This window comes from Carcharhinus amblyrhynchos, chromosome 30 (genome assembly GCF_965287045.1).
Source record: "Carcharhinus amblyrhynchos chromosome 30, sCarAmb.v2.hapA, whole genome shotgun sequence".
In the NCBI taxonomy this organism is placed as follows: domain Eukaryota; kingdom Metazoa; phylum Chordata; class Chondrichthyes; order Carcharhiniformes; family Carcharhinidae; genus Carcharhinus; species Carcharhinus amblyrhynchos.
Genome location: NC_137353.1, coordinates 4,062,345 through 4,124,717, shown reverse-complemented (window position 1 = coordinate 4,124,717; position 62,373 = coordinate 4,062,345). Strand labels below are relative to the sequence as shown.

The window sequence follows — 62,373 nt, the reverse complement described above, 5'->3', positions numbered from 1 at the left end:
GGAGTTGAGGGGGTTGAGCTATGACGAGAGGCTGAATAAACTAGGCTTGTACTCGTTAGAGTTTAGAAGAATGAGGGGAGATCTCATTGAGACATATAAGATGATGAATGGGATGGATAGGATAGAGGTGGAGAGACTCTTCCCGCTCAGAAAGGATAGTAGGACTAGGGTGCACAGCCTCAAGATAAAGGGGGGGCGGTTTAGAATGGAGTTGAGGAGGAACTTCTTCACTCAAAGGGTGGTGAATCTCTGGAATTCTCTGCCCGTTGAAGTGGTGGAGGCTGCCTCGCTAAATATTTTTAAGAAGCGGGTTGATGGGTTTTTGATAAGAGAGGGGATTAAGGGTTATGGGGAGAGGGCGGGAAAGTGGAACTGAGCAGCGACAGATCAGCCATGATCTTATTGAATGGCGGGGCAGGCTCGAAGGGCCAGATGGCCTACTCCTGCTCCTATTTCTTATGTTCTTATGTTCTTAAACTGCAGCTTGTCGTTTTAGTTCTTGCACAATTGTCCCAGAGTGCTTTACAAATCGCCATTTTCGATGGCCCGTTTAGCCACACCAGTCATAAGAAAAAAAATCTCTCAACCTCAGCACTCCTGACACGAATCGCTTCCTCTCTGCTTTGCTCCAGTCAAACAATGATTAAGATCTGATGTATTTTTTTCTTCTATTTTAAATGCTGGATTTCTTTTAATTAAGAAGCTGGATAAGATTCTATATTACATTATAATATTTTGTAAAGTATTAATACTTTATGCTTGGGGGGAAAGTTTCTTGTGACTTGTGATTATGTGTATTTTACTTCACACATGTATAGACACAAGCAGAGCTGTTTCAGTATGTCCGAATGACAATTGAAGAATATGATGGAGAGGAGTTGATAGTTGAGAGTGGTAGCAGAAGGGGAGAGAGGAAGAGGTGTCATTGAGAGACATGACTTGTCATTGTTAACTCCTGTGAGATCATATTAAGCAACAATTTGTATTGTGTAACTTTGGCCAATTCAGCAGGTGATTCTAAGGGCAGCCGAACCGTCAGTCGTGGCAGAGTCTGGAAATTAAAATCAAAGTTTTAATGTCCAAATCTTAAGCTATTGCTTTGAAATGGATTGGTCAGATTCCATTTGCAATACTGTGTTCAATTCTAATTACTGCAAAAGATATTCTTACTTTGGGAGATAGAGAAATTAATTGCAAAGATAATCTGAAATGGAATAACTGCAGCTCAGAGTGAAAAGTGTCTGGTTCGGAGAAGATCTGAATGGGGTATGTGTAGAATAGTGAGAACTGAATTTGACACTGATGTCAGGGAGATCATTTTAAAATTCACTGAAGGGAGTTCACCGGGGTGGTGAAAGAAACTGATTTAATGGTTTGAGTCCGTATAACTCTTCAGTGTTAAATAATATCAGAAACAACTTACATTTACATAGCTATAGAGCAACCAAAGTACCATGTTTTATTAGTACATTCCATGAGTTATTATACATTGGAAGGCCATTATCCTGCCTGGAACCTGGATAGATGAACAGTCAACATTGTGTGAGGAGGAATGGTGAGGAAAATAATCGATTCGAATGATGAAAAGAGTTTTTTGTTGATGTGGAAAAGGAATGCAGTGAACTCAAAAGTCAGATCATAGGAAATGGGAGTGGGAGCAAGTCATTCTGCTCATTGAGCCTTTGAATAATAAGGGTGGAAACCTGATCAGGGCCAGCATGGCAGGCTGGGTGCATCATGATGGGCACAAAACCTATTTTTCTGCTAGCGCCAGATTCTCTGAGCCAACATGATTCCCACCAGGGAGCTAGCAGGCCTGAAATATACTCCAATTAGTGTTTCCATATCCTACCATTCAAATTTTGATTTTATTTTCTGTGTAAATATAAAGCTATTATCAGTAAAAGTAAAAATGTTAAATTCTGCAGATTCCTTTCAGAAATTTATTTACATTATTCTTATATTATCAGGAACTAGAAGAATAATGAAACAGGTAAGAATCCATTATATTCCAAGACCTGTTTCATTGCCAATGATATAGAATTGTTTTTCTTTCATGCAATGTGCCTGTTGTTGACAAGGTCAGCATTTTTATTGTCCATCCATAATTGCCCTGTTGGAGTAAAATCAAAATTAAAAGATACAAGATGGTTACCTGGCACAAAATGGACTTTGGGAAAAGACATTAAGATGTACTGACTTGGACACAGACATTGCACAACAAAGAGAAAGCCTGTTAGTGTCTGCATTGCTGCAGGAAATAGATCTGACCTTGAGGCACCTTAGCTTGAGATAAAACAGAACCAAAACAATGAGTTTCGATAACGAGATCAGCCATTGATGGGGGGCATAAATATATCTACTCTATGTACAACGATATGATAACTGCCAACGTCCATCTACTGTATGTATAATGTGCTAACTGTCGATGTCCGTACTTGTCTATTATTTGTAAAAGTATAAAAGATGCTCAACTGCCATTTTAAAGTTGAGAAGGTGACTGCGTGCGCTGTAGAGAGCTCAGCGATTCTCCCAAAGCTTTGTCTGATAAAACTGCAAGTTGAATCTTTAGATCTGACTCCAAGTAGTGATTTTCCCACAACATCCTAGAGAATGTGGTGGTGCACCGTCGCCTTAAACTGTAGGTGTAGGTGCACCTACAGTGCTGATAGAAAGTGAGTTCTAGAACGTTGACCCAGCAACAATGAAAGAATGGAAATATAATTCCAAATCAGGATGGTGCATGGCTTGGAAGTGGTGGTGTTCCATGCAGTTGCTGCTCTTGTTCTTCTAAATAGTAGAGGCTGTGGGTTTGGAAGGTGTTGTTGAAGGGACCTTGGTGCAGTGACTGTTATAGATGAAACATATTACTGCTGCTCTGTTGGAGGGAGTGTTGAAGGGGTATGGATGGGGTACCAAACAAGTGGATTGCTTTGTCCTGGATGGTGTCAAGCCTCTTGAGTGTTGTTGGAGCCACGCTCATCCAAGCAACTTACCTCTGACTTCTGCCTTATAGCCCATGATCTGACTAAAGGCAGAGCAGACTCAAGGGGCTGAATGACCTACTCCTTGCTTGTATGTTCATAAGATAATGGGCAGAATGTTCTCCTCCCACCAGTGGCAAGCGTTGTGGTAACAAAATTTGGAGTAATTTCAAAAGTCAGCTTGGAATTTTGTTCTCCTGATTTTGGTGGTGGGCTAAAGGCTTTGCTGCTGACCTATGATTGGATCCTCAATTGCATCTTATGAATACTCATTAAAAGGCAAGCCAGAATCACATCTCCCCTCCAAATTAGTGTATAGAATGATGTGCAGGGAATTGTTGCTGAACAGAATGGTGCACAGGGCATTTGGTCCTAGGTGTCATTGTCATGAGAGTTAACGAGCACAGTAACATTGATTGGAGGCTTCTAGATTTGGAAGGTTGGTAAATGTGGAGTCATTGAGGATATTGTATGGCCTCATGGGGTGGGTCTCTGAAAGTGAGGGTGCAGGAGGGCTGAGAAAGAGATGGGTCAGATCAACAAATGGCATGGGGACATCAACATGGAAGGGAATGTGAGGATATCAGGGCTATCAAAATGCACAGTGGTAGGTCAGAGGAAACAGCAGGGAGGATGAATCACTGCCCACCCACCATGAGATTTGACAAGCTGCTCACTGATGCAGAATTAGTGAGCTGAAGAGCAGAAGATTGGGTGCAAAAACCTGCCCCGATGCTCAGCGGGAAGCACGGAAATTTTCCGATCGCTACCGCATTTCCATCTCCAAAACTGAAAATTCCACCCGACATCTCCAACAGTGATTAGGGAATGCTGCACTGAGGTAGTCTTGATATTTGTGCTGGAACTTTCTGACTTGGATCTGAGTGTCTCACTAACAAATCCCCTACAATACTCCTTTTACACCTATGACTGTGTAGCCAAACTCCCCTCCCGTTCGATTTTCAAGTTTGCTGACCACCATGGTGGGTCAGATCTCAAACACTGATGAGATAGAGTACAGGAGTGAGATAGAAAATCTGATGAATGGGTGCAATAATAATAATATCTTCCTCAATGTCAACAATGTGAAGGAGATTGTCATTGACTTCAGGAAGCATAGAGGAGAACATGCCTCTGTCTACATTAACGGGAATGAAGTAAAAAGGGTCAGAGCTTTAAGTTCTTAGGTGTCCAGGTCACCAACAACCTGTCCTGGTCCCCCCATGCCGACACTAGTTAAAGCTCACCAATGCCTCCACGTTCTCAGAAGACTAAGGAAATTTGGCATGTCAGCTAAGACACTCACCAACTTTTACAGATGCACCATAGAAAGCATTCTTTCTGGTTGTGTCACAGCTTGGTATGGGCTCCTGCTCTGCCCATGACCGCAAGGAACTACAAAAGGTCGTGAATGTAGCCCAATCCATTAGGCAAACCAGCCTCCCATCCATTGACTCTGTTCACACTTCCCGCTGTCTTGGCAAAGCAGCCAACATAATAAGGACCCCACGTACCCTGGACATTCTCTCTTCCACCTTCTTCTGTCAGGAAAAAGATACAAAAGTCTGAGGTCGTGAACCAACTGACTCAAGAACAGCTTCTTCGCCTCCTGCTGTCAGACTTTTGAATAGTCTTACCTTGCATTAAGTTGATATTTCTCTACACCCTAGCTATGACTGTAACACTAAATTCTGCATTCTCTTGTTTCCTTCTCTATGAACAGTATGCTTCACCTGTAAAGTGTGCAAGAAACAATACTTATGTTAATACATATGACAATAAATCAAATCAAAATCAAAGCCACAGCTGACAAATCCATCATTTGTTTGGAGTTTCCATCTCATTCACTGCTAAACAATTGAATCTCTTAATAAACTGTGGAAACTTCTAATTTAATTATGCTGCTATTTTAAACAAATTGTTGTAGTATTGGATTGTCAGGGGGCAGGTTTACTTAAATTAATTATTTTCTTGCCGTAATAGAGATAACAACACGATGTCACCAACCTAGCAACACGAGAGACATTCCTTGCTTATACCTAGTCACAACTATCTGTCTCAGATAACCAGTCACTCACTATCTGTTCAGTTAGCCTTTTAAATTCATGCACATTTAAATGGTTAGAAAAATTCACAAATCAAACTGTCTTTTTTCTTCAAAGCCACCAGTTAGAATTCAGAAACTGCCGCCAACAGTTAAAATGCTTAAACTTGTTTTTACTTTTCCAGTGGTCATGATTTATCAACATGCCAATTTTTATACCTAGGATGTTCCATTTACACAAAATGTACTTTTAATTCAGAACTGATTTGGAATTTAAAATATTCAAATAAACTCAGTAATTTGAAAAATTGATTGTAAACTAATAGTAATTGTTTATGTGCTTATAAAATACAATTGATTACCAAGTACAAAGGTGTTTTAGTTACAAAAATATTATAACAGTTACATAATTGTCCAGATCCTGTTGAATAATTATTCTATAGGTTTTGCTGACCATCTATGTGTAAAAAATCTTCATTCTTTCAGTGATAATAATCAATCTGCACCTTCTTTTAATTGTCAGCACTGAGCCTACAGAGCAACGTAAACTAGAACAAAGAACAAAGAACAAAAACGGCCCGGGAAACAGGCCCTTCGGCCCAATGGGCCCGTGCCGCCATCTCAACATTACCAGTCCCCCCTCCACCCATGACCCTTATCTATTGTTTATGGCATTCCACATTGAGGGAAACTAATTTAGGGACAATTTATTACCTCCAATCAGCACATCTTTGGGGTGTGGGAGGAAACCGGAGCGCCCGGAGAAAACCCACGCAAGCATGGGGAGAATGTGCAAACTCCCACAGACACCGGCCCAAATCCATGTGTCTGCACAGCAATCAGTGATAGTCACTGAACTGTCGTGTTGCCCAGCATCTGGTCCAGTTTAAGCGCACACTAACGACATGAAGCACTAGGCTACTCTCAAACATTCAACAGCAGCCCCAGTACGACCCATCGCGTGTATGCCCCTCGGACAACAAGGCGGACTGACTTAAAACCAGTGAATTAAAAGAGAAAAACATTAGTATCGTACCACATCCTTTTACATTACCAGGGACGTCCCAATGCTAATGAACCTTATTTAAAACAATCTCCTATATCCTCCCATCTCCAACCCACTCATGTGCCTGTCTAAGTTACTCTTAAACAACTCCAGCGTACCTGCCTCCACCACCTTGCTTGTCAGAGCATTCCATACCCCCACTACCCTCTGTGTGAAAAACCTCCCTCTAATATCTGTGTTATACCTCTCCCCCCTCACCCTAAGCCCGTGTCCTCTCGTACTGTGTGTCTCTAACAAAGGAAATAGCTTACCTCTGTTTATCTATACCCTTCATAATCTTATATACCTCTATTACATCCCCCCTCAGTCGCTGTCTTTCAAGGGAAAACAGCCCCAATTTGCTCAATCTTTCCTCATAACCCAGTCCTTCCATACCAGGCAACATCCTGGTAAACCTCCTCTGCACTCTCTCCAGGGTCTCCACGTCCTTCCGGTAGTAAGGCGACTAGAACTGGACGCAGTACTCCAAATGCGGCCTAACCAACGTTCTATACAACTGCAACATTAGACTCCAGCTCTTGTACTCTATACCCCTTCCTATAAAGGCTAACATACCATAGGCTTTCTTCACAACCTTCTCCACTTGTACTGCCACCTTCAAAGGCTTGTGCACTTGCACCCTAGGTCCCGCTGCGTTTCTATACTCTTTATAGGTTTACCCTTTATCATATAACTCCCCCCTAAATTATCACCTCACATTTATCAGGATTAAACTCCATTTGCCATATATCTGCCCAATATACCAGCCTATCTATATCTCGTTGTATTGCCAGACACTGCTCCTCACTGCCTGCCAATCCAGCCATCTTGGTGTCATCAGCAAATTTGCTGATCACACCACTTACTCCCTCTTCCAAGTCATTTATATACACTACAAAGAGAAGAGGTCCCAGTACTGAGCCCTGCGGCACACCACGAGTGATAGACCTCCAGCTAGAAAAGGACCCCTCCACTACTACTCTCTGCCTCCTCTTAGCAAGCCAGTTCTCAACCCATCTAGATACCTGGCCACGTATCCCATGAGCCTTAATCTTTGCAACCAACAGACCATGAGGGACTTTGTCAAACGCCTTACTGAAATCCATATAGACGACATCAACGGCTCGTCCTTCGTCGACCGTTTTTGTCACCTCCTCAAAAAATTCTACCAGATTTGTAAGGCAAGACTTCCCCTTTACAAAGCCATGCTGCGTATCCCTAATCAGATCGCAACGCTCTAAGTGCTCATACATCCTATCCCTAAGAATCCTCTCCATCAACTTGCCTACCACTGACGTCAAACTCACCGGCCTATAGTTACCCGGGTTATCCCTCCTACCCTTTTTAAACAACGGTACCACGTTCGCTATCCTCCAGTCCTCTGGGACCTCACCTGTGTCCAAAGAAGAGACAAAGATTTGCGTCAGAGGCCCAGCAATCTCATCCCTCACCTCTCTAAGCAGCCTAGGATAAATGCAATCGGGCCCTGGAGATTTATCAGTTTTAATGCTACCTAAAAGCCCTAACACTTCTTCCCTCGTAATGGATAGTTCCTTCAATTGGTCTACCGCTCCCTCGAAGACTGTACCAGACATCAAGCCCCTCTCCTTCGTGAATACTGACGCAAAGTATTCATTCAGGATCTCCCCCATTCCCTTGGACTCTAAGCACAATTCCCCTCGTCTGTCCCTGAGAGGACCGATTTTTCCCCTAGCCACCCTTTTGATCCTAACATAGGAGTAAAATGCCTTCGGATTTTCCTTAATCCTACCTGTCAAAGCCATCTCATGCCCCCTTTTTGCCCTCCCAACTCCCCTTTTGAGATCCCTCCTACTCTCTCTGTATTCCTCCACTGCTCTCTCCGTTCCCAGTTGCTTAGGCCTAACATACACCTCTCGTTTCTTCCTGACCAGGTCCTCAATATCTCTAGTAATCCACAGCTCTCTAATCCTACCTTTCCCATCCTTCCTCCTAACTGGCACATGCCTTTCCTGTACTCATTTCAGCTTTCCCTTGAAAGACTCCCATATGCCTAACGTGGACTTGCCCTCCAACAGCCTATCCCAGTTTGTATCCCTAAGCTCCTGCCTAATCCGGCTGTATCTAGCCTTCCCCCAATTTAGCACCCTCCCCTTAGGACAGCACTCATCTTTCCTTTCCTTTCTCATTTAAGATGCCCCTTTGACTAAGCTATTGGTCATCTGCCCTGTAGAAGGGGGTTCTGAATTAATGAACAGACAAACTTTTTTAATTTGAGCAACAGCTGGGAAGGAAAGAGTTAAGATGATTTTGACCTAATGAAATAATGTTAACAGTTTGCTCATATGCGAATGCTAAACACAACTAAAATTGAATAAGAGACGATTATAATGTTAAGTATGTGTGTGAACATATATACATATATATAAATATATATATAAAATAATATATATTAAGATATCGAACTTAATTCAAGTATATTTGTTCGCCTCAGTCAAATTGCAAACTTTGCAAAGACTGGAAGTTCAAGAGTTCAACGGCAAAAGCCGTTTAATCAACAGGAGAACAATGAAGTTTCAAACTCAGGACAAATGCTGAAATATTTAATGGAACATTTAATGTCAAAGTGAAAGGCCCTATTGTCTGGGTATAAGAATGTGTCTGTCTGCAGGGCCCTGGATCGATACAGTCAGTTGTCTTGGCAAAGTGCCACTGGGAAAGGTATTCGGATAATAGAGAGACATAGCAACAAGGAAGTTAACTATGCCAGGGGATGGATATCCAGTTTTTGGGTTAGCAAATGAAAGATCATTAAATCAAGCTGTGTTTTGCAATTGGCTGAAACGAAACATTAATCTTGGTTGTGGAAGGCCTTCAGATAGTCAACTAGCTCTGAGTCAGTGCTAAAGACTCCTCCCAAATCTATTACAAATTGTACTCTTCCGATATCTAAGGTAGTCCTTCTGATTAACTTAGACTTGATTTCATTGCACATTATCACATCAGTCCAAAGAACGATAGATACCTCAGCCAATTGCAAAACACAGTTTGACTTAAGGATCTTTCATTTGCTAATCCAAAAACCGGATATTCACCCCCTGGCATGGTTAACTTCCTTGTTGCTATGATTCTCTATCATCCGAATACTTTTCCCAGTGGCACTTTGCCAGACAACTGACTATTGTTCCAGGGCCCTGTGGACAGATACGTTCTTACACCCAGACAATAGGGCCTTTCACTTTGACATTAAATGTTCCATTAGATGTTTCAGCATTTGTCTTGAGTTTGAAACTTCTTTGTGCTCCTGCTGACTAAATGGTTTTTGCCACTGAACTCTTGAACTTCTGTAGTCTCTGCAAAGTTCGCAATTTGAGGCAAACAATATATTTGAATTAAGTTCAATATACTAATATGTTATTTCACATATAAATAGATAGATACTTAACCTAAAAATCATTTCTATTCAATTTTAATTGTGTCTTCTACGTTTAAATCTTTTAGTTACGTCTTGAATTAAGACTTCTTGCCTTTGCTAGTTAAGTTTTTAAGAGAATCGGCCCAATGACAGAGAAACCCCCACTACATGCCCTATTATCTCCTGTAACCCAGTGTCATATTGTGTTTTATAAAGATGCTGTATTGCGCTTTGAGACATGTTATTACATTAAAAGTGTTTAAACAGTATGTTTTTATAGAGGAAAATGGACAAGAAGTAAAATCTAACCAAGTGCATGTCAATTCACTTCTCGTTACAGACTTGTTTAATCCTCTTATTGGTTCTTAACCTACAAATCATAGTCTGCTGTGGCCCAGCTGAGTATTTGAATGACGGAGAGTGCTGCTCAATGTGTTCACCAGGTAAATGGTGGCCGCTATTTTAAATGATCATCTCCACACAAACACCATCATTATCTTTAACTTTTCAAAGTGCACATTTTATGAACCATTTGGATAGAATCCTTGCAGTGCAGAAGGAGGCCATTCACCTATTGAACCTGCACTGAAAACAATCCCACCCAGGCCCTATCTCTGTAGCCCTACATATTTACCCTGCGAATCCCCCTGACATTAAGGGTCAATTTAGCTAATCCACCTAAACTGCACATTTTGAACTGTGGGAGGAAACCAGAGCACCCAGAGGGAACCCATACAGACATGGGGAGAACATGCAGACTCCACACAGATAGTCACCCAAGGCTGGAACTGAACCCGGTGGCAGTGCCACCCTGCTGCCCATAGTTTTAATTCCTATAAAATGCATCATGAATAAATGTTCCCTTATCAATGCCAGTTGCTTTATTGTGAGAGATGCATGGCTCCTGTTTCCTCTTCTCTTAATTAAGATTTTTGTTTAATTTTTCTGCAAATCATTTCAGTTTCTCAGAAGTATTCACATCACTAATTGTTTCAACATTGAAAGCTTTCAGTAACAGTTATATTTTTGATCATGTTTTCCAATGACACCTAACTAATATGAACAGTGGCACAGTTTTTAACACTGCTGCCTCACAGCGCCACGGACCTGGGTTTGATTTCCGGCTTGGGTCATTGTCTGTGTGGAGTCTGCACATTCTCTCCATGTCTGCATGGGTTCCCTCCAGGTGCTCCGGTTTCCTCCCCCAGTCTGAAAAGATGTGCTGGTTCGGTACATTGGCAATGCTAAATTCTCCCTCTGTGTATCTGAACAGGCATTGGGAGTGTGGCAACTAGAAGATTTTCAGAATAACTTCATTGCAGTGTCAATGTAAACCTACTTGTGACACTAATAAATAAACTAAGCTTCCGTATTTGTAAAATTGTTTTTAATGTAATCAGAACGAACTTTGAAATATTCATTTTCAGGTTTACTTATTTAAATCATAAATAAAACCACCCTGCCGAAAATTCTGAGGTTTCACATTTCAATGCCCTTGTTAACGTGGTGATTGCTCCATGTTTCCCAAAGAGCCGTTCACCTCACTGACAGCTGCCACATAGTTTTTGCAGTCCTTTGAGCAGAGAGTTTCTCTAATCAGGCATCTGATCCAGCACAGCGTGCCTTCTACAGGGCATGTGTGAGTAGGATTAAAAAAACAAGGCTCTTCAACCAATCAAATTGAATCCTCACTGAAGCACAGAGGGTTAAATTGGATAATCCCTGGAAAACAGCACAGGGACTGTGATACACAATTAAACCACACCTATATTTAAAAGGTAGGCAAAATGTCAAATCTGTGCCTATGCCTTCCTTTGGTTTCTGTGGGCAGTCAACATTCCCCACTGGGTTCACTGGAGATACAGACCAACAGGTAGGTCTATAACATTGGTATCTTGACTTTTTAAAATTAATTTTGGGACATGAGCTTTGTTGGTTGGTCAGCAATCATTGCCCATTCTCGTTGCCCTTGAGAAGGTGGTGGTGAGCTGTCCACAATGGCGTTGGAGAGGGAATTCCAGAATTTTGACCCAGTGACTGCAAAGGAAAGGCAATATACTTCACGTGACATTCCCATGTATCTACTGCCCTTGTCCTTCTAGATGCAAGTGGTTGTATGTTTGGAAGGCGACTGAATCTGTTAAAGGGGAAGGACGTTGTGCCTGCTGGTGATGCTGAGATCATTCTAAATATTGTGTTGTGAAGGAATCAATAATGGGTAGCAGCTGGAGAGAGCATGGACTAAGATTTTCAGATGCTGTGCTGGAGCTCTTGGTGGAAGAGATGAAAGAAAAATGTGAAGTTCTGTACTTTCCAGGCATGTGCTCAGAAGGCACTGACGAGGGAGAAGAGGTCAATGCCAAGAATCTAGTCCCAGGGACCTGGATGCAGTGAAGGAAAATGTTTAATAATCTCACACAAGTTATCTCCGTTAACAAATACATCTTCAAATGCCATAAGGATGCACACTAGTTCTACAGCAGAGGACTCAGCTGAGGACTTTATATAGACCAAGTTACAGATAAAGACTGATGGGTGTTCACAAGCGAAGTGCACGTGGTTCACTGGGAAACCCGCAGGAAAAACTTCCTTCAGTGTTAATGGAGAAGTGGAGTGGGATAGCTTGATCTTGGGATTGGACATAGCTCGGCACAACATCAAGGGCCAAAGGGCCTGTATTGTGCTGTACTGTTCTATGTTCTAAGTCCAACACCAACTCTCTGGAGTGTTGCAATGGAAGCTGACACTGTTACGGAAGAAACTGATTTTTTGCACAAGTCATTAAAAATCTGTAGATTATTGAGACAAATATGGAAAAGCACTTACTCCTGAATGCGGCAGCCCTAACTTTTCTGATTTTTTTGTTCACGGGATTTGGGCCTCACTGGCTTGGCCAGCATTTATTGCCCATCCTGAGGGTATTTAAGAGTCAATCATATTGCTGGAGTCACATGTAAGCCAGACTAGATAAGGATGACAGATTTCCTTCCCTAAAGGACATTAGTGAACCAGATGGGCTTTTATGACAATCAGTTCATAGTCGTCATTAGATTTATAACGCCAGATTTAAAAAAAATCTAATTCAATTTTCACCATCTACCATGGTGAGATTTGAACCCAGGCTCCCAAAACATTACTTGGGTCTTTGGATTACTAATTCAGTGACAAAACCACTGCTTCCCCCTGTGTGTTTAATGGTCAAGTATCAATGCCACAATTCTCCCAAAATAAATGTCAAATTCACAGGAAAACTGGTGCAAATCACACCAGTTTTTTTCAGTGTGACTTTGCACTTGAATCTTCCAAATTCTGTGCAATGTAGAGGTCACAATCGTGAATATAATTAAAAGCTCGGGCGGGGACTGACAGTTGCGCAGTGCTGCCAGTGTACAGTGGCCCCGATCGTCAGCCTGCAGTTTGCTGGCCAGCCCGGGACCTGCGCAGTGCTGCCTCTCCCACCCAACATCCCAGAGAGCCCCAATCTTCAGAACCCCCCACACCGTAGCAGTGACGATCCACCACACCACCCCCCTGCTAGGCAGATTTCTCCCTCCTCTTCCCGTGAAGGTGCCCCGATCACTGGCCTCCCTCCAGCCTGCCCGATCACCAGGCAGAGTGGCAGCAGGACACCCCCCCACCACACCCATGGATCACTCCCTTGGGATTGCCAGTGGGCAGTGCCTTGGTGCCCCCTGGGCATGGGCATTTTGCATCTTGGACAATGCCAGAGACATAGGCTGGCAGTCAGGGTGCCCATGCCCGGGTGGCACCCCCACCCCTCCTTTACTCTAGCAGGGTCTCCTGCTAGTCCCCTGAATGTGGAGAATTACTCTTAATCGCACTGGAGTGAAATATTCCTGATGGGGTGGGAGATGCTAGCGGGCCTGGAGAATTCAGTCCCGGTCCCACTAATCACAAAATAAAATTAAAAGCAGATGCAAAGTACTTGTCTTCTCGCCGGTTTCCAGACAGTGCCGGATTTCGGCGTTGGGAAATGCACGTGTGAATTGGCCGACAGGTGATTCTCCCAGCCTGCCGCACTAATTCAGGGCACAAAGCTAAAAAATTAGTGCGGTGGGATGGGAGAATCGCGCCCCCTCCTCCCCCCAAAACTTGCATCTTTACATGAGTAAGCTCCTTGATTACACTCTGAAATACCTGTGCCTCCTGAACTTCCGTTATTGCTGTCTAAAAATAATAAAGTTTCTCATGTCATTTCCAATTTTATTTTTTCTTAGCCTTTTGCAGCAGAATTCTTTCTGTCAACAGTTTTCCAGGAACATGAGAAGTTTTCTAATTCCATAACTGACTTGCCCATGTTTTATTTTCTTGCAGGCACCATAGTGTTCAAACATTGCACGAGAGATTTTGGTACAACATGTAAACCTTGTACAGATGGAGAATATATTGAACATCCGAATGGCTTAGAAAAATGTCTCAAATGTAAAGTTTGTGATCAAGGTAAATATCACAATCACATTTATTTCACTGTCGTGGAGGCTGACGTTTTAAAAATATTCAAGGTGCAGATTGTCAAAGTTCTGGGAGTCAAGGGTTACGGGGAACAGGCTGGAAAGTGGAGTTAAGGCCATGAGTCGTGTCTTATTGAATCATGGGACAGAATGACCTACTTTTGATCCTTTTCGTTTATGCTGTAATGAGTTTTGGAGATTGGGAGTGGAGTTTTACAGCCGCACTCATCCCAAAATCATAAATCCTGCCCGAGGTCAATGGACTTTTCCATGGTCCACTCCTCGCCTGCTCCACTTTCCCATGGAGGGTGGGTCGGGAATATTTGCCCCTCAGTGTTTTCTCAGGAACAGTGATAAAGCAGTTGTTGGTCAGAACTTATGCTCCCCCATTCCCCGATGGGTTCTGAATCAGGTGGGTGGAATTTCACTCATCCTGACCAAGACACGATTGCTGGAGACAGGGCTTTGGACAGGGAGCCTGTCCAAACCTGCCCAGCCTCAGTTTATAGGTTGACAAGTGTCTAATAACTCAGGGTGCAGTGCTGAAAAATTTCTCACCCTCTATCTCGGACAGGAGATGGGGGAAGTGCCTCAATTGCAGTGTCCTTTCAGACTGGGGACATCCTTACTTGAGGAACTGGAGAGCTCCAGCCCACCTCCCCCCCCTCCGCCCCCGACTCCCCACTCCCCCTGACTCCCCACTCCCCCCTCCCCCACACTCCCAACCCCCACTCCCCAGTCTGCCCCAAATCTTAAATCGTCCCAGTAACCCTGGTAGAGTGAATTTGTATTCCTTGAGCTTAGTGTTTGAGGGTTGAACTAATTGAACTCTTTAACATTTTAAAGGGATTGAATTGAGAAGATACAAAGAAACTAAGATGGAGGTAATCTTAAGATTATTGCTGCAAGATAGACTTTTTGTTGAAGTTTTTTGTCTTGTACTCATCACAACAATCTGCAAGGACACCAAATATAAAGGAAAGAACAATTTTTACCATGAGAAGAGAGTGCTGAATGATTGGTAGGGGTGTTGCCATGGAGGATGAACCAGTAAATGATGACTGACAGTTATTAATTTTAAGATTAGAACCTGTCCATTTAAGAATTAAATTAGGAAGTGGTTTTTCCTATAAAATGTAGTGGAAATTTGGAACTGCCTCCCCAAAGATCTCTGGATTCTGGGTCATTTGAAATGAGGTCGAATTTTGGTATGAGTGATTGGTGAAAGAACACACAGAAAGCAGAGGAAAATGTTAAAAATATAAATGGTCACCTCTTCTTCATGGAATTGGACAGTTGGCTGGTGGCTCCATCAGGTTAATCACCCAAAAATCAATCCTCTAGATTATAATCTTAATAAAGTTCCTCTATTTCATTGCCTACCTTGTAAGGGGGATAAAGTGAAATGGTTCATACTGATTCCACTTGTACCTTATTCATGTTTTCTGTTTATAGAGTTGGGGCTGCAAGCTAAGCATGCATGTACCTATACACAGAATACAATATGTGGACCGAGAGAAGGATATTACTGCACTGACAGCTACTGTCAGATGGGCAGAAAGCATAAAACATGTCCTCCAGGTGAAGGAGTTAAAGTAAAAGGTATGGTTTGAATTTCTTTATTTCATTATTAAATCCTGCCTTGTGGTGGAAGATGTGTGTTTGACTTTACTGCACTATACACTTCAGAATTAGGCGTTACAGTAACAGCAGAGGATGGACAATCCGGTATGAAGGCAGGTTGCTAAATACTTGATCCTAATGCCATTTAGCCCTCAACTGGCCTATCAGATTAATTATGGGCAGTGCTTGGGAAACAAACCCAAATTGATATCATGATGAGGGAATTTGCTCCCAGAGAAGCAAGATGCATTGGGTCACCCAATTGATTCCTGCAGTTTGTCAGATTGACCCCAATGGGGATCATGGACAAATCAGTCTGTCTTTGAGCTGAAACATTTGGGCTCTGCCGATATCAGGAATAGGTGCAGATTGGGCTTAAAAATGATGTAGCTGGCTGGCTTCCCAACTCCTTTCTTTAGTGACCCATTTGGGTTCAGCAGCCTGGAAGGTCACTCACTCCTCAAGGCCAACAGGCAATTAGTCATTAAGAGCCTTGTTAAAGGTAGGAAACCGAGGCTGACTAGGAGTTTCTAGTTGGTCTCCAGTTTTGGGTCACAAAGAGGCAAGTCACCTATCTGGAGGCAGGCACACAGCAGTAGCCCAGACACAAACCTACAAGCTGCCCTTACCTACCTGTGTGGGTTTACAGCCACAAATCACCCAATAGAGGGATTCCACCCCCTTTCCTCTCAGTGATAGCTTTGTATGTTTTAAATTCTTTTAAAAATTGGCTGAGAGGGCACCTTGTTATTGAAGTGACCTTGAAATTACTTGGCTTGCACTGCAACCAGACACACCACCTGAAGCTGGAAAGCCTCCAGTAATGCAGCTTTGAGAGACTATTAACTGCTGTTAATTGGATAAGAAACCAATCCAAATGTTTAAGAGGGTCTATGGTCAACATTCCAGGTCAGTGATTATTGCCCCTCCCGGGTGGGTTTGAGATCCGGAAATAGTCCCCCTGTTTTGCATCCCCAAAGTGAAAATTGAGTCTCTTAACCCTCTCTTTTCAGATGCACTAAATCATCCCAGCAAAATGTTTTTAGTTTACAATTAGGCCATATTGATTTAGGCTCCCATTGCTTACCAGCCTTTACTGGTCAAAACTCAATTCTGTCCAAAGCTTGAGCTTCCCACATTCCTGTCCACACTATTATCATCCCATCATCTCCAATCACTAATATATTCCTGCTCTGTTACACAATATATCCAAATTAAAATTACTGGCCTTATCTGGCACTGTAGCACAGTGGTTAGCAGTGCTGCTTCACAACGCCAGGGACCCGGTTTCAATTCTGAGCTTGGGTCACAGTCTTTGTGGAGTTTGCACATCCTCCCCATGTTTGTGTGGGTTTCATCCGGGTGCTCCGGTTTCCTTTCACATTCTGAAAGACGTGCTGGTTAGGTGCATTGACCCGAATTGGTGCTGGACTGTGGCGACTAGGGGAATTTCACAGTAACTTCATTGCTGTTAATATAAACCTTACTTGTGACGAATAAACTAACTTTTTTACTTTAAATCTCTCTATGGATTTTCACATTCCTGTCACTGCAAATACCTCGAGCCACAAATTATTTTGTGAACCTGACAATCCTCTGACCCCAGCCTTCTGCACAACCCTCAGTCCCTCGCTATTCCTCACCATTGGTGGCAGAGTTTTGATAGCCTCGTTCCTACCATCTGGATCTTGTAGTATAAAGGGTCAATATGGGACTGGAAACAGTACTGTCCACATAGTGAATAAGAGAACACATGACCTGAAAAGTCAAAATTTGAATTCTTTACAGTAATGTACAGACTATACGGCACAAACTGAATGAGCCTCAGGGACAGATTCAGATCAGTAACTATAATGTGGTAACCATTACTAGGACATGGATACAGAATGGTCAAGATTGGGAACTAAAAATATCAGGTTATACAGAAGGGATAGGGCAAACTGCAGAGGGTGTAGCAATTCTGATCAATAACAGAATCACTTCTACGATGAGGGAGGATATAATTAGGAGAAAGCATGCAGTAGAGACCCGAAGGATGAAACTGAGGAACCGTAAAGAAACCAAAACCACAATGGGTGTCAGATATAAACGACCTGGTAGTAGTCCAGAAGACAGTAGATGGTGTAAATGCAGAAATTAGGCAACTGTGTAGTAAAGCAGAGTAGTCCTAATGGGTGATTTTAATCTTAATATGGACTGGGACAAGTACCTGCCAGAAAGGTTATGAATTCCTGGAGTGTGTCTGGGATAATTTCCTACAGCAGCATGTCTTGGGTGCAACAAGGGGCCAAGCATTACTGGATCTAGTACTGAGCAACGAACCTGATTTAATTAATGACTTCGTTGTTCGTGAGTACTTGTTAAACAGTGATCATAACATGATTGAGTTTAGTGTAGCATTTGATGGGCGGAACAGTGGTTAGCACTGCTGCCTCTCAGCACCAGGGGACCCAGGTTCAGTTCTGGCCTGTGGTCACTGTCTGTGGAGTTTGCATATTCTCCCCGTGTCTCTGTGGTTTCCTCCGGGTGCTCCAGTTTCTTTCCACACTCCAGAGATGTGCAAGTTCTTAGGAATGGGTTAACAATCATCTTCCATTTAAGTTCGAACTTGGATGTTAATCATTTAATAGAAGTCACTGGGATATATAAAGAGGTTACAAGTGGCACTGGGTGTAGAGGAGAATTTAATGCAGAATTTGATCATAGAAATAAAGGTAGTTTTATGAAGAAGCTGAACTCATGTCTCCTTTACTGAACTGCAACTGAGAGACTCAAACACAGGTTAAATTGACCCTAGTGTCAAGGGAATTGACAGGGTAAATACATGGGGTTCTCGGAATAGGGCCTGGGTGGGAATGTGGTTGGTGCAGAGTTATTGGGCTGAATGGCCTCTTTCTGTACTGTAGGGATTCTATGATTTGAAAGATAGAAGATCAGACACGAAAATTTTGGATTTAAGCAAGGCGGACTTTAATGGGATGAGGCAAAGACTGTCCACAATAGTTTGGGAAACTGCTCACGGGTAGAACTGAGGAACATTGGAGGATATTCAAAAGAAAATTTAATGCTCTTCAGGAGCGGTTTGTGCCCATGAGAAGGAAAAGTTCTGCCTCACTTTAAAAAACAGCCATGAACTTCGAAGGATGTGACGGACGGTATAAAATTAAAAAGCTGATGAGAATGCAAAGAATAATACAAATCTCAGAGAATGGGACACATACAAAGACCAACAAAGGGCCACAAAGCGGCTTATAAGAGCGACAAAGAAAAAGATTATGAAAGGAAACTTGCAGAGATTTTATTATATAAAGGGGAAGTGACTGGTTAAAAGCTCTATTGGCCCACTGAAGACTGAGGGTGGGAATGTTGTCAGTGAACTTGGGGAAATTGCAGACTTGCTGAACAAGTATTTTGCTTCAGTATTTACAACAGAAAGGGGGGATAGCTTGCCAGAGGTCCCACAAAACCAACAGAGGATCAGGAACAGGGTCTAAATAGAATTAGCTTAAGTGAATCATCAATAATGGGGAAACTCATGGAACTGAAGAGTAATTCCCAGGGCCCAATGGTTTCCATCCACACATGTTAAAGGAGGGAGAAGAGCACATTGTCGGTATCCTAACTAATCTTCCAAAGTTCCCCAGATTCAGGAGTCATATCCCTGGACTGGAAATTGGATCATGTTACTCTGCTCTTAATGAATCATGACTGAGGAAACCAGGGAATTACAGATCAGTTTGCCTAACATCTGTGGTGGGGAAATTGTTGTCACCTTTACTGAAGGATCTCAAAATTACAGTTAATCGGGGAGAGACAGCATGGATTCATGAAGGGTAGGTCATGTCGGACAAACATCTAAAGAATTATTTTGAAGAGGTGATAAAGATGGTGGACAGAGGCAAGTCAATGGATGTTGTTTATATGGACTTCCAGAAGGCTTTTGATAAAGCCCCACACAAGAGATTGTTAGCTATGGTGGAACCCATGGAATTGTCAGTAGATTGCTGATGTGGATAGGAAATTGAGTGAGCAACAGGAAATGGAGTTGTAGTAATGGGTAAATACTCAAATTGGGAGGATGTGACTAGTGGTGTCCCGCAAGGATCTGTCTTGGGGCCTTAATTATTTACAATGTTCATTAACAACATGGATAATGGCACAAAAAGTAAAATATCCAAATTTGCAGTTGACCCAAAATTGAGCAGCGTTGTAGTTAGTGTTGTGGACAACACAGAGCTACAACAAGATATTGATTGGGTGAATGGGCCAAGCTGTGGCAAATGGAGTTTAATATAAATGTGATATTTTCCATTTCAGATCAAAAAAGGATATATCAGGATATTTTTTAGAAAGCACAATATTAAATTTAGCAGGTGTCCAACAAAATCTGGGGATTCAGGTGCATAGCTTCATAAAATGCCACAAACAGATACAGAAAATAGTCAAGAAGACCAACGGAATGCCAGCCTTCATATCTAAAGGGCTGGGGTGCAGAGAAGCAGATGTTATCAAAAGAGAAAAGGCTGGAAAATTTCAGCGGGTCTGGCAGCATCTGTAAGTAGAGAAGAGTTGATGTTTCGAGTCCAGATGACCCTTTGTCAAAGCTTTGTTCCAGCATCTGCAGGAATTTGCTTTTATTTTTTTGAAGTAAATGTTATGCTGCAGTTGTACAAAAGCTTAGTTCGACCTCACTTAGAGTATTGTGAGCAGGTATGGGCACCAAACCTTAGGAAGGATGTTTTGGTCCTGAACAGAGTTCAACATAGGTTTACGAGAATAATACCTGTATTTCAGGGGTTTGGTTATGAGGAAAAATTAGATCAATTAAGCCTTTACGTGACCACAGATCATCCATGATCTTATTGAATGGCAGAGCAGGTGGAGGGGCTAAATGGCCAACTCCTGTTTCTATATTCCTACCTGGAGTATAATGTCATGTAGGGACAGAGCTGTGTGTAGAAGCAAGCATGGAGAGAGCACCTAGCTTTTACCCTTTTACTGTGTACATGTATATAATTACCAATAGTTAATATTTACTGTTGAACTATCTACAAGTATGATATCTTATTGTGACCTACCAAACTACTGAACATCTTGTAACAGGGTGGTGGAAAATAGAACAATACAAAACCTCACAGAGACTGCAGAAGAACATTCAAAATCCTGGCAAACCAATGAAACATTCTGACCTGAAGAATAGGTCAAAACATGAAGGAGCAGAAGGAAAAACTCCAAAGAGAAGCTGAAGACAGAAATAAGGCTCTTTGCTGCAAACAAAGACTCCATGGAATCCTGTGGAAGTTCAGCGTCAAAACCCAGACAGTGCAGTAAAGTGGCCATATTAACAATGTGGAACAAAGCCTCCTGCAGCTGTGATCAACGTCTGACAATTTCAATCCAATGTTTTTATTGTAACTGAAAAAAAACACCTGGAAAAACAGCTCAGAGAATCTGACTTCAGTTTTAGGCATTATTCTGGAACCATTGAGGTATGGTGACAAACAAATCTTCCAGCTGGTGTGTGTCATTGATAATCTCCTGAGCAGTGATGTTTGTGTTGCCCTAAATCTCAACGGCAGAAGATGCCAAAAGAACCACAAATATAAATTATACAGAATTGCAAGTTCCTAAGAACTCTCAGAAGAAAGGTCCTCCCGGCTGAGACTGTAGCTCTGAATTGTCTCCCCTCTGGAGATTTTATCCACTTCCTGTAGAGGTGCTGGAAGCCCCTCATTTGTCAGACCAGCCAAACGCTCACATGGGGGACAGAGTTCTCCCATTTCGGGCTGTTCCCCTTCCTTTTGGGGAGCTGCCCCTTTTACTTTCTCCTAATTTAATTTGAGTTTGTTTATTTGGTTTGACCTTAAAAGAGACCAACCAGAAGAAAATGGTGCCACTGGGACCTGCAGAAAACCGGCGGGAAGTGAGGTCAGTGATTTGAAATGTGTTAATGAATTTTAGATGAAGTTTACATATGATTATTGGGCGTGTCACAGAGCTTTCCGGGCCCAATAGCATTTCCCGCCCTGCCAGGAGTACTTCGTTCTGGCAAACAGGGCCCCCGTGGGGCTGGGCGGTGGTGCTGGTACTGCCCAAAGGGCAAAGTGCCCGTGCCTAGGGTGCATCTTGGCACAGCCCATCAGGTAGTGCCAGTGGGGCGGGGTTCAGGGATGGGTGGGGGTCCTGCTGCCACTCTGCATGGGGATCGGTCTGGGCTGGAGGAAGGCCAGTGATTGGGGGGGAGGGGTGGTGGGTTTGGTGGCCAGGGTGTCACCATCACTGGGAGGTGGGGGGGGGTCTCAGAGCTGGCCTGGGAATTGTCGTGGGCACTCAGGCGGAGCTCTCAGACTCCGGCATGAATAGGCCACCCTGGATTTTTAATGATATTCACAACTTGCACAATGTGGGGAGATTCAGGTCAGAAGCTGCACTGCAAAAATAGTCATGATCTAGACCAGCTTTCCCACTATTTCAGCACTTTTTTGGGAGAATTGCCCCCATGGTTACCATGACGCCTCAAGCGGATGATCATTTAGAAAGGAACCAGAAGAGCCTCAACCTCCTGCTGAAAAACAAACCCAGAGACCACAAAAGAGATGCTGTAATCCCCAGTTAGCATGATGGTGGCAGAGACCGTGCTGGAAAAGAGTAGCATCCATTCATTAGTCACAGCACAGCACATAGCCAAACAAAAAGGTGAGTTTAATACTAACACGCTCATAACAGGAAGGACGCTCTTTGCTGTGGTGAACTCATGAAGGAGGAAAAGAGAAAACACTATCAAGATGGGCTGAGAGTTCATTTGCCCTGTAAAAAATGGGATAAACCAGCTATCTTCCGTCACAGTTGGGGAATTGGTAAAGAACGATTCAATGCCAAAGAACAGATAAAAGATAATGGAGATACCCAGATGGCAGAACAACTTCTAACTCAACAATGTTTACCTGCAGCAATAGATCGTCCCACACTGATTGGGATTGTAACTGAGACTTTGCAGTTCAGCAAGGCAATATAACTGGTTCCACATGCCGGAGGTGTTTGTCACATGTCTTCCAACTCTCCACATTATCTTTGACAAAGGGCGTGTATCCCACATCTGGGCCCCTGAGATTGTTAAATGTCTCAACCATCAGGAATTGAAAGGGAGGTTGCAGGGCTCTTTGTATGAATAGATGAGTAGACTCCAGTTGACAAGCCTAGGTTATAGCTGATGGCCTTTGAATCGCTCTCTTTATCTGTGGGCTGCACAGACCAAGTTCAATCATCGGCTGCTGGGCAGGATAACAATCAAGTTTCCCTGATACTGTCAGGTAGCGTCTGTTGTTCAGGATCACAGACAGATGCCAAAGTCTTGCTGCTGTTTACACTGGCCGGCTCTTATGGTCCTGCTGATAGCGTACCCCCGCCTTGAGCTTCTGGGTCGCAAGGGGCACGTCCGATGCGAAACCCTGTTGACAATGGCAGGACCATAAGATCTTGCCACCAGCGAGCACGTGCCATCTCCCACCATTGCAAAACACACCTTGGAAAGGGAGAAAAATCCCACCAAACAATTCAGCTAATTTAGGTCAGTCCGATTTGAAATTTTTAGAGATAGCGATGAACTTATCTCTGTATATTATATTAAAATGGGCAGGGTGAAGTCTTGGTCCCTCACACCTATTTTAAATGTGGATGGTTTTAATGAGAAACTCACTAAATTGTCAAATAAACTACATAAGATAGTAACAGGAAGAATGGTCCAGATTTTAAGATCCCAATAGCAGCAACCTCTAACGATGGTCCGACTGGGCCACGCTCTCAAGCTGCAGGGACCAGTAATGGGTAAATCTGAACACATTACACACACATTAGATTTTAAGTGCTCTGTATTAGAGTTGGTAATCACAAAGACAGAACTGCATTTCAAACTGCCCTTAATACAAGCTCAATTCCAATGATCTAGTGTTGATTTTGATACATTTATTTTTCAGGTACACAGTTCGAAGATACTGTGTGTGAGGTGTGCCCTGAAGGAACGTATTCAAACAACGATTCATCAACTCAAGCATGTGAGAAATGGACAGTGTGAGTACATCGAAAAGAATCCAGAATGTTTATACTTGTAACATCAGTGTATGGCTGGTTGTAATTTTTAAAATTGATTCATGAGATGATGATGCCACTGTCTATGGGGAATTTGAATGTAACAGTATGTGGTTGTTTATTTATTAATGTCATCAACAGGCTTACATTAACACTCGATGAAGTTACTGTGAAAATCCTGGCATTGAGGCAGCAGTGCTAATCACTGTGCCACCCCTGCCCCGTTGCTGAGAAATGCTGTCATTTTTGTGCAGGTTGGGGCAGGTTTTGGGTTGTTAAAGAAGCAAAACATGCAGCATATTGGGAATGCAACAAGAACCCAACAATGTCTGCATTTAACCAGTGCTACCTCAGGGGCAAATGCAATACTCCTTAGGGAGAGTTGGGGTAGTGCTTTAGTAACATTAAAACCACTTCTCTGAAGATTTATCTCTGCATTCTGACTTTATCTGCCGGCAATCTGGTTTCCAGGGCTGTGTGAAGCTCAACAAAGTGACCCAGATGAGCACACAGCAGGACTAACAGAGCTGTGAAAATGACAGGATGGAAAAGCTTGAAATACCAATCCAAGAAAGGTGTTTCTTGTTGTATTCAATTGTGGGATATGGACATCACTGGCAGGTCAGAATTTATTGCCTGTCCCTAGTTGCCCTTGAAGTGTTAAATCTGAGACTACAGGGGAGGGAGCTCCAAAGAAGTCACATGGGGACAAGCCACAGAAACTATAGGGTTTATTGATGAACTGTACTCCACACACTCCAGCCCTCAAGTGGCTGCAGGGGCAGTTTCCCAGACAGGTTACCCCACACACCGGGTCACCCGACCTGTCCTCTTAAAGGGGCTATGCCCTATATACATAACACTCCTCCCTTCTAAATTCCCATCCAGAAATAACAAAACAATTTACACATTACAGACAGTAATAACATTCATTTGGCGTTCTATAGGTGTGACTTATCAGTCCGGAGGCAGACAGTTCCATGGAAGAGGTTTTCAGGGAGTTGGAACAGCCTGTGGTTCCGATGATTCTTCCATAGACACATCATTCATTACTATCGGTGTTCCAGGCTCATCAGCGGCATGGTAGCAGAGTGGTTAACTGCATCGCAGCTCCAGGGACCTGGGTTCAGCTCCCGGCTTGGGTCACTGTCTATGTGGAGTTTGCACATTCTCCTCATGTCTGCATGGGTTTCCTCCATGTGCTCCGGTTTCCTCCCATAGTCCAAAGATGTGTGGGTTAGGTCAATTGCCCATACTAAAAAATTGCCCCTTAGTGTCCTGAGATGTCTAGATTAGAGGAATCAGCAGGTAAATATGTAGGGATATGGGGGTCGGGGCTGGGTAGGATTGTGGTCGGTGGAGATGGGCCCAGTGGCCTCTTTCTGCACTGTAGGGTTTCTATGATTCTTTCTATGATCAGCTGAAAGCTCTGTGCTTCCTGCTCCCTTCCCCGGGAACCTCTGGCTGAACTGTCTCCTTCTCCCCTGCTGATGTCGACACTCCTTGACATGGTGTTGCCAGTAATTGGTGCGCATGTTTATGCCACGGAAACCTGTCTTGCGTTTCCACAGTATGGGACAGGGGTCCAGTCTTAGCAAGAATTACTGCCGGAATCCTCTTCCTCCTGGTACATAATTCCTCACCAGAACTACTTTGTCCTTTTGAAAGGTTCTCAGTTTTGCATGTTGGGCTCGCTGGTCCGTCTGCCTGTCTTGACTCCTCTCCCCCACTTGCTTGGTTTCTTCCAGCCTCAGTGAATCGAACATTGTCTTCCTATCATCAATGTCTCTGGGGGTGTTTTGTCGTTATGTGCAGTGTGTTTCAATACATATTTAAAAACTAGTTCACTCTTTGACTCAATGACCCTTCCCTCTTTGACGCCTCCAAAGAACGTTTTATTCACTGGCACAAACCACTCTGCTGGACTATTCATCGCCAGATGCTGTGATGCAGACTTTGTGCCAAATGCCATGCTGTTCCATCTACTCTTCGAATTCCCACAACACCAAACTGCAGCCTGTTGTCACTCACCACTTCCTCTGGATACCCAAAACTTGTTGTCAAGTCTGTCCAGGGTCAGTCGCTCAGGCTACGGAGAGGGTGTGTCCACATCCACTAGTAACATGCAGTTTTCCACTGGCCCAGTGAAATGGCGTTTCCGTGGTCCTTTTGGCCATTCCCACAGATGTAATTGTGATGCTGGTGGCCCTTTCGGAATTGGGGAGCATGCTACACATACTCCTGCTTTACTTTCTATGTTAGCATCAATGTTTGGACACCAGATGTAACTCCTGGCCACCTCCTTCATCCTTACCACCCTTGGGTGCCCTTGGTGCAGCTGCTCCAGCACCACTTTCCTCAATGCGGTTGGGATAACAACCTGCATACCCCACAACAAACTGCCATCCCACACTGACATTTCCCACATGGTTCAAATGGGTCCTCAACTCTGGGTCTTCTTGTGATAAGTCATTGCCCTCTGGACAAGGTCTATCACTCGACTTAGTTTGGGGACTTGTCTTGTGGCTTGCTTAACGTTCGCAGCTGTCGTTGGAACTTTATTTTCTTGTGGAAAATACATTGTCTTCACAGTCTCCTCGGAATCCTCCCTGTTCCCTGGCAAAGACAGTCTCGATAATGCGTTGGCGTGTTGGTCCGACTGTTGATACCTGGTCACATGTGAATGTGCTGACGAGATCAAAGCCCACCTTTGCAACTTCGCGGCCGCTTTTAATGAAATATCTGAATAGGGACCCAAAGTTCTTGTGGGTGGTCTGTGATTCATTAGTGGGATAGATTTCCGACCATGCAGGAATTGGTGAAGCTTCGCCAGTCCAAAAATAATACTCCTCCTCTGTTTGGGCATAATTTCCCTTTGCCTGAGACTGATCACGGAGTGAAAACAATGAGCCAATCTTCCCCGTTGCCCATCATGTGGGAGAGAAGTATTCCCACCCATAGGGTGACGCATCACATGCCAGCTGAATAGATAACTTTGGATAAAAGTATATCAACACCCCAGATTTCTTCAAAGCCTACTTTGCTGCTTGGTAGGTCTGCTCACATTTGGGCATTCAGTGCCATATCTGCCTTTTTAATCAATTGTTGATGGAGAAGCTTCAATAATGTCACTAGATCTGGCACAAATTTGTCATAATTAGTGCCAAAAGGCCATCAACTGTGACACATTTCCTGGTCTGAGCACTTTCACAAACATTGGATGGTTCCAAATGTCTGATAGTATCTGTTACCCAGAAGAGGTTGGAAGAATTAAAACTACTTCTAACTTCTAGGTAGCTATAATACTAACCGCCACACACCAGCACCCTTCCCTCAACATTCCATAGGACTCCCCCGACCAACCTCCAGTACACTGTCCCCCCACCCCAACCAATAGTTACGGCATGGTAGATTGTAGGTGCCAGGCTGCCCAAATCCCAAAGGAACCGGAATCAGCTGCCAGAACAATTTTGCAGTTTGTGTATTATGAGCAGTTTTCTGGTCAGAGTAAGTAACTCTCAGACCAATTGTGGTAATTTTATATATTGAACTTAAACTTTTATTAGAATAAAGAGAAAGGAAAATAACACAAGAACATTTTTATACTCCACGGAGTTTATGGGTGTTCCAGAATCCTAGTTTGCAAAAGGTGATACTCCCACCGCCAATTTTAATGACAAAGGATCAGCTTCTGAACATGACTGAGCAGCAGTGCCTCAGAAGACTCAAACTCTCATGACAGTCATTGCTGACATCTGCAGCCTCCTGCAACAAGAGTTCCTTCCCAATGGGGCAGATGATGTAATGTGGCAACCAAGAACACCACATCTTGAATTTCATTAGCTCCAGCTTCTTCAAGTGCATGCTGTCCACATCGGCTCTCCTAGAGATTGCGAGGGCAGTTCTCTTGGCGACTGATGAGGCCTGTCAGAACCAGAGAATTCTCAGATTTGCTGTGATGGTCTGACTCTCACAAATCAAGGGGGTCAAAGATGTCACTCAGCTAACAATCAAAGCACCCTCAGGTACACCTGAACAATTTGTCAATCTGAAGAAATCCCAGTCCATTAACGTTCAACTGGCATATGGTTACCAGATATATCTTCCAAGCTGACCCATAGGATGGCTCAAGACTGCAGTGCTTAACAATCACAATAAAATGAACACCATTAATGGACATTTAAACACCAAAGTGATTTTCCCTGTGCAACTCAAATCCTGTATTTTCCTTTACCTACATGTTGCTACCCCGTGTGGCTTCAGCTGAGCTGGAGGTGGAATGCTCGATCCCCTGATCTGACTGCTCAGATAATCCAGATTCACAAGAATGATTCCAGGGATAAACAGCTGTATCTAAGATGATGAATTGGAGAACATCAAGAACAAGAGGGCACCGATTCAAAATGATTTTTAAAAAGGTGCAGAAATGATATGAGGAAATTTCATTTCACCCATTAGGTTGTTGACGTCTGTAATGAATTTCCTGGGATGGTGGTGGAGGCAGGTTTGACAAAGTATTCAAGAGGGAATTGGATTGCTGTCTGGAATGTATAAAGTTACAAGGATATGGGTGGGGGAGAGGAACTGAGAGCCAGTGCAGATTTGATGGGCCAAATGGCCTCCTTCTATACTCAAGATCCTGATTCTGGATATTCTGAGCTCAGTCCACCTCCTAGCACTTGTGCCTGTGCAGGGACACATTTGGGCATCAAAAAGGAGTGAGCGTGTGGAACTGTGACTCAGTAGGAAGGAGTGGACCCCATGTCCTTCTGTTAGGACACAGAGGTTAATCCCTTTTAGGGAACTACCTCACTTTTTAATCTGTTTAAAAGTATTTGGGAAGGTGTTAACTGTTTTTCATCAATGTTTAGAGATTCATTAACGGAAAGACCTGATATTCACTTCAAGTGAATAATTAACAAGTTATTTATTTGACCAATAGGGAACTTTAACTAAACAAATGACATATGGATTAAAGGAAGATACTTCTGGAATGCTGTTCAAATAACCATCGTTCCTTCATTAACAAAAAAAAACTTTAGTTACACTTAAAAATATATAATTTGTGGCTTTGGGAAAAAAAACCTTTGGAGTTCCTCTGGCATTTCCAATGTCTGTAAGCTCTTTCTGATTTTGGTACCCTTCATTAGATGGAGATGTCTCGAGATATTTTAAGCTGGCGGGGAGCTGCTCTTGCCCTCTCTAGGTGTTGATAGATGGTAGCTGTCCAATTGAACTCACCAACTGCAGACAGTTGAGTTCCTCTTTATGATCCTAATAACCTATCAATTTTCTACACTAGGATTGGTCTGGTGTCAACAAGAGAAAATTCAAATTTGATAATTTCCTTATAGCTGTGTGTCTTCTTTAAACTCATAGGCTGTCAGAATGCAAAAACCTGCAAAGCGTGATACCAAGGCAACCTTTATCCTGGTTATAAATGTTGCAGATTGTGTACCCTGTAAACCTGCATTTTAAACATCCAAGCACTGAATATAAAACCAACTTTTAAAAGGACCACACTTCACAACACATGTCCTCTGGCCCATCCATACTTTCCTGCAAGCCAAGAGTTGGAAAGCCCTTTGTTGCATTTCAGTTTTGCACTGAATGGTCAGTGCTGGGCTTTCATCCAACCTATTTAAACAAAGAGATTAATTGAGGGCCAGCATGCATTGGGAGCATCAGACGCAACAAGCCACTATGTTCCATGGATGTGGACATCTCTGCCTGGACATCATGTGACTAATGGAAGAGACAGTATAGCTGCTGGACATACAGACAGAATCGCACATGTTATCTGTCACTATTCCAGAAAAGTGCTCTTGGTCAGTGAGTCTCAAGACTCAGCATCTGTGTCCAGCTCAGCAGAGTTTGGATTTTCTCACCCTCTCTGCAGATGTCCCTTTTTCCAGTACCTATATCTGCTGTGTGATGTGTTGCTTGCCATGTAACATCGTAGCCACCTGCCTTGCAAGCCCCACCAATGTGTGTGTATCTATTTGTAATTCAGTTATGGGACTTGGGCACTATTGGTAGGCCAGCATTTATTGCCATTACCTAGCTACCCTTGAGAAGGTTGTGGTGAAGGTGGTGGGAAGTCGCAGGAGTCGTGTGATGGTGCTTCTTCTGAATGTGTATCTACTCTTTTATGCATTCATGGCAAATGGGTGTTTACCCGTCCCTAATTGCCACTCGAGAAGGTGGTGATGAGCTGTCTCCTTGAACTGTTGCAGTGTATATGCTGTTGGATGCACCCAAGGTGCTGTTGGGGTGGGAGTTCTAGGATTTTGACCCAGCGATAGTGTGATTCTGATCTTGTCATGAAGCTATAGAAGAAAGGAAAAAATGTTCAAATTCATCGATATGCTCATGATCATAGGCTGGATATTTTACAGTAACTGCCATTACGGGTGGCTTGACAGGCAGGGACATTGTAGATTTGGGTGTCATGCCAGGGGCACTGTTCCTACCTCCTACATGCATTCAGCACAAATTTAGCAGTGATGCCCTTGATCTGCTTGCCAATGGGTGAACTTGAGGCAAATTAATGCTACTTAAGAGCTTCTTCCTGCAATCATTGGAATTTTATCCAGAATGGGAGATGCTGGTGCCAAGTATGCAATCCAGCAGGTTTCCCTGCTCACACTGGGAGTGTGAGGGAGGGTTTGTGCCTTCTCTGCCAGCTCCTTGCCCCATTATTGGCTCCTCCCCAGAACAGATAAGATGAACCCTAAGTTTTCACATAAGACCATGGGGTGTACATTTCAAAAAAGGTGAAATAGTGTACTATAAAAGAGTGGAGAGGGCTGGGTAAAGTGATAAGGACAGATGGTAAGTTAGGTATACTATCACTCAGTAACCAGACAGTGCGAGGCCAATATTCGAGAATAGTGGGAATTGTGAATTTCGAGCGTCTGAACAAGTTGTAAAAATACAAGAAGCACCTTGTATCTCACATACACATACATTGAGCAGCTATAGATGAGAACGAATCTGATGACTGGCTAAGTAACAGTGAAGCAAGAGGTAAGCGGTTATATCAAAGGCTCAGCTACCCAACGTGGGCACAGTGGTATTGTAGATATCAAAGCAACATTTCTGCTGCGTGAAACATTTCAAAGAAAAGCTTTTTCGAAGCCACCCAAAGAAGCAGATAACACGCGGGACAATTGTGGAAACTGAACAAATGCATAGACAGATCAGACGCATCAAGGATTTGGTATTTTTCTGCATGATCTGTGTTGCTGAAAATTGGCTGTATCTAGTTAAAAATGGGTCCTGCAATGTTCTATTGCAAGTCTGAAGAAAAACTGACAGTTTTTGTGATGCGTGTTGATGACTTCCTATGGGATGGGCACAGATAAATTTGAAAAGAGGGTCGTTAGTAGGTTAAAGACAGAATTTAAAGTTGGGAGTGAAGTAGCGAGCGCATTTCAATATCTTGGTCTTGATATGTGACAAAGCAAATCTGGGTTAACAATGAATCAGTAGGGATATCTGGACAGCATTTATCCTATTCCCACGATCAGAGAAAGAATGAGGAAAGCAGAGGAACCAGCCAATGAAAAATAAACAGAATTGTTGAGAGTATGATAGGACAGCTAAATTGGCTATGCACATAGACAAGACCAGATGGGAGCTATAATGTCCTAGAGCTAAGTAACGTGTTCAGGCTTGCCTCGGTCTGAGAGATCTTGCAGGCAAACAAAACCCTAAAGCTAAAACCAAAGGAATGTGTAATTAAATCATAGAATCTACAGTGCAGAAAGAGGCCCTTCAGCCCATCAAGTCTGCACCGACCACAATCCCACCCAGGCCCTACCCCCATATCCCACCTGCTAATCCGTCTAACCTAAGCATCCTAGTACACTAAGGGGCAATTTCAGCATGGCCAATCGACCTAACCCGCACACCCTTGGACTGTGAAAGGAAACTGGAGCACCCGGAGGAAACACCCAGAGGGGGGCTGAGTGTAGGGTGTTGAAATTTGCTGATGACACGAAGATAAGCAGAAAAGCAAACTGTGCGGAGGGTGTGGAAAGTCTGCAGAGGGATCTAGATAGGCTGAGCGAGTGGGCGAGGACCTGGCAGATGGAGTACAATGTTAGCAAGTGTGAGATTATCCACTTTGGCAGCAATAATAGTAGGAGGGATTACTATTTAAAGGGCGAAAAGCTGCAGCATGCTACGGTGCAGAGGGACCTGGGGGTCCTTGTGCACGAGTCGCAAAAACCCAGTCTGCAGGCGCAGCAGGTAATCAAGAAGGCGAATGGAATGTTGGCCTTTATAGCGAGAGGGATAGAATATAAAAGCAGGGAGGTCTTGCTGCAACTGTACAGGGCACTGGTGAGGCCGCAGCTGGAGTACTGTATGCAGTTTTGGTCGCCACGCTTGCGGAAGGATATTTTGGCCTTGGAGGGAGTGCAGAGGAGGTCCACTAGGCTGATACCGGAGATGAGGGGGTTGGACTATGAAGAGAGGCTGAATAGACTGGGTCTGTACTCGTTGGAGTTTAGAAGGAAGAGGGGGGATCTTATAGAGACGTATAAGATAATGAAGGGGATGGATAGAGTAGAGGTAGAGAGATTCTTCCCGCTCAGAAAGGACAGCAAGACTAGAGGGCACAGCCTCAAGATATGGGGGGAGCAGTTTAGAATGGAGTTGAGGAGGAACTTCTTCACTCAAAGGTGGTGAATCTCTGGAATTCTCTGCCTTTGAAGTGGTGGAGGCTACCTCGCTAAATATATTTAAGACGCAGGTAGATAGTTTTTTGGTGGGCAAGGGAATTAAGGGTTACGGAGAGAAAGTGGAACTGAGCCACTTCTGATCAGCCATGATCTTATTGAATGGCAGGGCAGGCTCGAAGGGCTAGGCGGCCTACTCCTGCTCCTATTTCTTATGTTCTTCACTCACGCAGACACGAGGAGAATGTGCAAACTCCACACAGACAGTGACCCGAGCTGGGAATCGAACCCAGGTCCCTGGATCCGTGAAGCAGTAGTGCTAACCACTGTGCTACCATGCCGCCCTTGAAATTAGCTGTGTTTAGTGATGCTTCACATGCCAATCTCCCAAATAGACTTTCGAGCAGTGCTGGATTCATAATATTCTTGGTAGGTAAGGAAGGAAAATGTTGCCTCTTGGCCTGGGAAGCAAAGAAAATAAAAAGGCTGGTCAAAAGTGGTTGAAAGTGGAGTCACAGGTGGACAGAGTGGTGAAGAAGGCATTCAGCATGCTTGGTTTCATTGGTCAGAACATTCAATACAGGTGTTGGGATGTCTTGTTGAAGTTGTACAAGATATTGGAATACTGTAGAATTCTGGCTACCCTATTATAGAAAGGATATTATTAAACTAGAAAGACTGCAGAAAAGATTTACTAGGATGATACCGGGACTTGATGGTTTGACTTATGAGGAGAGACTGGATAGACTGGGACTTTTTTCTCTGGAGCATAGGAGGCTGAGGGGTGATCGTATAGAGGTCTATAAAATAATGAGGGGCATAGATCAGTGAGATAGTCAATATCTTTTCCTGGAAGTAGGGGAGTCTGAAACGAGAGGGTGTAGGTTTAAGGTGAGAGGAGAGAAATACAAAAGTGTCCAGAGGGGCAGTTTTTTCATGGAGGATGGTGAGTGTCTGGAACAAGCTGCCAGAGGTAGTAGTAGAGGCAGGTACCATTTTGTCTTTCAAAAATTGTTTGGACAGTTACATGGGTAAGATGGGTATAGAGGGATATGGGCCAAATGCAGGCAATTGGGGCTAGTTTAGGGGTTTTAAAAAAAAGGACAGCATGAACAAGTTGAGCCAAAGGGCCTGTTTCCATGTTGTAAACCTCTGACTCTATAACATCATAATTCCAAGTACTAATCCAAGCTCTAAGTTCATCTGCCTTACCTGTTACACTTCTCACATTGAAACAAATGCACTTCAGTCCACCAGACCCTCTTTGATTAGCAACCACATCCTGCCTCCTCTTTCTTTGAGTCTCACTGGCTCTACTCACTGATTCCATTTCCATTAATTCACCTTTGCTTTAGTTCCCACCCCACTACCAAACTAGTTAAAAACCTCCGTGTGGCATTAGCAAACCTCCTGGCCAGAATATTTTTGCCCTTCCAGTTTAATGCAACCCATCCTCCTTGTGCCAGTCCCACCTGTCCAGGAGGAGATGCCAATGGTCCATGTATCTGAAACCCTCCCTCCTACACCAGGTGTTTAGCCAATTGTTGAGCTAAACTGGGTTAGTGCAATTCTACAGTTATCCAACTGTTTTATTAAAAGGGGTTTGGGTACCAAAAAATTGTTGAAAATACTGGAGGATGGTCACCTAAAATTAATTTGTTATAATATAACCAATGGTAACATGCTGTGTGGTAGACAATGTGACCAATGACAAAATTGTAGTGTACAGCTGACCCAGTATAAATAGAAGACAGACAGGGATTGTCGGGAGCATTTGTGGCCCAGGTGTGGTCCAAGTGGTGACGTGATGAAGTTTCTTTATTAAACCTTTACTTTGATTTATTTTGTGGTGTTAGTTCTTTTATTGCTTGTTGCTGCAATATTCGTGAACATTTTTAGTGAGAATCTTAACATTAAGGACAATCTAGCCAGCTATAAATGGTTGCCAGAGGTAAAAATGGCAGTTAGCAGGACAGTATGCTTCTCCTGCAGAATGTGGGCAATCAGACAGTTGAAACATCCCTGATGGCTACATCCACAGGAAGTATGTTCAATTGTATCTCCTGTCAGACCTCGGAACAGTTCGAGTGGCAGTTGGACACACTTAGGAGCATGCAAGAGACAGTGTTGTAGAAAGGAGTTTGAGATATAGTCACTCCCAAGGTGTAGGCAGATAGGTGGGTGACCACTAAAAGGCAAAAGTAGGCAGTGCAGGAGTCCCCTGTGTCTATTCCCCTTTCTAACAAGTATACTGTTTTGGATAGTGTTGGGCGTGCTCACACCTCATCCTCATTGTTTCCTTTATTAAGATTCAGCATCCTAGGCCCCAAATCAATTACTTCATGCTCCAGTTAATTAAAAAATTCTACCATGTTGTGGTCGCTCATCCCCAAGGGGGTCTCAGAGCTAGATTGGCAATGATTCCCTTCTCATTACACAGTACCTAGTCTAAGATGGCCTGCTCTCTAATTGGTTCCTCCACATATTGGCGAGGAAAACTATTCCATATACATTCCAAGAACTTCTCCTCCATGGCATTGTGACTAATTCGATTTGACATTGAAGTCCTCCACCCAAGAACATTTTGTGTCCTTGTCACCTTCATTGCTGCTTCCAGGCAAAGTTCAACATGGAACAGGACTGATGCATCGGTTGGTGCAGTAAGTGGCAATCAGCAGGAGGTTTCCTTGTCCAGGTTTGACCTGATGAGCATGTTAATAGTAAATGACACTTTACTACCCTCAGTCATCTTTCCTCCTATGTTAATGGTTAATAACTATTACAGAAGTGTCCTACAGATTCCTTTCATGTTCACCTGATATTATCACAAGTAGGCATTTCTGGATTTTTAAAATCCTAGAAAAAGAAAACTTTAGAGAAAAGACCAGTTAGTGTTTCAGTTCGATTCTTCGGCAGAGCTCAGTTCTGAGGTTTTACTTCAATAAAACTCTTTTTCAAATTCTTTCACAAGAATTGTGATCACTAGCTGGGACAGCATTTATTGCCTTTTAGCCACTGCACTCTCTGATATATGTACATCCACAGTGCTATTAGGAATGGAGTCGCAGAATTTTGACTGAGTGCAGGAACAGCAATATTGTTTCAATCAGGCTGGAGTGTGTCATGAAGTAACAGACCTCATTATAGTCTTTGGAAGAGGAGTTTGGGAGTTATTCAAGGTGCCCTGGCCAAGAGTTATTTTGGTCACATCAAATAGATCAGCCTTCAGTCGTTTCCTGTAATGGTAAATTGAATTCAAACTGAACTGGGCTTGGAAAAAGATTCCAATAAGAGATTAATTGTAACAAATTAGTTATAATTATGCAAACAACAACTGCAGTAGATATTTGGGTTGATTTAACATTTTGACATTTTCCACAGTTGTAAGGAAATCAATAAAAAGCAGGTCACACTCGGAACTGCTACTACTGACACAGTGTGTGAAGAAACGAGTAATACAGGCATTATAATTGCAGCTGTTATCGTGCCCGTGTTGTTGATCATAGCTGGTGCAGTGCTTTATATTTTTATAAGAAAAAGAGGGAGCAATCTCTATCTATAGGTGAGTAATTCATTTGAGTTACTGTGCGCATCTTCCTGTGCGAGTATGATTTTCCATATTCTTTCAGTAAGATTACAAATAATTTTCCTTCTTTTACAAAAAAGTTGCCATAGGCCCAGATGACCATCAGCTGCTCTATTGAGTGATTTTAACCTGAGGATCACCACACCTCAGGCAAGGGGCAAGGTTGAGAAGGTGAAGCCTTCGTGAATATCCTCAGCCAGTATGGTAATTAAACCCACACTGTTGGCGTTGCTGTGCATCGCTAACCAACTGAGCCAAACCGATCCCCTTTTTCAACACTAAACTGTAATCAAACCTGCATGGAAAGCAGGAGGTCACATCAGAGAAATCCTGGGATTGGTATCTGACAATTAGTGGGAAGGGGGTTTGGAGAGGTTCATTCAGGATGGGGAAAGTGCAGATGGGAATTGAAGGTACCACAGCTGTTGGGTATACTTCAGGAAGTCTGGGCAGTGATTTTTGTGGGTCATGGGAACATTCCTGATCCTCTTGGTCCACAAGGAGTCCGAGCTCAGATTTTCTCATTGATACTTTGCTGCCGGCAGTGTAGGTATCCTCCTGACTGCTTCTTTATTACTTGGCAGCTTTATGACATCTTTGGGCTGAGACTTTGGGCTACCAGTACATTAAAATCTAATCTGCACCGAGTTGAGAGCCTTGGTCACCTTCAAATTTGGCAAAGGCAAGATAGTAACAGGCAGGTGCCGTGCAACCTCGGACTGTTAACTCACCTCAGTGTAATTTTAACCATTACTGTGTATGCTGAGTGGGGGTGGGGTTAAAATGGGGGCCTGTGTGTTATTTGCTAACATAATCTTCATGTTAATAAACAGTGGAACAAAAATTGCTAGCCAAGTTCCGCACACATGAGGACGGTCTCAACTGGGATCTTGGGTTGATGTCGCACTATCTGTAACCCCCATGACTTGTCTGGTTTGCTAAACCTCACTTACTGTCCTGTCTGGAGACAACACACATCTCTTTAACCTGGGCTTAATGCTCCTTCCACTCACATTGTTGGCCTCTTTAAGACTTGAATAGCAGGTTAGGTGTAAAGATTCGCATTCTAATCAGTAATCTGTAAACTGTTTGTGCTGTTATATGCTCTGTCTGAGGCCAGAACTCTCCATTCGCTTGACATAAGAACATAAGAAATAGGAGCAGGAGTAGGCCATCTAGCCCTTCGAGCCTGCCCCGCCATTCAATAAGATCATGGCTGATCTGAAGTGGTTCAGTTCCACTTTCCCGCTTTCTCCCCATAACCCTTAATTCCCTTGTCTATCAAAAACCTATCTACCTGTGACTTAAATATATTTAGCGAGGTAGCCTCCACCACTTCAACGGGCAGAGAATTCCAGAGATTCACCACCCTTTGAGTGAAGAAGTTCCTCCTCAACTCCGATCTAAACTGCTCCCCCCTTATTTTGAGGCTGTGCCCTCTAGTCCTGCTATCCTTTCTAAGCGGGAAGAATCTCTCTACCTCTACCAAAGGGACAAAGGGGTAAACCCCAAAAACTTCCGAGTTTACTATCAAATAAATCAGTTGGACTTTAACCTGGTGTTGTCAGGCTTCTTACTGCCCTGGTAGACCCGCCAGAACGCTGGTCCTGGCAAATAATTAGATATTAACGAGGTTTATTTTCAGATTCTGACTCTGAAACTCAACAATTGCAACTGCTAAACACTAAGAGTGACCAAACTGCTGTAATTCCAGGTGCGTGTGTGGATTATCACATGACCATTCACTCCATTGTATTACAGGACCTGCCCATTGCTTCATGTCTGTGTAGTCAAATACAAACGGGTTCAGTTCCAGTACTTAATTATTTTCCTGTCCTGTACGTATTGGTCTTTAGACTCTTTTAGTCTGTATTATCATTTCATAAAGTAAAACAGTAATTCTAAAGTGACATTTCTGTATTTTTTTGGGTGAAAATTCTGATTCAGGAATAGGGAGTCAAAGTTCATCTGGAATTACTTCACAACCTCACCAAGAGGAAATAGATTTCATTACTGTATGATCACTTTGGCTGTTTGGCCTGACTGTTTTATGCATTGGGCTTGTCAGATCCACATTCACTTTAATACAGTCAGTGCAGGAAGACAAGAGGATTGTCAAAAGAAATGAACAAGGAAGCACAGTGCAACCTCGACAAATGGATACATCACAACAGAAACTCATTAACAATATCAATATCAGATCAATCGCAGTGTAAAAAGTACAAGCTGCGTTTTGAAACCATGGACAGTCTCAAATTTTGAATTAAAGGCAGCAAGTTTGTTTCTACTTTTATAATGCCAGAGCGTGTTATAACCTTTCAAAATATTCTAAGTGTGAGCTGTATGTAATATATTTCGTGTAACATGAATGACCACAACAGCATCAGAGTTCGGATCCAGCAAAAGATCCGGCTCTCATACTCTTAACCTACTGATCAGGGAGAGGGAACTGTTAGATTGTGTTTAATTTTTGTTTTAAGGACTTATTGTTGAGCTGTACACAGCCAATTTTATTTTTTAACCTCAATGCACTTTAATGCAAGGATGAACCACTGTGAACACTCATATCTGTTGTCAAACGACTGTTGGTGACTCAAGTGCAGCAAGTCTGGACAAAGAACTTGTAAAAGGACATTTGGACACATGTCAAATGCACGCAGCTGATTCATTCTGAGAAAAATGATAGCAGTTTTGTTCTGAGTCTAAGGATTTTGCAAACAAGTCCCTACCCTCTCTCAAAACTGGACACAACTCTTACAGACTACAAAGGGTAAAAATCATATTCTTTTTAAAAACAGCATATGTTATCTTAACAAAATGATAATAACCCTCAACAAACCTTAATGACCTTTCTGTCAGGTCATTTGGACTCAAAACGAATAAAGATGAATTTACTATGTTTGTTATTACCGCTTTATTTTTGCTGGTGTCTGGGTCATGTTAATTTTCAAGAATGTTTCTAACATTTACTCTTTCATGGGATGTGAACATTGTTGGTAAGGCCAGCCTGTTACAAATTCCTAATTACCCTTTAACAAGGCTGATGAGTTAAAATAGGGTCACTGAATACTGAGGTCACTGGTGATTTGATACAAATGCATGGGTGTAGAGTCCTGATGGTTCTAGAAGGTAAACAAAGGAAAAAATTAATGTTTCTTCCAATTTGAAATCTAATAGTTCCACCGACTTGAAGTGTCCAGAAGCATTTACATTTCACTGCAGATTATAAAAAAATGCTATGATGACAGGATTCTGTCACTGACAGTAGAGAGGTCGATTTAAACTGCCCAATTTTCCCACTCGCTATCCATCCATTAATAGAGGGATTATTTTATTCTCATTTTCTCACCCCTTAAATTTGGAAAGGTTCCAATCCTCTAGACGTGACTCACACAGCAAACTCTAATTAAGATGAAATAAAAGGTTCTGTTCATTTTTGCACTCACCAACATGAGGTTTTTCATAATATCCACCCCATTTTCTTTCGCACAATATAAATGAGGGAATAAGGGAAGAGGGTTCAGGGCATGATAAACTACAAGTAGGAGTTTCTCAGTCCAGGATCGGAAGAAAACTGGAATGTTCTTTCCGAGGGGAGTTGACTGTCACAGAATGATTTGTCTTTACTGATTGAGACTTGCACAACATGAGAAGGCACATAGAATGATTCAGTCGGGAGGCATGTGTTCAAAGTTCCAGTAGTTGGATGTTTGATGAGGGTTGGCATACTGGCACAATGGTTAGCACTGCTTCCTCACAGCTCCAGGGACCCGGGTTCAATTCCGGGCTTGGGTGACTATCCATGTGGAGTTTACACATTCTTCCAGTGTCTGTGTGGGTTTCTTCCAAATGCTCCGGTTTCCTCCTACAGTCCAAAGATTTGCAGGTTAGGTGGATTGCAGATGCTGAATTACTGCTTAGTTTCCCAAGATGTGTAGGTTAGATGAATTAGCCATGGGAAATGTGCGGGTTTATGGGGATTGGGATGGGCAGAGAGCCTGGGTAAGATATTCTGTCAGGGAGTCAGTGCAGACTCGATGCTGAATGGCCATTTCTGCACTGTAGAGATTCCATGGTGTTAGGATCAGAGTTCTTTCTGCTGGCACTGGCTTGATGGTCGACACCACAGGCTGTTGCCTGGAGTTCTGTACACGTTGGCAATCAGATATGAACTACTGCAATTGAGTTCCAACAGACAAGATCACAGCGCAGCTTGGGGGAGGTCATGTGATATACCTCCTCAATGTTAATACAGGATGACTGGAATCTTGAGGTTTAATTGAATCATAGAACCCCACAGTGCAGTAGGAAGCCATTTGACCCATCAAGTCTGCACTGACCACAATCCCACCCAGGCCCTATCCCCATAACCCAATGCATTTACCCTAGCTCGTCCCTCCACACTAAGGAGCAAGTTAGCATAGCCAATCCACCTAATCCACAAATCTTTGGACAGTGGGAGGGAACTGGAACACCCGAAGGAAACCCACACAGACACGGAGAACATGCAAAGCACACACACACACAAACACACACACACACGAGGCTGGAATTGAACCTGGGTCCCTGGTGCTGTGAGACAGCAGTGCTAACGACTGTGCTACCGTGCCGCCCATTGGAGTTGGGATTCCTTTTATTTTTGGAGACGCTGCTGTTGGGTTAATTAACTGCTGTTCTCTCTGTCGAACCCGTGGTGTTGGGACTGCTCATGCTTCAGTCATTAGCATCATTATGGAAGGTTAGGATCTGCAATAGATTTCCTTTATTTGGAGCTGGCTGGACCAGACTCCACAACCTCACGACCACTGTTATTTTCAAATTGTTGCAAAGCATCCCGGTGACCGGCTGGAGACATGTTGTTAGCTCAGTAAGTTTCCATTTTTAACAACACAGAAAAAAACAACTTTATAAAATAATCCGGCTGATTAATGTATTTTTTAATCTTTCACATCTCGACCTTAACACACCTTACCCCCCGCCCCCCAACCCTTTTGCAGAAATGAAATGAATTCTTTTTAATATTTTCTGTTTTCATCTTTTTTTAATGTGGGTCACACGAAGGAAGGATCAGGAAACTTGGTAGTATACAGGCATACTTTAATTCACGTGGCAAACTCAAACACACGATTTACCAGGTGGAAATGGCAGTTTCTGCTGCATCTTTGTTTTCAGTTTCGGGACTGAATTCTCTGATCTCACCCACAGCTGGGATTCTCCAGTCCTGCTGCTGGGATTCTCCAGTCCCGCTGCTGGGATTCTCCAGTCCCGCTGCTGGGATTCTCCAGTCCCGCTGCTGGGATTCTCCAGTCCCGCTGCTGGGAGTGGAGATTTGACTGAGTGCCAAGTTCTCCATTCTCACTGGCAGCCGTAACAGGATGTGAATGATTGGAGAATTCCGGCCTTAGACTCTGGCCGTCTGGAGAGCATTGTCCTTTGCAGCAATGTAAGAAATTCGGTGAGGATTTAAATTTCATCTGCTTGGGGAAGTCTCTTTGAGCACAAAACTTCTGAATTCATCTTCCCTCTGTTGTTGGGAGGGGGGGGCAGGGGCAGGGGTTCAGGCATATCACCCCCCCACCCCCCACCCCCCCGTATCTTGGACTGAGACTGTGGGATTTATCGGGTGATGAGGCCAGAGGGATTGAATGTGGATTGAGCAGCTCATGGGAATCCTGGACATCTCACTCTGGTGGTGCCAGGACCTGAGATTATCTGATTGAATTGTTCTTAACATAGAAAGAAAATGGGAGCAGGAGTAGACCATTCAGCCCTTCAAACCTGTTCTGTTATTCATTATGACCCTCCAGCTCAGGAACCTGTACCTGCTTTCTCCCCATATCCTCTGATCCTTTTATTCCCAAGAGCTGTGCCTAACTCCTTGAAGACGTGAATGATTTGGCCTCAACTGCTTTCTGTGGTACTGAATTCCACAGACTGACCACTCCCTGGGTGAAGAAATTTCTCCTCATCTCAGTCCTAAATGGTTTACCCCGTACCCCTGGTTCTGGATTCCTCTGCCATCAGGAACATCCTTTCTGCATCTACCCTGTCTAGTCCTGTTAGAATTTTACACATTTGAGATTCCCCCCTTGCTGTTCTAAACTCCAGCGAATATAATCCTAACCAACTCAATCTCTCCTCAAAGCAGTCCCGTCATCCAAGGAATCACTCTGGTAAACCTTCACTGCACTCACCCGTGGCATGAACATTCTTCCTCAGATAAGGAGATCAAAACTGCACACAATATTCTGACTGGTACACAAGGTCACCCAGGTCTCGTTGCACATTCCCCTCTCTCTCTCTCAATTTATAGACATTCAGAAAATAATCTGCCTTCCTGTTTTTGCTACCAAAGTGGATGCCTCACATTTATCCACATTATAATGCACCTGCTATATATTTGCCCACTCAATTTGTCCAGATCACACACAGAAGGATCTCGTCATCCTCCCACCCAGCACTGACTGACCCCTGTGATGGCCCATTTGTCACTGTCTGCCATTTGGAAAAAGACCTATTTAATCCTGCTCTAGTTTCTAGTTTGCCAATCAGTTTTATATCCATCTCAATACACTGCCCCCTCTTCCATGTGCTTTAACTTTATGCTTCACCTTTATGTCAGACTTTGTTGAAATCCTTCTGAAAGTCCAAATAAACCACATCCACTCGCTTCCCTTTGTCAACTCTACCAGTTACATTCTCAAAAGGTTCCAGTAGATTTCTCAAGCATGATTTCCTTTTTATAAACTCATGATGACTCTGTTCGATCCTGCCACACTTTTCCAAGTTCTCTGCTATTAAATCTTTGACAGTGGACCCCAGAACTTTCCCCATTCCTGACATCAGCCTGACTGCCCTCTACCTCCCTTTTATAAATAGAGGGGTTACATAAACTACCCTTTGATCTGTAGGAACTGTCCCAAACACTATAGAATTCTGGAAGATGACCAATGCATCCATTATTTCTGGAGTCACATCCTTAAGTACTCTGGGATGTCGATGATCAGACCCTAGGGAATTCTCAGCCTTCAAACCCAACAATTTTCCCAGTGCCATTTCCCTGCAAATACTGATTTCCTTCAGTTCCTCCCTCTCACTGAACCTTGTGTTTCAACATTTCTGGTATGTTATTTGTGTCCTTCCTTCATGAAGACAGAAAAAAGATCAGCCTTTTTCTTCCCCATTATAAATCCCCCTGTTTCTGACTGTAAGGGACTGACATCTGTTTTCACCAATCTATTTCTCTCTAATCCCTATAGAAGTTTTCACTGTCAGTTTTTACGTTCCCTGCAAGCTTACTCTCGTACTTTATTTTCCCCTTCTTAATCGATCCCTTTGTCCTCCTTTGCTGAATTCTAAACTGATCCCGATCCCCAGGTCTGTTGTTTTTCTGGCCAAGTTGTGTGTCTCTTTCTTGGAATAATATGAGCTCTAATTTCCCTCGTAAGCCATTGTTTGGCAATCTTTTCCATTTTACTTTTGGGCCAGACATGAATGAACAACTGTTGCCATTCACCCATGCACTCTTTGAATGTTTGCCACTGCTTATCCAGTATCATTCCTTTAAGTAACGTTCCCCAATCCATTATAACCAACTCAAACCTCATACTTCATACTTTCCTTTATTTAGATTCAGGACACTAGTCTCAGAATCAACTACATCGCTCTCCATCTTGATGAAGAATTCGATCACATTATGGTTGCTCATCCCAAAGAGCCCTTGGATAACTAGATTTCCAGTTATTCCTTTCTCCGTTCTGGGTGTCACAGTGGTTAGCACTGCAGCCTCACAGTGCCAGGGACCCAAGTTCGATTCCCAGCTTGGATCACTGTCTGTGTGGAGTTTGCACATTCTCCTTGTGTCTGCATGGGTTTCCTCTGGGTGCGTTGGTTTCTTCCCACAGTCCAAAGATGTGTGGGTTAGGTGGATTGCCCCTTAGCATCAGGAGGACTAGCTAGGGTCCATGCATGAGGTTCTGGGGATGGAGCCTGTGTAGGATAGTGGTGTAGACTCAATGAGCCAAATGGCCTCCTTCTGCACTGTAGGATTCTATTGTACAACACTCAGTCTTGGATAACATATTCTCTAGTTGGTTCTTCAACCTGTTGGTCCAGAAAACTATCCTGTATACTCTCCAGGAATTCCTCCTCAATGGTATTGTCACTATCTACATGCAAGTTAAATTCACCCATAATTACAGATGTTCATTTATCACACGTGTCTCTAAATTTTTTTTCATGCCATTCGCAACATCACCAGTGTACTTTGGATATCTATATGCAACCCCCATTAATGTTTTTTGTCCCTTGGTGTTTCTCAGCATTACCCAAACAGATTCCACATCATCAAAGCTAATATCCATTCCCACCATTGCACTAATTTCCTCTTTAACCAGCAATGCAATTCCACTGCCTTTTCCTGTTAGTCTGTCCTTCCTAAATACTGAATACCTCTGAATGTTCAGTTCCCCTGGTCACCCTGCAGCCATGTGCCATAATCCAGACAATATCACATCCATTTACATCTATTTTTGTGATTAATTCATCCATTTAATTGCAAATGTTCTGTGCATAAAGGCACAATTCTTTAAGGCTTTAATCCATTATTTTTCACTATGGCTCAGTTTGATTCTGGCCCTTGGTTTCTCTGCCAATCACTTTTCCTATTTCCCTTTTCTGTATTTTGTTCTTGTCTGTGTCTCCCCCTCCCCTGACCCCTTGCATTGGTTCCTAACCCCCTGCAATTTTAGTTTAAATCCTCCGAATCGCTCTAGCAAATAATCCCGTCCCACAAAGAAATCAGTCCCAGTCCTGCCCAGGTGTAACCTGTCCAGTTTGTACAGGTTCCAACTCCCCCAGACCCAGGAATCTGAAAGCCTCCTCCTTGCACCATCTCCTTCAGCCACGTATTTATCTGATATCTCCTATTTCTACCCTGACTAATACATGGCACTGGGAGTAATCCTGAAATCACCACCTTTGAGGTTCTACTTCTCAACTTACTTCCTAACTCCCTATAATAAGCTTTTAGGACTTCACCCCTACTTTTACTGGCAGAAGGTAGAGAGTGGGGATAAAGGGTTCTTTTTCAGGATGGCAACTGGTACTAATGGTGTGTCTCAAGGGTCAGTGCTGGGACCACAGCTTTTCACAATTTACATTAATGATTCGGAAGAAGGAACTGAAGGCACTGTTGCAAAGTTTACAGCTGACACAAATATATGTAGTGGGACAGGTAGTATTGAGAATGCAGGAGGGCTACAGAAGGACTTGGACAGGTTAGGAGAGTGGGTAAAGAAGTGTCAGATGGAATACAATGTGGAAAGTGTGAGGTTATGCACTTTGGAAGGAGGAAAGGAGGCATAGACTGTTTTCTAAATGGGGAAAATGCTTAGGGAAATCAGAAACACAAAGGGACTTGGGACTACTTGTTCAAGATTCTCTTAAGGTTAACATACAATTTCAGTCAGTAGTTAGGAAGACAAGTACAATTTTAGCATTCATGTCGCGAGGTCTGGAATACAAGAACAGGGATATACTTCTGAGGCTGTATAAGGCTCTGATCAGACCCCATTTGGAGAATTGTGAGCAGATTTGGGACCCATATCTAAGGAAGGATATGCTGACCCTGGAAAGGGTCCAGAGGAGGTTCACAAGACTGATCCCTGGAATTAAGAACTTTTCATATGAGGAATGGTTGAGGACCTTGGATCTGTACTCATTGGAGTTTAGAAGAATGAGGGGGATTTTATTGAAACTTACAGGATACTGCAAGGCCTGGATAAAGTGGATGTGGAGAGGATGTTTCCACTAGTAGGAAAAACTAGAACCAGAGGGCCCAAACCCAGACTAAAGGGATGAGATTTTATAACAGAGATGAGGAGGAATTTCTTCAGCCAGACAGTGCTGAATCTGTGGAACTCTTTGCTGCAGAGGAGCAGCTTTGCTGTGGAGGCCAGGTCATTGAGTGTCTTTAAGACAGAGATAGATAGGTTCCTGATTGATAAGGGATCAGGGGTTAAGGGGAAAAGGCAGGAGAATGGGGATGAGAAAAATATCAGCCAAGATTCAATGGCGGAGCAGACTTGATGGGCTGAATGGCCTCATTCTGCTCCCATGTCTTATGGAATTAGACATCCTTGATCCTGGCACCAGGGAGTTTTGTTTACAGTCACAGAGATTACAATTGAATCTCCTACATCAGGAAATGTTAGGATTCTATTAAAATAAATGTATAGTTTTTTGCACAAGTAAAATCAAACTGCCATGCATTATGTAAACTGTGTCTCGACAACACCTCTTTGTAATTGATACAATTAATATTCAGAATACTGTGAGCTAGGAAGCAGTTTAGACACAGATGGGGTGTTGAAGAATCAGCAGTGAGAAAGAGAGAGAAGCAGCCGTATTCAGCTCAGCTAGAGATAATCTCCCTCAGGTAAGCCAGTTTTTGTAAAAGATTGTTTTCTTTGCTAATCTGAAGACTATTCCCAAGTCCTGTTCATTTAAGCTGTGTGGTGCAGTGGTTACTGGCTCAATTTGACCAATGGTTGTTGTTTGGGAAATGGGGGTCTCAGCAAAGTTTAGGATTACAGGTAAACAAATACCTCTGGATTTTCAGTCTTTGGGGGTCTAAGTTTTTACTGTTAATTTGCTGAAGTTATTTGTCATGTTTTATTATATCTCTTCTCGTTAATAAAAACTTCTATTTGTTTGTTCAGTGAAAGAGGTCTAAGTTCACACTGTTCCCACATACGTTTCTCACTATATGCAAAAAACAAATGCACCATACAAAACCAGTATTTCAGGATGGAATACTACCACACAATAACATCAGCAGGGTTTTATAACTTAAAAATTGGGGGCTCTCAATATCATTATTTTATTCTCTTGGCCCCACTTTTGTCCTGCTTAGCAACCGTCTGTTTATTTGGGTGGCCTGGAGTTCAGTTGCTTGGATCCAGGGACAGGAATTCGGCCAAGTGTCAGGAGAATGGGAGGTTTTGCAGGGCCTTTGGCTGGTTTAGGGGATACTGCAACTGGAGAGTTTCAGTTTCTGGTGCTAACTGGCCCCAGAACTTGGGTCAGCTTTTCTGGGCTGAGATGATTGGGAGAGGGTCTTCTATCATCCATACTGGATATGACTACATATAGCAGCCTGGTGGGGGTAAGCATGAGGTCCAAACTGGTTGGGCTCCCTCTGCTGGTGAGTTGGGGGATGGTTTCTGTGTCTTTTGGGACACTTGTTGCCCACTGGGGAATGGCCAGCTGCTACTGGTGTACCTCCAGGTGGCTTATCAACTGCGGGAGGCTCCCACCTGGGTGAATATGGGAACTTTTCGAAAGCGCAGTTCTTTTTGCTCTGTAGCGGTTTGTGAAAATGGTTACTGGCTTCCTGGCCTTTGGATTTGGAGAGGGTGGGATGCTAACATCTTTCAGGTCCTCTGGAACACCACCGCCCACTAGTGGAGGTGCATCCTTAGCTTGGCTGTCACGGGAGCTCGTCAACCGGGGGAGGAAGTCTGTTCACTCTGAAACAGAACAAACTCATTAATCAATGATGCATGGACTGTCGCATGACCATTCACAGCGAGGGGGATTGAATATAAAAGTAGGGAGGTCTTGCTGTGGCTGTATAGGGCATTGGTGAGGCCGCAGCTGGACTACTGTGTGTAGTTTTGGGCGCCGTACTTACGCAAGGATATTTTGGCCTTGGAGGGAGTGCAGAGGAGGTTTACTCGGCTGATGCCGGAGTTGAGGGGGTTGAGCTATGAGGAGAGGCTGAATAAACTAGGCTTGTACTCGTTAGAGTTTAGAAGAATGAGGGGAGATCTCATTGAGACGTATAAGATGATGAATGGGATGGATAGGATAGAGGTGGAGAGACTCTTCCCGCTCAGAAAGGACAGTAGGACTAGGGGGCACAGCCTCAAGATAAAGGGGGGGGCAGTTTAGAATGGAGTTGAGGAAGAACTTCTTCACTCAAAGGGTGGTGAATCTCTGGAATTCTCTGCCCGTTGAAGTGGTGGAGGCTGCCTCGCTAAATATTTTTAAGACGCGGGTTGATGGGTTTTTGATAAGAGAGGGGATTAAGGGTTATGGGGAGAGGGCAGGAATGTGGAACCGAGCCACGACAGATCAGCCATGATCTTACTGAATGGCGGGGCAGGCTCGAAGGGCTGGATGGCCTACTCCTGCTCCTATTTCTTATGTTCTTATGTTCTTATTAGCTCCATTGTATTAAAGGACCTGCCCATTGCTTCATGTCTGTCCAGCCACATGCAAATTAGTTCAGTTTCAGTATTTAATTATTTTCCTGTTCTGTATGTATTGGTCTTTAGAGTCTTCATTGAGTCTGTATCATCATTTCGTAAAGTTAAACACTAATTCTAAAGTGACGTTTCTGCATTTTTTTAAGGTGATATTTCTGATTCAGGAATAAGGAGCCAAAGTTCATCTGAAAGTACTCCTGATCAAGAGGAAATAGATTTCAGAATGTTATGATCAGTTTGGGCCGTTTGGTCTGCCTGTTTTATGCACTGGATTTGTCAGATCCAAATTCTCTTTAATACAGTCAGTGCAGGAAGACAAGAGGATTGTCAAAAGAAATGAACAAGGAAGTACAGTGCAACCTCTACAAATGGATACATCACAACAGAAACTCATTAACAATAATCAATATCAGATCAATCGCATTGTAAAAGATACAAGCTGCATTTTGAATGTATTGACAGTCACAAATTCAGAATTATAGAGGCAGGAAATTTGTTTACAACACATTATACCAAAGTCTATTATATAATCTTTCAAAATACTGTCCGGGTATAACATCATCTTCCTTTCAATTCTTAATGGTAGATTCATTCAACAATCTCGGTGACCTAAACAAACTTTTCAAAGACAACATGGAGAGTTGGGAAGTCATTAAGAAGGCCCTCTGGAACCAGCCTTCCTGAACTGCAAACTCTCAATTTGTTTTTTTACCATCTGACCACCAGCCTCATAGACCAGGGGCCCTGGCCCAGGTCAGACACACTGGCACCATCTGCTGGAGATTCTGTGCCATTGCCTACAAGACTGGTTAATCTCTGCATACCCATCTCATCATGTGAAGTCAACACCACCAGAAAAGTAAATTATCCAGCATCAGTTGTCAACCTACTGACCGACCTTGGTGAAGGAATACCTCTCTGGACTTTGGTTTAAGATTCTGGAACCCATGTGAAACTATTTCCTTTATGGTCTCTGCACTGTAAATCATTCCTTTCTCTATCCCTGTTTTACTCTACGAATGCAAGAGGAATGCTTTGAAACCCCCCTCCTGCGTTTTGACTGAGTAGCCCTCCTACCTCAGTGTTAGATCGTCCAGACACGTCAACCCTACCATTGCTCAATGAGGAGACAAACTCTTAAAGATTTTAATAATGTAAAAATCAAGATAATAGAAAATACTGGAAATTTTTAGCAGGTCTGGCAGCATCTATGAAGAGAGAAACAGAGTTAACATCTAAATATTTCAGCTCATAAAGGGTCAAACCTTTGCATGGTGGCATAGTGGTTCATACTGCTGCGTCACAGCACCAGGGACCCGGGTTCATTCCAGCCTTGTATTCTCTCTGTGTGGAGTTTGCACATTCTACCCATGTCTGTGTGGGTTTCCTCTGGGTTCTCCAGCTTCATCCCACATTCCAAAGATTGACCATGCTAAATTTCCCCATCGCGTCCAAAAATATGTAGGTTAGGTGGATTGGCCATTGGAAGTGTGCGGGGTTTCAGAAATGGGATGGTGTGGGGTGTGGGGGGTTGGGGTGTGGGGCTGCTGGGAAAGATGCTCTTTTGGTGAATCGATGCAGACACAATGGAATGAATGGCCTCAGTTTGAACTGTGGGGATTCAATGGCTCTAAGTGAGAATGGAAATTGAAGGGGCACAAGCCAAAATCTTCCAGAGATGAGGGGGTTGGACTATGGAGACTAACTGGACTGGGTCTGTACTCGTTGGAGTTTAGAAGGATGAGGGGGGATCTTATAGAGACGTGCAAGATAATGAAGGGGATGGATAGGGTAGAGGTAGAGAGATACTTCCCGCTTAGAAAGGATAGCAGAACTAGAGGACACAGCCTCAAGATAAGGCGGGGGGGGGGACAATTTAGATCAGAGTTGAAGAGGAACTTCTTCACTCAAAGGGTGGTGAATCTCTGGAATTCTCTGCCCGTTGAAGTGGTGGAGGCTACCTTGCTAAATATATTTAAGTCACGGGTAGATAGGTTTTTGATAGGCAAGGGAATTAAGGGTTATGGGGAGAAAGCGGGAAAGTGGAACTGATCCACTTCAGATCAGCCATGATCTTATTGAATGGCGGGGCAGGCTCGAAGGGCTAGATGGCCGACTCCTGCTCCTATTTCTTTTGTTCCAGTCTTCTCTAGACTCAGGGGAGGTGCCAAAGGACTGGAGATTTGCAATTGTACACCATTGTTCAAAAAAGGTTATAATGATAGTCCCAGCAATTACAGATTGGTCAGTTTAACATCAGCGGTGGGCAAACTTCTAGAAACAATTATGTGAGATGGAATAGTCACATGGAAAAATGTGGGTTAATTAGGAAGAGCCAGTATGGATTTCCAAAGGGTAAATCCTATTTAACTATCTTCGTGGAGTTTTTTTGAGGAGCTAACAGAATGGGTCAGTGAGGGTAATGCTGTTGATATGGTGTACATTCAAAAGGAATTTGATACAGTGCCACACAACAGACTTCTGATAAAAGCAATAGTTCATGGGATCAAAGGAACAGTAGCAACATATGTACAAAATTGGCTCAATAACAGGAAACAGATTGTTGCTGTTGATGGATATTTTTTCAGGCTGGACAAAGGTTTGTAGTGCAGTTCCCCAGCTGTCAATATTGAGGTCCTTGCTTTTCCTGATATGTATTAATGATCTAGATTTTGGTGTCCAGAGGACAATTTCAAAGCTTGCCAGTGACAAAACTTGGAAGTATTGTAAACAATGAAAAGGACAGTGAGGAACTTCAAAATGATATAAGAACACAAGAACATAAGAAGTAGGAGCAGGAGTAGACCATCTAGCCCTTCGAGCCTGCCCCGCCATTCAATAAGATCATGGCTGATCTGAAGTGGATCAGTTCCACTTTCCCACTTTCTCCCCATAACCCTTAATTCCCTTGTCTATCAGAAATCTATCTACCCGTGACTTAAATATATTCAACGAGGTAGCCTCCACCACTTCAATGGACAGAGAATTCCAGAGATTTACCAACCTTTGAGTGAAGAAGTTTCTCCTCAACTCTGTTCTAAACTGCCCCCTCCCAACCTTATTTTGAGGCTGTGCCCTCTAGTTGTTTTCCTTTCTAAGCGGAAAGAATCTCTTTACCGCTACCCTATCTAGCCCCTTCACTATCTTGTAAGTCTCTATAAGATCCCCCCCTCAGCCTTCTAAACTCCAATGAGTATAGGCCCAGTCAATTTAATCTCTCTTCATCTCTGGTATCAGCCTGGTGAACCTCTCTGTACTCCCTCCAAGGCCAATATACCCTTACGCAAATAAGGGGACCAAAACTGCACACAGTACTCCAATTGCAGCCTCTCCAGTACCCTGTACAGTTGCAGCAAGACCTCCCTGCTTTTATATTCTATCCCCCTCGCTATAAAGGCCAACATTCCATTCGCCTTCTTAATCACCTGCTGCACCTGCAGACTGAGTTTTTGCGATTCGGGCACAAGGACCCCCAGGTCCCTCTGCACAGTATCGTGCTGCAACTTTTCACCCTTTAAATAATATTCCGTCCTACTATTATTTCTGCCAAAATGGATAACCTCACATTTATTAACGTTATACTCCATCTTCCAGGTCCTCGCCCACTCACTCAGCCTATCCAGATCTCTCTGCAGACTTTCCGCGTCCTCCACGCAATTCGCTTTTCCACTCATCTTTGTGTCATCAACAAATTTTGATACCCTACACTCAGCCCCCTCCTCCAGATCGTCTACGTATATGGTAAACAGTTGAGGCCCCAGCACCGATCCCTGTGGCACTCCATTGGTCACCAACTGCCAACCAGAAAAGCGTCCATTGATTCCAACTCTCTGGTTCCTGTTAGACAACCAATCCTCAATCCACGTTAACACTTTACCCCCAACTCTGTGAATTCTAACCTTCTGCAGCAACCTTTTGTGAGGCACCTTATCGAATGCCTTCTGGAAATCTAAAAACACCACATCCACCGGTTCCCCTCTGTTTACTGCACTAGTCACATCTTCATAAAAATCCAATAAATTCGTTAAACACGACTTCCGCTTCACAAATCCGTGCTGCGTCTGCTTGATCAAACCATTCTTTTCTAAGTGTCCTGCTATTTCTTCTTTGATGATGGATTCTAGCATTTTTCCAACTACAGACGTTAAGCTAACCAGCCTGTAGTTCCCTGCCTTTTGTCTGTTACCTTTTTTAAACAGCGACGTAACATTAGCTGTTTTCCAATCCACCGGCACTTCCCCAGAGTCCAGCGAATTTTGATAATCACTAAGGCATCTGCTATTACTTCTGCCATTTCTTTCAGAACCCTGGGATGCATTCCATCTGGTCCCAGGGACTTGTCCACCTTCAGTCCCGTTAGTCTACCAAGCGCTACCTCTCTAGTAACAGTAATTGTATTAAGGACCTCATCTCCTACCAACCCTCGATCTTTAATATTTGGTAAACTATTTGTGTCCTCCTCCGTGAAGACCGAAACCAGTTGATGGAGTGGGCATAAAGCAGACAAGTCTGGGGTGATGTATTTTCGGAGGAAGAACATGGACAATATTGCGATGGTAGCAGTTGCCATACAATTTGTTTTTATGTCAATCTCAATGGCAATTTAAAGATTGGCGATAAATGGTGTTGCAGACACCTAAATCCCTTAAATGGATAAGGGGAACAAAAAAATGGAAAAGATCAACACCAAGCAAATGAAGGACATTTTGAAACAATGCCCAAAAGCTTTGGTCAAAGGGATAAGCTTCAAGCCAAGAATGCCTCTAACCAGAAATGGCAAACCTATTTCTGACTCAGAGGGAAATATTACTGAAGCTCTGATTTATTTGTGAGCTCTGATGGAATAGGTATTTTTGTTTTTACAGTCAGACTGGGAGCCCACTCTCCACCTTGACGCCAGGACCAGTGTGGCGCGCACGCGCAGTTAGTACTCGGAGGCTGCCGGGAGTGACCCCTGACCCCAGCGCGCCGCCATCTTGTCTCCGTCTCCCTCTGCAGCAAATGGCGGCGGTGCGGGGTTGGCGTCGGGGTAGTTCACTCACCGGGGAAGCTGTTGTTAGTTCCGAGGATGGAGGAGGCGGAGTGGGGACTCACACGGCATGGGTTTGAGTGCGGTCAGAGCACAGACCGAGAGCAGCGGAATTAGCGCAAAATTCAACCCAAAACATCAGGTCAGATGTGGGTGAGCGCGGATTGTGATGCGGGCGACTGGGTAACAGGCCCTGGGGGCCGGAGCCGAGAGTCAGGCCCGGCTCCCTGAAGGGAAACCGCCCAGCCCGCCCCTGGGAACGGACTGCCGATAGAATCAGAGAGATTCACAGCACAAAGACCATTCTGCCCATCGCCTCCGTGCCCGCCAAAGACAAACCACTTCAATATTCTCATCCCATTCTCCAACATTTGGCCCATAGCCTTGAATGTCTCAAATACACATCTACATAATTATTAACCGTTATGAGGGTTTCTGGCTCCCTCAACCTCTCGGGCAGTGAGCTCCAGAGTTCCACATCCCTCTGGGCGAAAAGGTTTTTTTCCTCACATTCTCTCTAAACCTCCTGCCCCTTAATTCAGTGCCCCGGGTCATTGATCCTTCCACCAAGGAGAGAAGTTTATTCCTATGTGTCTGTGCCCCTCATCATTTTATACATTTCAGTTATGTGTTCCTCGTTCCCCTCCGCTCCATAGAAAATAGCCACTGTCTATCCAATCTCTCATTCCTAAAACTTTGTACGGTCCAGACAACATCCTGGTAAATTTTCTCTGCACTCTTTACAATCTTATCACATCTCTCCAATAATGTGTGTTTCAGAACTACACACAAAACTCTAGCAGTGGCCTAGCCAACATTTTATATATTTCCAGCTTAATTCCCCCCTTCTCTTAAACTTTATGCCTCAGCTAATAAAGACAAGTATACTATATGCCTTCTTCAGTACTTTATCCACCTATCCTGCTATTTTAATACACTCAAAGAGTGCCCAGTTCGAGTCTTTACGTCGCTCGTCGACGGTTTGGACTACCTCTAGCGGAACCCCAGTCAGGGCTCCCTGATCTTAATTGAGGAACGTGAGCTGTTGTCTAAGCTAGAGATGGTATGACTAGCTATCTGTGCTAGAGATGATATTTCTAGCTATCTATGGACATCCCCGATCTTATAGGGGCCTACTGATGAGCCAGTTTGTCAGTACCGAGTGTGCAAGAACCCCTCCAATTACAGGATAATTTAATCACGCCAATCAGCCTAGCCCGCACGTTTTTGGGATGTGGGAGGAAACCGGAGTGCCCAGGGAAAACCCACGCAACCACGGGGAGAATGTGCAAACTCCCACAGACATTGCTGCCCAGCATACAGTGCTAATCACTGAGCTGACGTGTTGACCAGTCCAGAATTAGCATCCACTAACGGCCATGACGCACTGGGCGCCTCTCAGATCTGCACCCAAGAACCATCCACGTACGACCGGCCGAGTGCACGCCCCTTGTCAGTCAACAAAGTGAACTGTTGCACCTGTAGATGGAATTAGGTGTAATCAGTGCCTTACAGATAGACAATACACAGACAGTACAGACACTGAATCAGAGTCCACCATATCAGTTCATATGGCCTCCGTGTGGGCTAAAAGCCCAGTTGTCTGACAAGTGGCCAACTTGTCCAATGGTCTCGTGCCTCTCACCTGTCGTTGAAGATCCCCAGTAGCTCCAACGTTAGCGACAAGGTGAGTCTTGAAATTTGTTGGGCGAACGATTGGAATCTCTTTATCCCCAGGAAGGACATGAGGCTATTGTTCTTTTCCAGCCACTTCCCCCTGGCGCCAACAACAAATCCAAAGAATTGGGGATTTAGGCAACCAGTAAGTTTCTCGACCTCAGGTTTAAGGTGTTGGTATTTGAGGCACTTTTCCTGCCACGCCTTCTCCAGACTGCCACAATTGTCTTCAAACCGAACCGTGACATCTACCACTGCCACCTTCTGGTCTTTCTCCCTCTTAAATACGATGTCAGGTTTCCAGAGGGTACCGTCTTTTGTGATAAGCCGTGGTTCCAGGTGGGATGTCCAGCCGTATTTTCCGACATGGTTGCGCAGCTGCTCTAGGATCTTATTATGGCGCTTTATTCGGCAGTTCTTTACAAACGGACACCGGCCAGAGATATGGCTCAAAGTTTCCAGACCTGCTTCACACCTTCGGCAGGATTTAGTTGCAAAGGGATTTCCTCTTGACAGAGTCACCCTTGTCGGATAAAGATTGCATCTGAGTAGTATGTTGGTTATGAGGCGATTTGATTTAAGCTGATATGTAGCTTTAATCCAACTGTTTGAGATTTTATCGTTACTGTAATAGTGTGCACCGATACCTTGGGAGGGTAGCTGCCTCCACTTGCAGAACTCCCACTCCCTCCACCCAGCATACTTATTCACTGGTTTCTTACGGCTTGCCTCCTCCGCATCGAGCATGGGTATTGCTGCTCTGACCATGTTTAACACCGCTTCGTCATCGTTGCCCTCTTCATTTGTTGGCATGAACTCTTTGATCTCTCTCAGGGTCTTGAGAGACCGTAGTTCCTCGATATTATCGCCAATGTTCTTTCCGCAGAACTGAAAAGAGGCTCGAATGACTTGGTCTTTTGAGGCAGCCAGCGACTCCCATTTCCGGATCACCGCAGATGGTATTTGGATCTGCAGCTTGGGAATCCCCAGACCTCCATTCCGAACCCGTGAATAGAGGATGCCATCTGTTGTATGGGGTGGAAGGTGCAGGAACTGCTTGACTGCATTACGGATCAGTTGATCAAGTTTGATAAGTGTATTTTGTGACGCTTCCGATAGGATCAAATGGAAGTATAGCCTCGGAATGACAGGTCCCCTCTGATCCTTAATGTTTCCCAGAGTCCTTTTGTTCATCATGTATTCCATTGCCTTGTTTATCCTGCCAAGTGCATCACTTCACACTGAACTGGATTGAATTCAATTTGCCACTAATGAGCCCATCTGATCGTCTTCACGTTGATTAACTCTTTTTAACAGTTCTTATATTATCCAGATGTCTTTTGTAAGTCCTGGACACAGTAACACCATTTTCTGGGAGAAAATCTGGAGCTGTCACCCGGACTGAGTACCCCAAAGTGCCTCCTTTACTACCTCAGCTGAAAATCCGGAAGGGAGGGTCCAGACAGATTAGGTCAGGGGTGGCCTCCCTTCTTCCTTCCTCCCTCCAGTTGAACATCCATAAGGTGTAACCCCAAGACATAAGTACTTCTGGAGGGTTGTCCTTCGTGGAGAAATTTTTCCACCAACATATCTTTGATGACATGGCGATCAAGCAGCGGTCAGCACGTAAGGTCCTTGAGGCCCTGAGAGAAAAGGAGATGGCGGATGCTGTCGCATGGTTCCCTGAGCAGACTGTCAGTGTCATCTGGCAGAATGCCTCATCACCAGAACTCATAATCAAGCACTAAGACCTGGCTTGGCTGGTGGTGAGAAGGCCACTCCCTGTCAGATCCTTTAGGCATGTTTGAGGTCTCAACATCACTGCACGCTGCCCTCGAAGCTTGTGGAATGTGCCTTTATAAAAAAGTATGAAGTGAGATGCAGTGGTATTTGTCAAGTTTCGTCCTGAGCAAGTTGGTGATGCAGGACTCTGTGCCCTATGGGCTGTTTCCAGGGATGCACACTGAGACAAATATCAACGGCTGCTGGAGGGTCATCAACTCAGTGAAGGATGCACTGTGGTCCGCCTGAAACTTGCTGATCTTCCAGTTGAAAGAACTGTCCTTGACCGAGTGTTGCAGACTGGCACGTTCCAAGGTCCAGGATTACGTGCTGACGGACGCATTCAAGCTTGGGGCAAAGACACAGTGGGGAAAAGCCACTGTGTAAAGCCTTTCAATCAAGGCAGACCGAGGGCCTGGGAACTGCAGAATACCCTCAGCCTGCGTAACTGTGTGCCAATCTGAAAAATAACAGCACACAGTAAAATCTGATGTATGTATATAGTTTCAAGTACTGAGATGTAATGAATGTAATGTCCTGTAAATGAGCATCGCATAATATTGGAAAAACACTGTTTGTAAGTATCGGGTATGTCATTTTGCAATGGCTTATTTGTGAGTTTTTTTGTGAGTTTTTTTGTGAATAAAGTATATTTTTTAATAAAGTATATTTTTTGAAATAAAAAAGTCAATTCTGCCTTTTGGCTAAGATGAAGTATTGACATGTTGTGCTTGGTTGAAGTCATTAGGTTACATTTTCACTTCATTTGAAGCAATTTTTAAATCTCGGCCTTTTGGCTAAGATACAAATGAGATTAAGCCTTGGAGGAGGAGCTATACCTGCTCCAATCAGCTTGGATCATGTAGATCAAGCCCAGGACAGGAGGTGAGAGCCCTGTCTTGTCAGCTTGGATCGGGAATGTCTCAACTTGTTGAAACTCTGAATTGGATAAATAATAAATAATCTCTGGGCTACTGCCTGAACCGAGTGCAGACGGGCGAAGGGTTGATAGGATTAAGGAAGTGAATGGGTGGCTCAGGGATTGGTGTGGGAGGAATGGGTTTGAATTTATGGGGCATTGGCACCAGTATTGGGGTAGGTGGGACCTGTTCGGGCGGGATGGGGTTGGTCTGAACCGTGCTGGGACCAGAGTGCTGGCGAATCGTGTAAAGAGGACTGTAGACAGGGCTTTAAACTAATTAAGGGGGGGGAGGGTGCGAGGGTAGGTGAAATTACGGGGTCTAAAGTTAAGGAGACGGTACAGGTAATGGAAGAGGCCAAGGATGTCCCAATAATAGAGGGCGTGAGTATGGTTGGTGGCGTACCGGCAAATAGGGTCCAGGTGAAGGCTGGGATGAAGGCGCTTTATCTGAATGCGCGAAGCATTAGGAATAAAGTGGATGAGTTGGTGGCGCAGTTCGACACACATGGATATGATCTGGTGGCCATTACAGAGACGTGGCTGCAAGGTGACAGGGACTGGGAGCTGAATGACCAGGGGTATCAAGTGTTTAGGATGGATAGGCGGGAGGGAAAAGGGGGCGTAGCTCTGCTGATTAAGGATAGCATCAGGGTGGTAGCAAGGGATGATATTGGAGCCAAGGAGCAGAACGTGGAATCGTTGTGGGTGGAGATTAGGAACAGCAAAGGGAGGAAGACGCTGGTGGGTGTCGTCTATAGGCCCCCGAATAATGATCTGGAGGTGGGGCGGGCTGTTAACGCGCAAATAAGTGAGGCATGCAGGAATGGGACGACCGTAATTATGGGGGATTTCAATCTGCATATTGATTGGTCGACCCATGTTGGACGCGGTGGGCTCGAGGAGGAGTTCTTGGAATGCTGACGGGATAGTTTCCTGGAACTGTGTGTTGGAGCCGACGACGGAGCGAGCTATCTTAGATCTAGTGCTATGTAATGAGGCGGGTAGAATTAGGGACCTTGCGGTGAAGGATCCTCTTGGGGAGAGTGATCATTGTATGGTGGAGTTTCTGGTGCAGATGGAGGAGGAGAAAGTGGGTTCCCGGACACGCGTCCTTTGTTTGAACAGAGGGGAGTACAGTAGGATGAGAGAAGAATTGGCGAATGTGGACTGGGGGAGCGCATTGGAAGGTAGGTTTGCTGAGGAGCAGTGGAGGATCTTTAAGGAGATCTTGGTGCTCAGCGGAAATTTATTCCGATGGTCAAAAAGGATCGTAGGAGGAGAGGTAATAAGCCGTGGATAACGAAGGAGGTGAAGGAAAGTGTTAAAAGCGGAGGCGTTTAGAGTAGCTAAGAGTAGTGGGCGAGAAGAGGATTGGGAGAGGTTTAAATGTCAACAAAGATTGACAAAGAAGTTGATAAAGAAGGGTAGGAGAAACTATGAAGCTGGGCTAGCGCTTAATATAAAAAAGGATAGCAAGAGTTTTTATAAATATATAAAAAGGAAGAGGCTGGCTAGGGTGAACGTTGGTCCCTTAGAGGACGAGAAGGGGGACTTAGTGGTAGGGGATGGGGATATGGCTGAGGTCTTGAATAACTTTTTTGTTTCAGTCTTCACGAAGGAGGACATGAATAATTTGCCGGATGTTAGAGATGGAAAGGTGGTAGGACTGGAGGGTCTCGATGACATTACTGTTACTAGAGAGGTGGTGCTCGACAGAGTAGAGGGGCTGATTGTGGACAAGTCCCCAGGACCGGATGGAATGCATCCGAGGGTCCTGAAAGAAATGGTGGAGGTGATAGTAGATGCCTTGGTGGTTATTTTCCAGACATCGCTGGATTCCGGGCAAGTGCCGGAAGATTGGAAAATGGCTAATGTTACGCCGTTGTTTAAGAAGGGTGCCAGGCAAAAGGCGGGGAATTATAGGCCGGTTAGTTTAACGTCTGTTGTAGGTAAAATGTTAGAATCCGTCATCAAGGAGGAAATAGCGAGGCATCTTGAGGGGAACTGCTTGATAGAGCAGACGCAGTACGGTTTCGTTAAAGGGAAGTTGTGTCTGACAAATTTACTGGAGTTCTATGAGGATGTGTCTAGGGCGGTGGATAGAGGAGAGCCGGTGGATGTGGTCTTTCTTGATTTTCAGAAGGCGTTTGACAAGGTACCTCACAAGAGGTTATTGCAGAAGGTCAGGGGGCATGGAGTTGGGGGTAGGGTGTTAGCGTGGATAGAGGACTGGTTGTCAAATAGGAGGCAGAGAGTGGGGGTCAATGGTGCTATTCGGATTGGCGGATGGTGACTAGTGGAGTGCCCCAGGGGTCGGTGCTGGGGCCTCAGCTATTTACCATTTATATAGATGATCTGGAGGAGGGAACCGAGTGTATGGTGTCGAAATTTGCTGATGACACCAAGATTGGTGGAGAGGCAAATTGTGCGGAGGGTGGGGAGAGTCTGCAGAAGGATCTAGATAGGCTGGGCGAATGGGCCAGGAAATGGCAAATGGAATTTAATGTTGGCAAGTGCGACGTGGTCCACTTTGGTAGGAATAATGGTAGGAAGGATTATTACTTACGTGGAGAAAAACTGCTGCAGGCGACGGTGCAGAGGGACCTCGGGGTCCTTGTGCATGAGTCGCAAAAACCCAGCTTGCAGGTGCAGCAGGTGGTCAGGAAGGCGAATGGGATGCTGGCCTTCATAGCGAGGGGGATTGAATATAAAAGTAGGGAGGTCTTGCTGCAGCTGTATAGGGCATTGGTGAGGCCGCAGCTGGAGTACTGTGTGCAGTTTTGGGCGCCGTACTTACGCAAGGATATTTTGGCCTTGGAGGGAGTGCAGAGGAGGTTTACTAGGCTGATGCCGGAGTTGAGGGGGGTTGAGAGGCTGAATAAATTAGGCTTGTACTCGTTAGAGTTTAGAAGAATGAGGGGAGATCTCATTGAGACGTATAAGATGATGAATGGGATGGATAGGATAGAGGTGGAGAGACTCTTCCTGCTCAGAAAGGATAGTAGGACTAGGGGGCACAGCCTCAAGATAAAGGGGAGGCGGTTTAGAACGGAGTTGAGGAGGAACTTCTTCACTCAAAGGGTGGTGAATCTCTGGAATTCTCTGCCCGTTGAAGTGGTGGAGGCTACCTCGCTAAATATTTTTAAGACGCGGGTTGATGGGTTTTTGATAAGCGAGGGGATTAAGGGTTATGGGGAGAGGGCGGGAATGTGGAACTGAGCCACGACAGATCAGCCATGATCTTATTAAATGGCGGGGCAGGCTCGAGGGGCTAGTTGGCCTACTCCTGCTCCTATTTCTTATGTTCTTATGAGTCTGCACCGACTCCCTGACAGAATATCTTACCCAGGCTCTCTGCCCATCCCAATCCCCATAAACCCACACATCTCCCATGGCTAATTCATCTAACCTGCACATCTTGGGAAACTACGCAGTAATTCAGCATCTGCAATCCACCTAACCTGCACATCTTTGGATTGTAGGAGGAAACCGGCGCATTCGGAAGAAACCCACACAGACACTGGAAGAATGTGTAAACTCCACATGGATAGTCACCCAAGCCCGGAATTGAACTCGGGTCCATGGAGCTGTGAGGAAGCAGTGCTAGCCATTGTGCCACTATGCTGACCCTCATCAAACATCCAACTACTGGAACTTTGAACACATGCCTCCCGACTGAATCATTCTATGTGCCTTCTCATGTTGTGCAAATCTCAATCAGTAAAGACAAATCATTCTGTGACAGTCAACTCCCCTCGGAAAGAACATTCCAGTTGACTTCCAATCCTGGACTGCAAAACTCCTCCTTGTAGTTTATCATGCCCTGAACCCTCTTCCTTATTCCCTCATTTATATTGTGCGAATGTAAAAAGGGTGGATATTATGAAAAACCTCTCATGTTGGTGAGTACAAAAATTTGAGTTTGCCGTGCGAGTCACGTCTGGAGGATTGGAACCTTTCCAAATTTAAGGGTTAGGAAAATCAGGATAAAAAAACCCTCTATTTATGGATGGGTAGAGAGTGGGAAAATCGGGGCAGTTTAAATCGACCTCTCTACTGTCAGTGACAGAATCCTGTCATCATAGCATTTTTTATAATCTGCAGTGAAATGTAAATGTTTCTGGACACTTCAAGTCGGTGGAAGTATTAGATTTCAAGTGGGAAGAAACATTAATTTTTTTTCCTTTGTTTACCTTCTAGAACCATCAGGACTCTACACCCATGCATTTGGATCAAATCACCAGTGACCTCAGTATTCAGTGACCCTATTTTAACTCATCAGCCTTGTTAAAGGGTAATTAGGAATTTGTAACAGGCTGGCCTTACCAATAATGTTCACATCCCATGAAAGAATAAATGTTAGAAACATTCTTGAAAATTAACATGACCCAGACACCAGCAAAAATAAAACAGTAATAAAAAACATAGTAATAGTAAACATCGCGTAATAAATAATATAAACAGCAAATTTGCTTTTTCACACACACACGGATACGTCGGACAAGGTGCGATGATCCACCACCCCACTGCCTGTGACTGCCATAGTGAAGATCCCAACAGGAAGTCAGTCCAGCACAGAAAGACTCCACCCTGAGTCCTGTCCATACTCTAGTCTAGTTTAATCACTATTGGTGTGGGGCAGCGAGAGCGAGAGCCATTGTTAAGGCCATACTTGGAGTGTGTAAAGTTCTGGTTACCCTATTATAAAAAGGATATTAAACTAGAAAGAGTGCAAAAAAGATTTACTAGGATGCTACCAACACTTGATGGT

At 43.9% G+C, this 62,373-nt stretch overlaps 1 protein-coding gene across 1 annotated transcript; it reads left to right on the top strand.

The window, feature by feature from the left end:
* Positions 1–1,934: 1,934 nt before the first annotated feature.
* LOC145360259 (tumor necrosis factor receptor superfamily member 5-like) lies at positions 1,935–35,928 on the top strand. Its single transcript, XM_080215345.1, has 6 exons — positions 1,935–1,993; positions 9,808–9,910; positions 13,803–13,928; positions 15,395–15,541; positions 23,536–23,629; positions 35,716–35,928. Exons 1-6 carry the CDS (start codon positions 1,985–1,987, stop codon positions 35,894–35,896), a joined length of 660 nt encoding a protein of 219 aa, XP_080071471.1. The 5' UTR covers positions 1,935–1,984; the 3' UTR covers positions 35,897–35,928.
* Positions 35,929–62,373: the final 26,445 nt, after the last annotated feature.

Bases quoted from the DNA above. Each gene is read 5' to 3' on its own strand.
- LOC145360259 (XM_080215345.1), top strand. The intron at 13,929-15,394 runs GTAAATATCACA...TTCTGTTTATAG, and splicing joins ATGTAAAGTTTGTGATCAAG to AGTTGGGGCTGCAAGCTAAG. The intron at 23,630-35,715 runs GTGAGTACATCG...CATTTTCCACAG, and splicing joins GCATGTGAGAAATGGACAGT to TTGTAAGGAAATCAATAAAA.